General features: G+C 43.2%; 1 protein-coding gene across 1 annotated transcript; it reads left to right on the top strand.

Moving 5' to 3' along the window:
* The first annotated feature begins 32,294 nt into the window (after nt 1–32,294).
* On the top strand, nt 32,295–51,706 carry LOC106594101 (ras-related and estrogen-regulated growth inhibitor-like protein). Its single transcript, XM_045722369.1, has 5 exons — nt 32,295–33,128; nt 33,264–33,320; nt 36,278–36,351; nt 42,356–42,504; nt 50,170–51,706. Exons 1-5 carry the CDS (start codon nt 33,077–33,079, stop codon nt 50,453–50,455), a joined length of 618 nt encoding a protein of 205 aa, XP_045578325.1. The 5' UTR covers nt 32,295–33,076; the 3' UTR covers nt 50,456–51,706.
* Nucleotides 51,707–65,172: the final 13,466 nt, after the last annotated feature.

The following is a 65,172-nucleotide window of genomic DNA, read 5'->3' on the forward strand; positions in this document are numbered from 1 at the left end:
GGTAGTATGTGATTGGTAGTATGTGATTGGTAGTAGGTGATTGGTAATAGGTGATTGGTAGTAGGTGATTGGTAGTATGGGATTGGTAATAGGTGATTGGTAGTACGTGATTGGTAGTAGGTGATTGGTAGTAGGTGAATGGTAGTAGGTGATTGGTAGTACGTGGATGGTAGTACGTGGATGTACAACTGAAAGTTTTACTTCTATTTATGAGATGTTTAACAGAGTTGTCATGACGTTGGCCTCTTTGAGTACAGTGAGGACAGTTGACCCCCTCCCCCCCTTTGCACCATCCCGCAACCTACCTCCCCCCACCCAGGCCCTGTGTGAAGGGGTGGCAAAATTCCAGAGAAGAGTCTCTGGCCACATGGCCCATAGAAAGACACAGGAAATTCTTCCAACTCACAGAATTGGGGAACCGAACGACATTTATGTTCTGGAGAAGGTATGGAAGACTGGTGAAGAATCCAGCTACGAACTGGTCCGCTTGGTACAATTTTGTGATACTCAGAAGAGACAATATAGCCATATTACCATAAAACTGTTTATATAATAGCCTCACCTATGGGACTTGCATCCAAATGGTTGTATAGAATGTATTAATAAGGATAAAGCTATTTGTGATACATTGAGATGCTGTGTACTGATGTTAATGTGATAGAATGTATTTATGTTCAAAGATTAAATCAGTCATCGGCACGCCCCCCAGGGACACAGACAGGACCAGGCGTCATGTGACAAGCCTGTTCTATGTTCACTATAAAACCCCACCCTGATCTACTTTCTTCAGACCAGGCCTCCACTCCATTGCGAGAAGTGGGCTAATAGGTTGACCATCCAATTCCTCTACTGAAAGTGAACTATACCACGTGGTTAACTTTTAGACTATTGATACTGACAGAATAAGAACAAGTCTTTGATATTAATTAATAGTCTGTAGCTAAGTAAATTATATAATTGAACGCGAAGACCAAAGAAACATCCATTCTATGACAACATTAATGAATGTCGCTTTGAAAGATCCATTCAGGAGAGAGAGAGAGAGAGAAAGAGAGAGAGAGAGAGAGAGAGAGAGAGAGAGAGAGAGAGAGAGAGAGAGAGAGAGAGAGAGAGAGAGAGAGAGAGAGAAGAGAGAGAGAGAGAGAGAGAGAGAGAGAGAGAGAGAGAGAGAGAGAGAACTCTCCAACAGAACGACTCTCCAACAAGGATCCCGACGACACACTGAGTGTAAATATATATTGATTGCAATTGTTCCCGAATGAGTGAGCGTTCATGTGCAAAGATTTAGCATATCAATTGTTAATATTAATGAACTCTGTGTGCCTCCTCAGCTGACCTTTTATGACCCATTGTTCAACAAGACACCAGCCATGCCTGTTTAGCCCACTAGGGTACATTACTCTACCAATTCTTTGTGACGATAATTACTGTTTGTATGCTTTCTGTGAATGACTTAGTTTAGTAAATAAATGATGTTAAGACAATTGATGTATGGATGACTCTTAGTAAAGGCTGGGTTCGTGCAGATACAACAATTTACGACGTTTGGAATGAGACTGGACGCGAGGTAAAATACACCATTTAAACCAGAAGATAATCGGCCTATACTATAATAGAATATAATATATAATGTTATAATATAGGAAAGTTACATTAGGAAAATTATAACTTTGTAATCTGAATATTTTCCTTGGTGCCCCGATCTCCTAGTTAATTAAAGTTAAACGATTAATCAGTTTAGTCGCGTGATAATAATTACAGGGAGTTAATTGATAAACATGTCTTCAGTTTAATGGTACCCCAAAGACACGACAGAGTCTTAGAACACTGAAATAATTGTCCTATAGTGTGTTCCTGTTCATTTCTCTTTCATGCTATCCCAGCATGCTTAGAGTGTGTTTGTGCCTGTGGCTGGACTACCTCCCGTTGACCCCATGCCCAGGTGACCTTTAGGAAGAGAGCTGTGGTGACGTTAGCCAGCTCTGGACCCATGCCGAGACACACTTTCATCAAACAGACCTAGCCTGCACTGTGCATGTATCTGAAATGGTTCCCTATTCCCTATATAGTACACTGCTTTATACCAGGGCCCTATTCCCTATATTGTACACTGCTTTATACCAGGGCCCTATTCCCTATATAGTGCACTGCTTTATACCAGGGCCCTATTCCCTATATAGTACACTACTTTAGACCAGGGCCCTATTCCCTATATAGTACACTGTAAAGTAGACCACAACAGGCAGCCATTAGGTGACTCACTGTAAAGTAGACCACAACAGACAGCCATTAGGTGACTCACTGTGAAGTAGACCACAACAGGCAGCCATTAGGTGACTCACTGTAAAGTAGACCACAACAGGCAGCCATTAGGTGACTCACTGTAAAGTAGACCACAACAGTAAGCCATTAGGTGACTCACTGTAAAGTAGACCACAACAGACAGCCATTAGGTGACTCACTGTAAAGTAGACCACAACAGGCAGCCATTAGGTGATTCACTGTAAAGTAGACCACAACAGACAGCCATTAGGTGACTCACTGTAAAGTAGACCACAACAGGCAGCTATTAGGTGACTCACTGTAAAGTAGACCACAACAGACAGCCATTAGGTGACTCACTGTAAAGTAGACCACAACAGGCAGCCATTAGGTGACTCACTGTAAAGTAGACCACAACAGACAGGCAGACCATAAACCTAGTGTTGATAATCAAACACTCAGGGCTCGAATCAATCAGATCTGCTTCAGCCAATATCCTCACAGTGGTTGTTTTGGTGGTATCGGAGGTGAACTACATTAGAGCTGTCCAATCCACAAGTGGCTCCCAGCGTTATACCTACAGCGGACAGTGCCATTCGTTGCACAGTCACATTAACAGAATCCAGCCTTTTTCCCAAGTTGGAACAGTGAACTGTGAGATGTAAACCACAGCTCCATTAGGGTGATAGAAATCCTCATTATTTTGTTGAATGATGATTTTTTCAATTTGAGCATGATTATGTTTATATAGTCTACACTTTCTCCTTCTGAGCTTCGTGACAATGAGCAAGAACAGCTGCTCACCGATTTGACAGCTCATACGTAGTTCCACCTCCGACATCACCAAAACATCAGCTACGCTGGTGTCTGCTATCGCCCTGGTTGACACTTGCTCTGATTGAATCTGGGCCAAAGTGGTATTAGTGCCGTCAGAGCTGGGAGAAGAAAGGCAAAGAGATTTGTCTCTTGACACCTTGAGGTGATTTATTGTCTACAGTAATATATCCATATGAACTGGCCTGGAATACACACCAAATATTCAGTTTGAATTCCAGACTGCAGATGAGCCATATGACTGGTAATGTTATGTTGCCCCTCACTGAATCAGTAAAACACATATTCCCATAGAATGGTATGAAGATACAGTTGAAGTCGGAAGTTTACATACACCTTAGCCAAATACATTTAAATTCAGTTTTTCACAATTCCTGACATTAAATCCTAGTAAAAATTCCCTGTTTTAGGTCAGTTAGGATCACCACTTTATTTTAAGAATGTGAAATGTCAAAATAATAGTAGAGAGAATGATTTATTTCAGCTTTTATTTATTTTATCACATTCCCAGTGGGTCAGAAGTTTACATACACTCAATTAGTATTTGGTAGCATTGCCTTTATATTGTTTAACATGGGTCAAACATTGCGGGTAGCCTTCCACAAGCTTCCAACAATAAGTTGGATGAATTTTGGCCCATTCCTCCTGACAGAGCTGGTGTAACTGAGTCAGGTTTGTAGGCCTCCTTGCTCGCACATGCTTTTTCAGTTCTGCCTACAAATTTTCTATAGGATTGAGGTCAGGGCTTTGTGATGGCCACTCCAATACCTTAACTTTGTTGTCCTTAAGCCATTTTGCCACAACTTTGGAAGTATGCTTGGGGTCATTGTCCATTTGGAAGACCCATTTGCGACAAGCTTTAACTTCCTGACTGATGTCTTGAGATGTTGCTTCAATATATCCACATCATTTTCCCTTCCTCATGATGCGATCTATTTTTGTGAAGTGCACCAGTCCCTCCTGCAGCAAAGCACCCCCACAACATGATGCTGCCACTCCCGTGTTTCGCGGTTGGGATGGTGTTCTTCGGCTTGTAAGCCTCCCCCATTTCCTCCAAACATAACAACGGTCATTATGGCCAAACAGTTCTATTTTTGTTTCATCAGACCAGAGGACATTTCTCCAAAAAGTACAATCTTTGTCCCCATGTGTAGTTGCAAACCGTAGTCTGGCTTTTTTATGGCGGTTTTGGAGCAGTGGCTTCTTCCTTGCTGAGCGTCCTTTCAGGTTATGTCGATATAGGACTCGTTTTACTGTGGATATAGATACTTTTGTACCTGTTTCCTCCAGCATCTTCACAAGTTCCTTTGCTGTTGTTCTGGGATTGATTTACACTTTTCGCACCAAAGTACGTTCATCTCTAGGGGACAGAATGCGTCTCCTTCCTGAGCGGTATGACGGCTGCGTGGTCCCATGGTGTTTATACTCGCGTACTATTGTTTGTACAGATGAACGTGGTACCTTCAGGCGTTTGGAAATTGCTCCCAAGGATGAACCAGACCCGTGGAGGTCTACAATTGTTTTCTGAGGACTTGGCTGATTTCTTTTGATTTTCCCATGATGTCAAGCAAAGAGGCACTGAGTTTGAAGGTAGGCCTTGAAATACATCCACAGGTACACCTCCAATTTGACTCAAATGATGTCAATTAGCCTATCAGAAGCTTCTAAAGCCATGACATAATTTTCTGGAATTTTCCAAGCTGTTTAAAGGCACAGTCAACTTAGTGTATGTAAACTTCTGACCAACTGGAATTGTGATACAGTGAATTTTAAGTGAAATTATCTGTCTGTAAGCAATTGTTGGAAAAATTACTTGTCATGAACAAAGTCGATGTCCTAACCGACTTGCCAAAACTATAGTTTGTTAGCAAGAAATTTGTGGAGTGGTTGAAAAACGAGTTTTAATGACTCCAACCTAAGTGTATGTAAACTTCCGACTTCAACTGTATGTCTAATATCTAATCCTGACATGAACTTTTATCTGCAGTAAGTGTATGTTATACTGGCCTGAATACTGGAGCTGGAGCACACAGACTGAGTTGAGTCCCAAAGGGCCAATGGACCCTGGTCAAACGTAGTTTTAACAGACTGTACTAAGTACTAAGTCTCTGAGTGGTGATTTAACCTGCCATAGAGACTCATCTTTTATCTCCTAAAGAACAGTCCAGTCTGAACACTCCTGGACAGTGTTTATCCTCTAAAGAACAGTCCAGTCTGAACACTCCTGGACAGTGGTTATTTCCTAAAGAACAGTCCAGTCTGAACACTCCTGGACAGTGTTTATCTCTTAAAGAACAGTCCAGTCTGAACACTCCTGGACAGTGGTTATTTCCTAAAGAACAGTCCAGTCTGAACACTCCTGGACAGTGTTTATCTCCTAAAGAACAGTCCAGTCTGAACACTCCTGGACAGTGTTTATCTCCTAAAGAACAGTCCAGTCTAAACATTCCTGGACAGTACCAGAGTAGATCTGTCATAGAGGTTATAACTACTGCCCCTCTCTGTATTTCCATGTCATAGAGGTTATAACTACTGCCCCTCTCTGTATTTCCATGTCATAGAGGTTATAACTACTGCCCCTCTCTGTATTTCCATGTCATAGAGGTTATAACTACTGCCCCTCTCTGTATTTCCATGTCATAGAGGTTATAACTACTGCCCCTCTCTGTATTTCCATGTCATAGAGGTTATAACTACTGCCCCTCTCTGTATTTCCATGTCATAGAGATTTAGAGCTTTTCCATGGGAGGAGAGAAGATTATTTTAGATGGTTGCTGCCAAGTAGGTACATTTTATTTCTCCATAACTACAGATATCTTCAAAACATATTTTTATTTAACTAGGCAAGTCAGTTCAGAACAAATTCTTATTTTCAATGACAGGCCTGCCTTGTTCAGGGGCAGAACGACAGATTTTTATCTTGTCAGCTCGGGGATTCGATCTTGCAACCTTTCGGTTACTAGTCCAACGCTCTAACCACTAGGCTACCTGCTGGTTACTAGTCCAACGCTCTAACCACTAGGCTACCTGCTGGTTACTAGTCCAACGCTCTAACCACTAGGCTACCTGCTGGTTACTAGTCCAACGCTCTAACCACTAGGCTACCTGCTGGTTACTAGTCCAACGCTCTAACCACTAGGCTACCTGCTGGTTACTAGTCCAACGCTCTAACCACTAGGCTACCTGCTGGTTACTAGTCCAACGCTCTAACCACTAGGCTACCTGCTGGTTACTAGTCCAACGCTCTAACCACTAGGCTACCTGCTGGTTACTAGTCCAACGCTCTAACCACTAGGCTACCTGCTGGTTACTAGTCCAACGCTCTAACCACTAGGCTACCTGCTGGTTACTAGTCCAACGCTCTAACCACTAGGCTACCTGCTGGTTACTAGTCCAACGCTCTAACCACTAGGCTACCTGCTGGTTACTAGTCCAACGCTCTAACCACTAGGCTACCTGCTGGTTACTAGTCCAACGCTCTAACCACTAGGCTACCTGCTGGTTACTAGTCCAACGCTCTAACCACTAGGCTACCTGCTGGTTACTAGTCCAACGCCCTAACCACTAGGCTACCTGCTGGTTACTAGTCCAACGCTCTAACCACTAGGCTACCTGCTGGTTACTAGTCCAACGCCCTAACCACTAGGCTACCTGCTGGTTACTAGTCCAACGCTCTAACCACTAGGCTACCTGCTGGTTACTAGTCCAACGCTCTAACCACTAGGCTACCTGCTGGTTACTAGTCCAACGCTCTAACCACTAGGCTACCTGCTGGTTACTAGTCCAACGCTCTAACCACTAGGCTACCTGCTGGTTACTAGTCCAACGCTCTAACCACTAGGCTACCTGCTGGTTACTAGTCCAACGCCCTAACCACTAGGCTACCTGCTGGTTACTAGTCCAACGCTCTAACCACTAGGCTACCTGCTGGTTACTAGTCCAACGCTCTAACCACTAGGCTACCTGCTGGTTACTAGTCCAACGCTCTAACCACTAGGCTACCTGCTGGTTACTAGTCCAACACTAACCACTAGGCTACCTGCTGGTTACTAGTCCAACGCTCTAACCACTAGGCTACCTGCTGGTTACTAGTCCAACGCTCTAACCACTAGGCTACCTGCTGGTTACTAGTCCAACGCCCTAACCACTAGGCTACCTGCTGGTTACTAGTCCAACGCTCTAACCACTAGGCTACCTGGCAGTTTTGTCATTGATGTTCCAAAATCAGAGAGTACCTTTCTGAAAACGAGCAGAACAGTAAGATCATAAAGCGTGTTAAGGTTGAGCTGACAAAAGGTTTGTGGTTTGAAAGTAACAACAAAAAAACAAAACAATGAGCAATGCCTGGCCTGCTGCAACCTCTAGAGTTGCATTAGTTGTCCATGTAATCACAGGCTTCTAACAGTGTAAATGTAGGTCTATGGTAATCCTGTAGGTGGGGTAACATAGTGTTGTTGTTTGCACTAACAGTGTAAATGTAGGTCTATGGTAATCCTGTAGGTGGGGTAACATAGTGTTGTTGTTTGCACTAACAGTGTAAATGTAGGTCTATGGTAATCCTGTAGGTGGGGTAACATAGTGTTGTTGTTTGCACTAACAGTGTAAATGTAGGTCTATGGTAATCCTGTAGGTGGGGTAACATAGTGTTGTTGTTTGCACTAATAGTGTAAATGTAGGTCTATGGTAATCCTGTAGGTGGGGTAACATAGTGTTGTTGTTTGCACTAACAGTGTAAATGTAGGTCTATGGTAATCCTGTAGGTGGGGTAACATAGTGTTGTTGTTTGCACTAACAGTGTAAATGTAGGTCTATGGTAATCCTGTAGGTGGAGTAACATAGTGTTGTTGTTTGCACTAACAGTGTAAATGTAGGTCTATGGTAATCCTGTAGGTGGGGTAACATAGTGTTGTTGTTTGCACTAACAGTGTAAATGTAGGTCTATGGTAATCCTGTAGGTGGAGTAACATAGTGTTGTTGTTTGCACTAACAGTGTAAATGTAGGTCTATGGTAATCCTGTAGGTGGGGTAACATAGTGTTGTTGTTTGCACTAACAGTGTAAATGTAGGTCTATGGTAATCCTGTAGGTGGGGTAACATAGTGTTGTTGTTTGCACTAACAGTGTAAATGTAGGTCTATGGTAATCCTGTAGGTGGGGTAACATAGTGTTGTTGTTTGCACTAACAGTGTAAATGTAGGTCTATGGTAATCCTGTAGGTGGGGTAACATAGTGTTGTTGTTTGCACTAACAGTGTAAATGTAGGTCTATGGTAATCCTGTAGGTGGGGTAACATAGTGTTGTTGTTTGCACTAACAGTGTAAATGTAGGTCTATGGTAATCCTGTAGGTGGGGTAACATAGTGTTGTTGTTTGCACTGCAGACACAGGTTAGTTGGCCTTGGATTAGATTTACTCATGTTGTGGTAATAGTAGACGTGGGTGTCTGACAACTCTGTGTCAACAAATAGCACCCAACCCAACCTGCTTTTCTGAAGGCCCTCTCTCTGTCTCTCTCTCTCTCTGTCTCTCTCTCTCTCTCTCTCTCTCTCTCTCTCTCTCTCTCTCTCTCTCTCTCTGTCTCTCTCTCTCTCTCTCTGTCTCTCTCTGTCTCTCTCTCTCTCTCTCTCTCTCTCTCTCTCTCTCTTCTCTCTCTCTCTCTCTCTCTCTCTGTCTCTCTCTCTCTCTCTCTCTCTCTCTGTCTCTCTCTCTCTCTCTCTCTCTCTCTCTCTCTCTCTCTCTCTCTCTCTCTCTCTCTCTCTCTCTGTCTCTCTCTCTCTCTCTCTCTCTCTCTCTGTCTCTCTCTCTCTCTCTCTCTGTCTCTCTGTCTCTCTCTCTCTCTCTCTCTCTCTCTCTCTCTCTCTCTGTCTCTCTCTCTCTCTCTCTCTGTCTCTCTGTCTCTCTCTCTCTCTCTCTCTCTCTCTCTCTCTCTCTCTCTGTCCTATTTCCACACAGACTGTATTCTCTACCTGTACCTTCAACAACTGAATGGGAGCCTCTCTCTCTCTCTGTCCTATTTCCACACACAGTATTCTCTACCTGTCCCTTCAACAACTTAATGGGAGCCTCTCTCTCTCTTTCTCTCTCTCTGTCCTATTTCCACACAGACTGTATTCTCTACCTGTCCCTTCAACAACTGAATGGGAGCCTCTCTCTCTCTCGGTCCTATTTCCACACAGACTGTATTCTCTACCTGTACCTTCAACAACTGAATGGGAGCCTCTCTCTCTCTCTGTCCTATTTCCACACACAGTATTCTCTACCTGTCCCTTCAACAACTTAATGGGAGCCTCTCTCTCTTTCTCTCTCTCTGTCCTATTTCCACACACAGTATTCTCTACCTGTACCTTCAACAACTTAATGGGGGCCTCTTTCTTTGTAGATGAAAAGCCTTCTTGGAAGAAGAGGAGAGACTGAGAGAGAAGAGCGGGAGAAGAGATCAGAGAGAACGACTGCATGATGAAAATAGAGGCTTGAAATTTCATCGTAATGGGTTTCAGTGTTTTCAAGTGTCTCTCTGCTATCAGAACTGGGCTGGTCGTGAGCTGCAGCGCTGCATTGGTGTCACAGCTGGAGATGGTGTCTGTTTGGTCCCCTGGTGTCTATGTGGTCCCCTGGTGTCTATGTGGTCCCCTGGTGTCTATGTGGTCCCCTGGTGTCTATGTGGTCCCCTGGTGTCTGTTTGGTCTCCTGGTGTCTGTTTGGTCTCCTGGTGTCTGTTTGGTCCCCTGGTGTCTGTTTGGTCTCCTGGTGTCTGTTTGGCCCCCTGGTGTCTGTTTGGTCCCCTGGTGTCTGTTTGGCCCCCTGGTGTCTGTTTGGTCCCCTGGTGTCTGTTTGGTCCCCTGGTGTCTATGTGGTCCCCTGGTGTCTATGTGGTCCCCTGGTGTCTATGTGGTCCCCTGGTGTCTGTTTGGTCTCCTGGTGTCTGTTTGGTCTCCTGGTGTCTGTGTGGTCCCCTGGTGTCTGTGTGGTCCCCTGGTGTCTGTTTGGTCCCCTGGTGTCTATGTGGTCCCCTGGTGTCTATGTGGTCCCCTGGTGTCTATGTGGTCCCCTGGTGTCTGTTTGGTCTCCTGGTGTCTGTTTGGTCTCCTGGTGTCTGTGTGGTCCCCTGGTGTCTGTGTGGTCCCCTGGTGTCTGTTTGGTCTCCTGGTGTCTGTTTGGTCCCCTGGTGTCTATGTGGTCCCCTGGTGTCTATGTGGTCTCCTGGTGTCTGTGTGGTCTCCTGGTGTCTGTATGGTCCCCTGGTGTCTATGTGGTCTCCTGGTGTCTGTTTGGCCCCCTGGTGTCTATGTGGTCCCCCGGTGTCTATGTGGTCTCCTGGTGTCTGTATGGTCTCCTGGTGTCTGTGTGGTCTCCTGGTGTCTGTTTGGTCTCCTGGTGTCTGTGTGGTCTCCTGGTGTCTGTTTGGTCTCCTGGTGTCTGTGTGGTCTCCTGGTGTCTGTTTGGTCTCCTGGTGTCTGTTTGGTCTCCTGGTGTCTGTATGGTCTCCTGGTGTCTGTTTGGTCCCCTGGTGTCTGTGTGGTCCCCTGGTGTCTGTTTGGTCTCCTGGTGTCTGTTTGGTCCCCTGGTGTCTGTATGGTCTCCTGGTGTCTGTTTGGTCTCCTGGTGTCTGTTTGGTCTCCTGGTGTCTGTTTGGTCCCCTGGTGTCTGTTTGGTCCCCTGGTGTCTGTTTGGTCTCCTGGTGTCTGTTTGGTCTCCTGGTGTCTGTTTGGTCCCCTGGTGTCTATGTGGTCTCCTGGTGTCTATGTGGTCTCCTGGTGTCTGTTTTGTCTCCTGGTGTCTGTTTTGTCCCCTGGTGTCTGTTTTGTCCCCTGGTGTCTGTTTGGTCTCCTGGTGTCTGTTTGGTCTCCTGGTGTCTGTTTGGTCCCCTGGTGTCTATGTGGTCTCCTGGTGTCTATGTGGTCTCCTGGTGTCTGTGTGGTCTCCTGGTGTCTGTTTGGTCTCCTGGTGTCTGTATGGTCTCCTGGTGTCTGTTTGGTCTCCTGGTGTCTGTTTGGTCTCCTGGTGTCTGTTTGGTCTCCTGGTGTCTGTTTGGTCCCCTGGTGTCTGTTTGGTCCCCTGGTGTCTGTTTTGTCCCCTGGTGTCTATGTGGTCTCCTGGTGTCTGTTTTGTCCCCTGGTGTCTGTTTGGTCTCCTGGTGTCTGTATGGTCTCCTGGTGTCTGTATGGTCCCCTGGTGTCTGTGTGGTCTCCTGGTGTCTGTTTGGTCCCCTGGTGTCTGTTTGGTCTCCTGGTGTCTGTGTGGTCTCCTGGTGTCTGTTTGGTCTCCTGGTGTCTGTTTGGTCTCCTGGTGTCTGTTTGGTCTCCTGGTGTCTGTTTGGTCTCCTGGTGTCTGTTTGGTCTCCTGGTGTCTGTTTGGTCCCCTGGTGTCTGTTTGGTCCCCTGGTGTCTGTTTTGTCCCCTGGTGTCTGTTTGGTCTCCTGGTGTCTGTATGGTCTCCTGGTGTCTGTTTGGTCTCCTGGTGTCTGTTTGGTCTCCTGGTGTCTGTTTGGTCTCCTGGTGTCTGTTTGGTCTCCTGGTGTCTGTTTGGTCCCCTGGTCTCCTGGTGTCTGTGTGGTCCCCTGGTGTCTATGTGGTCTCCTGGTGTCTGTTTGGCCCCCTGGTGTCTATGTGGTCCCCCGGTGTCTATGTGGTCTCCTGGTGTCTGTATGGTCTCCTGGTGTCTGTGTGGTCTCCTGGTGTCTGTTTGGTCTCCTGGTGTCTGTTTGGTCTCCTGGTGTCTGTGTGGTCTCCTGGTGTCTGTTTGGTCTCCTGGTGTCTGTGTGGTCTCCTGGTGTCTGTTTGGTCTCCTGGTGTCTGTTTGGTCTCCTGGTGTCTGTATGGTCTCCTGGTGTCTGTTTGGTCCCCTGGTGTCTGTGTGGTCCCCTGGTGTCTGTTTGGTCTCCTGGTGTCTGTTTGGTCCCCTGGTGTCTGTATGGTCTCCTGGTGTCTGTTTGGTCTCCTGGTGTCTGTTTGGTCTCCTGGTGTCTGTTTGGTCCCCTGGTGTCTGTTTGGTCCCCTGGTGTCTGTTTGGTCTCCTGGTGTCTGTTTGGTCTCCTGGTGTCTGTTTGGTCCCCTGGTGTCTATGTGGTCTCCTGGTGTCTATGTGGTCTCCTGGTGTCTGTTTTGTCCCCTGGTGTCTGTTTGGTCTCCTGGTGTCTGTTTTGTCCCCTGGTGTCTGTTTGGTCTCCTGGTGTCTGTTTGGTCTCCTGGTGTCTATGTGGTCTCCTGGTGTCTATGTGGTCTCCTGGTGTCTGTGTGGTCTCCTGGTGTCTGTTTGGTCTCCTGGTGTCTGTATGGTCTCCTGGTGTCTGTTTGGTCTCCTGGTGTCTGTTTGGTCTCCTGGTGTCTGTTTGGTCTCCTGGTGTCTGTTTGGTCTCCTGGTGTCTGTTTGGTCTCCTGGTGTCTGTTTGGTCTCCTGGTGTCTGTTTGGTCTCCTGGTGTCTGTTTGGTCCCCTGGTGTCTGTGTGGTCTCCTGGTGTCTGTTTGGTCTCCTGGTGTCTGTTTGGTCTCCTGGTGTCTGTTTGGTCTCCTGGTGTCTGTTTGGTCCCCTGGTGTCTGTTTGGTCCCCTGGTGTCTGTTTGGTCCCCTGGTGTCTGTTTGGTCTCCTGGTGTCTGTGTGGTCCCCTGGTGTCTGTTTGGTCTCCTGGTGTCTGTATGGTCTCCTGGTGTCTGTGTGGTCCCCTGGTGTCTGTTTGGTCTCCTGGTGTCTGTTTGGTCCCCTGGTGTCTGTTTTGTCCCCTGGTGTCTGTTTGGTCTCCTGGTGTCTGTTTGGTCTCCTGGTGTCTGTTTGGTCTCCTGGTGTCTGTTTGGTCCCCTGGTCTCCTGGTGTCTGTGTGGTCTCCTGGTGTCTGTTTGGTCTCCTGGTGTCTGTATGGTCTCCTGGTGTCTGTTTGGTCTCCTGGTGTCTGTATGGTCTCCTGGTGTCTGTATGGTCCCCTGGTGTCTGTTTGGTCTCCTGGTGTCTGTATGGTCCCCTGGTGTCTGTTTGGTCTCCTGGTGTCTGTTTGGTCCCCTGGTGTCTGTTTGGTCTCCTGGTGTCTGTGTGGTCCCCTGGTGTCTGTGTGGTCCCCTGGTGTCTGTGTGGTCCCCTGGTGTCTGTTTGGTCTCCTGGTGTCTGTTTGGTCTCCTGGTGTCTGTTTGGTCTCCTGGTGTCTGTTTGGTCTCCTGGTGTCTGTTTGGTCTCCTGGTGTCTGTATGGTCCCCTGGTGTCTGTTTGGTCCCCTGGTGTCTGTTTGGTCTCCTGGTGTCAATGACATGTTGCCAAGTCAAAAGCCCCTGTTAGCCTCAATCTCTCACATGTCTTGATTAACAGCAACATGTCATGATTTCCAGAGAGACTGTAGAAGAAGGACGGCTATCTGTCACAAGCTTCTCTACAAAACAAACAACAACTAAGAATATCTGAGGTGAACTTTGATTCTGTGTCAAATCCATTCTCTGAGAAACATTATGAGGTTAATTGGTGGTGGAATAAGATCTGGATGAAATAGATGATATCGACTGAGGAAAAGGGAACCGTTTGAAAAACTGGATCAACGTATAGTAGAAGGTCTTATGGGTAAGGAGAAACTTGAAGATGTATATATAGTCACCATAGCACCTGTAGCACGCGCTCCAGCAGGTATATCTCTCTGGTCACCCCCAAAGCCAATTCCTCCTTTGGCCGTCTCTCTTTCCAGTTCTCTGCTGCCAATGACTGGAACGAACTACAAAAATCTCTGAAACTGGAAACACTTATCTCCCTCACTAGCTTTAAGCACCAGCTATCAGAGCAGCTCCCAGATCACTGCACCTGTACATAGCCCATCTATAATGTAGCCCAAACAACTACCTCTTCCCCTACTGTATTCATTTATTTTATTTTGCTCCCTTGCGCCCCATTATCTCTATTTCTACTTTGCACTTTCTTCTACTACAAATCTACCATTCCAGTGTTTTACTTGCTATATTGTATTTACTTTGCCACCATGGACTTTATTGCCTTTACCTCCCTTATCTCACCTCATTTGCTCACATTGTACATAGACTTATTTTTCTACTGTATTATTGACTGTATGTTTGTTTTACTCCATGTGTAACTCTGTGTTGTTGTATGTTGTCGAACTGCTTTGCTTTATCTTGGCCAGGTCGCAGTTGTAAATGAGAACTTGTTCTCAACTTGCCTACCTGGTTAAATAAAGGTGAAATAAATCAAATTAAAATATAATAATAATAAAAAAAAAATATATATATATATATCACCATTCAACTTCCTCACTAAAGCCCTCCCTGAGATAACGCTACAAAGCAGGAGTGAAAATGGCAGTGTGACTGCACCTTCATACATCCTGTTTATAGAGTGTAGAGTCCGAAACAATGCTGCCCTTCAGATAACAGTATTTATGCTTGTGAGCCGGGTGCCAAAAACAGATCGCTTGCCCGTCTTCTGTCAAAGTAATGGAATAATGTACTGGACAGTGAAAGAGATAGGAGGCTGATTTATCGTCCACTTGTGAGTGTTAAAGATATGACTCTTCCTCTTTTAGACTAACAGTAATACCATGTACGGGGTGTTGTTCCTGAGTGTTGCTAAGGGATACGCTTGTCCAGAGCATTCGTTGGATGATGGAAGTAGGGGAACTAGTGTTCCGAGCTTGTTGCCTTTCTAAACAAGGGTTTTGCGTCTCAAATTTGCAACCTACTGTATTCCCTTTATAGTGCACTACTTTTGACCAGGGCCCATAGAGATCTGGTCAAATGTAGTGCACTATAAAGGGAATAGGGTGCCATTTGGGACACCAAAAAAAGTTGAGGCTGTGTTGCCTCTCTTAATAACCAAAACAGTTTTTAATTAATTAGAGACTGACCTACAGGTAACTGTCAACATAAAGTAAACCCTTTGACTAAATGAGAGAAACAAAGTATATTTAAATCAGGTTCTTCCACACAGGTGTGACTCCAGAGTTAATTAAACAATTAACATCGCATCATGCTTAGGGGTCATGTATAAATATGCCCAGTAGCCTGTTATTTGGTCTAGCATGGGTAGAGGAAGAGATCGGAGGGGGTTTAAAGGGTGTCTGCTGTCCTACATTATCAGGAGCCCAAGTCCTTTTCACCTGAATGTCCTGAAAAAGGAACACACGTTTTTTATAGTCAGGACTTTTTCCAGATACTGAATTTGTACAAATGATATTTTAAGCTTAAGGGTTAGATTTAGGTTTTAGGGTTAGAGCTAGGGTTATGGTTTAGGGTTAAGGTTAGTGTTTTTGGGGTTAGTATTAGGGTTAGTATTAGGGTTAGGGGTTAGGTTAGGTTAGGGTTAGGTAAAATAGGATTTCTAATGGTCACATTTTTACACCAAAAAGTCCTGACATTTCACAAAAAACAACGTGTGTGTGTGTGTGTGTGTGTGTGTGTGTGTGTGTGTGTGTGTGTGTGTGTGTGTGTGTGTGTGTGTGTGTGTGTGTGTGTGTGTGTGTGTGTGTGAGTCTCAGTCACTAGATCTCAACCCAGTTTAACACATCTGGGAGATTCTGGAGGGACACCCAAATTATGGATTTTCTCGTGGAATAATGGTGTCACATCCCTCCAATAGAGTTCCAGACACTTGTAGAATCTGGGCGGCAGGTAGCCTAGTGGGTAGAGCGTTGGACTTGTAACCGAAAGGTTGCTAGATCAAATCCCTGAGCTGACAAGGTACAAATCTGTAGTTCTGGCCCCTGAACAAGGCAGTTAACCCACTGTTCCTAGGCAGTCATTGAAAATAAGAATTTGTTTTTAACTGACTTGCCTAGTTAAATAAAGGTAAAATAAAAGGTGCATTGAAGCTGTTCTGACCGGTGGTGGCCCAGCGCCCTGTTAAGACACCTGATGTTGGTGTTTCCGTTATTTTGGCAGTTCCCTGTAGCTCTTTCCTCAACTCGTGTCGGCTATGGAATGATAACTGACAGGTGTTGGCCTCTACAGGGTCAAATGGATTTAGATAGGTGGCACAGAGAAAATATGAATCTACCTTAAAACCTCTTGTTTTGGCACCTTAACTTCTCACTGGGGTTAAATGGATTTAGAAAGCTAGGTGGCACAGAGAAATGTAGGTCTCCATCTAGCCTCTTGGCTTGGATCAGACATTTTGTCTTCATTTCTCTTCCCAATTACAGTTTTCGATTTTGCCAGCTTGTCTCTCCTCTCAAAATTAGAAATGATCATGGCAAGTAGGTCTGTGGTGGGGGCTATTTCTGTGGACATGGCTGACCTATCATGCTGACCCATCATGCTGACCCATCATACTGACGTATCATACTGACGTATTATACTGACCCATCATACTGACGTATCATACTGACCTATCATACTGACCTATCATACTGACCCATCATACTGACGTATCATACTGACCCATCATTCTGACCCATCATACTGACCCATCATACTGACGTATCATACTGACGTATTATACTGACCCATCATACTGACGTATCATACTGACCTATCATACTGACCTATCATACTGACCCATCATACTGACCCATCATACTGACCCATCGTTCTGACCCATCATACTGACCTATCATACTGACCCATCATAATGACCCATCATACTGACCCATCATACTGACGTATCATACTGACGTATCATACTGACCCATCATACTGACCCATCATTCTGACCCATCATACTGACGTATCATACTGACCTATCATACTGACCTATCATACTGACCCATCATACTGACCCATCATACTGACCTATCATAGTGACCCATCATGCTGACCCATCATGCTGACCCATCATAGTGATGTATCATACTGACCCATAATACTGACCCATAATACTGACGTATCATACTGACCCATCATACTGACCCATCATACTGACCCATCATACTGACGTATCATTCTGACCCATCATACTGACCCATCATACTGACCCATCATACTGACGTATCATACTGACCCATCATACTGACCCATCATACTGACGTATCATTCTGACCCATCATACTGAACCATCATACTGACCCATCATACTGACCCATCATACTGACCCATCATACTGACGTATCATTCTGACCCATCATACTGACCCATCATACTGACCCATCATACTGACCCATCATACTGACCCATCATTCTGACCCATCATACTGACCCATCATTCTGACCCATCATACTGACGTATCATACTGACGTATCATACTGACGTATCATACTGACCCATCATACTGACCCATCATACTGACGTATCATACTGACCCATCATACTGACCCATCATACTAACCTATCATACTGACCTATCATACTGACCCATCATACTGACCCATCATACTGACCCATCATACTGACGTATCATACTGACGTATCATACTGACGTATCATAGTGACCCATCATACTGACGTATCATACTGACGTATCATTCTGACCCATCATACTGACCCATCATACTGACCCATCATACTGACCCATCATACTGACCCATCATACTGACCCATCATACTGACCCATCATTCTGATGTATCATAGTGACCCATCATACTGATGTATCATAGTGACCCATCATACTGACGTATCATACTGACCCATCATACTGACGTATCATACTGACCCATCATTCTGACCCATCATAGTGACCCATCATAGTGACCCATCATTCTGACCCATCATACTGACGTATCATACTGACCCATCATACTGACCCATCATTCTGACCCATCATACTGACGTATCATTCTGACCCATCATAGTGATGTATCATAGTGACCTACATTATCATACTTTATCCTCCCCTGATGTTGGGTCAGACCGTCCTGATACAGAACTCATAAATAGAAACTTTCAGTCAGTCAGCATTAAGAGATTTGAAGTTGCTGGGAAGCTCAAACCCAGCCTTTCATTAGTTTATTGATAGAGTATTACATCATCATCATGGTGACAGGCCAACTCCAGCTCTGATCTGGGGGAGGGAGGGAGGGAGGGAGGGAGGGGGAAGGGGACTGAGTGAGAGGGGAGTGAGTGAGAGGGGAGGGGAGGGAGGGAGGGAGAGAGAGAGAGGGAGGGAGGGAGGGAGATCAGAAGGAAATGGAAAATAATCATTCAGGCATATCAGCCACCAACTGAGATAAGAGGAAACACATTAACTCTCTCTCTTTTTCTGTCTCTGTCTCTCTCGCTCTCTGTCTGTCAGCATCCAGGCCAGTGCTGTCTGTCGGCATCCAGGCCAGTGCTGTCTCTCAGCATCCAGGCCAGTGCTGTCTGTCGGCATCCAGGTCAGTGCTGTCTCTCAGCATCCAGGCCAGTGCTGTCTGTCGGCATCCAGGCCAGTGCTGTCTCTCAGCATCCAGGCCAGTGCTGTCTGTCGGCATCCAGGTCAGTGCTGTCTCTCAGCATCCAGGCCAGTGCTGTCTGTCGGCATCCAGGTCAGTGCTGTCTCTCAGCATCCAGGCCAGTGCTGTCTGTCAGCATCCAGGCCAGTGCTGTCTGTCAGCATCCAGGCCAGTGCTGTCTCTCAGCATCCAGGCCAGTGCTGTCTGTCGGCATCCAGGTCAGTGCTGTCTCTCAGCATCCAGGCCAGTGCTGTCTGTCAGCATCCAGGTCAGTGCTGTCTCTCAGCATCCAGGCCAGTACTGTCTCTCAGCATCCAGGCCAGTGCTGTCTGTCGGCATCCAGGCCAGTGCTGTCTCTCAGCATCCAGGCCAGTGCTGTCTCTCAGCATCCAGGCCAGTGCTGTCTGTCGGCATCCAGGCCAGTGCTGTCTCTCAGCATCCAGGCCAGTGCTGTCTGTCTGCATCCAGGTCAGTGCTGTCTCTCAGCATCCAGGCCAGTACTGTCTCTCAGCATCCAGGCCAGTGCTGTCTGTCGGCATCCAGGCCAGTGCTGTCTCTCAGCATCCAGGTCAGTGCTGTCTCTCAGCATCCAGGCCAGTGCTGTCTCTCAGCATCCAGGCCAGTGCTGTCTGTCGGCATCCAGGCCAGTGCTGTCTCTCAGCATCCAGGCCAGTGCTGTCTCTCAGCATCCAGGCCAGTGCTGTCTCTCAGCATCCAGGCCAGTGCTGTCTGTGTGGATTAGGCAGATGTAGACAGTAACCCAAATATATTCATAAAGGGATACCCTCAACATGGAATGAAGTGTGGACCAAACCACATGAAATGTTCTGAAAACTCCTGATTCAAGAACGAGAGACACTGTATCCTGCTCAGTCATCCTGACAGAACTGGGAGGACAGTGGCTGTTCATGTTCCCTCCAATAGGATTTCACTAAGATAGCTAGTCAATACAATCATACGTTTGATCCCCTTAAATGGGGGGACTATGTACAAAAAGTAATTTCTATACCGTTCAGCCGATATGGATGACGTAACCCTCAAAGTGGACAGTCTGCACGTTAACCTCATAGTCATCGTCTAATTTTAAGTACAGAGCCAAAACAACAGAAAATGTGTCACTGTCCCAATACTTTTGGAGCTCACTATATAGGACTACACCTCTCTCTCTCTAAACAGTGTCTGTATAACAGATCTACAGACCTACATCTCTCTCTAAACAGTGTCTGTATAACAGAACTACATCTCTCTCTAAACAGTGTCTGTGATAACAGATCTACAGACCTACATCTCTCTCTCTCTCTCTCTCTAAACATTGTCTGTGATAACAGAACTACAGACCTACATCTCTCTCTAAACATTGTCTATGATAACAGAACTACAGACCTACATCTCTCTCTCTAAACAGTGTCTGTGATAACAGACCTACATCTCTCTCTAAACAGTGTCTGTGATAACAGATCTACAGACCTACATCTCGCTCTCTAAACATTGTCTGTGATAACAGAACTACAGACCTACATCTCTCTCTAAACATTGTCTGTGATAACAGTAACTACAGACCTACATCTCTCTCTAAACAGTGTCTGTGATAACAGACCTACATCTCTCTCTCTAAACAGTGTCTGTGATAACAGAACTACAGACCTACATCTCTCTCTAAACATTGTCTGTGATAACAGTAACTACAGACCTACATCTCTCTCTAAACAGTGTCTGTGATAACAGATCTACATCTCTCTCTAAACAGTGTCTGTGATAACAGATCTACAGACCTACATCTCTCTCTCTAAACATTGTCTGTGATAACAGAACTACAGACCTACATCTCTCTCTCTAAACATTGTCTGTGATAACAGATCTACAGACCTACATCTCTCTCTCTAAACAGTGTCTGTGATAACAGAACTACAGACCTACATCTCTCTCTAAACATTGTCTATGATAACAGAACTACAGACCTACATCTCTCTCTCTAAACATTGTCTGTGATAACAGATCTACAGACCTACATCTCTCTCTCTAAACAGTGTCTGTGATAACAGATCTACAGACCTACATCTCTCTCTCTAAACATTGTCTGTGATAACAGTAACTACAGACCTACATCTCTCTCTAAACAGTGTCTGTGATTACAGACCTACATCTCTCTCTAAACAGTGTCTGTGATAACAGAACTACAGACCTATATCTCTCTCTAAACAGTGTCTGTGATAACAGATCTACAGACCTACATCTCTCTCTCTCTCTCTCTAAACAGTGTCTGTGATAACAGAACTACAGACCTATATCTCTCTCTAAACAGTGTCTGTGATAACAGAACTACAGACCTACATCTCTCTCTAAACAGTCTGTGATAACAGAACTACAGACCTACATCTCTCTCTAAACAGTGTCTGTGATAACAGATCTACAGACCTACATCTCTCTCTAAACAGTGTCTGTGATAACAGATCTACAGACCTACATCTCTCTCTCTCTAAACAGTGTCTGTGATAACAGAACTACAGACCTACATCTCTCTCTCTCTAAACAGTGTCTGTGATAACAGAACTACAGACCTATATCTCTCTCTAAACGTTTGGTCCAGTCCTGGGTGGATAGGCAGTTCCACAGCTGGTTCTGTTAGCTGCTGTATAGCTGGCAGCAGTAAAGCTCTCTCTTTCTCTGATGAATCACACGTTTCCAGATCACCTAAAATCACTGAGTCACACTGCCTGACCCAGATAGATACGAGACGCAGAAGAGGAGGACGTCTTCTCACATGGAAGTTGATGAAGAGATTTAGCAAGAGCAGCCTCCTACCTAAAACATCCTCCAAAGAAAGTCTGCATCCCAAATGGTGCCCTATTCCCTATATAGTGCACTACTTTAGACCAGAGCTTTATTCCCTATATAGTGCACTACTTTAGACCAGAGCCCTATTCCCTATATAGTGCACTACTTTTGACCAGGGCCCTATTCCCTATATAGTGCACTACTTTAGACCAGCTTTATTCCCTATATAGTGCAATACTTTTGACCAGAGCCCTATTCCCTATATTGTGCACAACTATAGACCAGAGCCCTATTCCCTATATAGTGCACTACTTTTGACCAGAGCCCTATTCCCTATATAGTGCACTACTTTTGACCAGAGCCCTATTCCCTATATAGTGCACTACTTTAGACCAGCTTTATTCCCTATATAGTGCAATACTTTTGACCAGAGCCCTATTCCCTATATTGTGCACAACTATAGACCAGAGCCCTATTCCCTATATAGTGCACAACTATAGACCAGAGCCCTATTCCCTATATAGTGCACTACTTTTGACCAGAGCCCTATTCCCTAAATAGTGCACTACTTTTGACCAGAGCCCTATTCCCTATATAGTGCACTACTATAGACCAGAGCCCTATTCCCTATAAAGTGCACTACTTTTGACCAGAGCCCTATTCCCTATAAAGTGCACTACTTTTGACCAGGGCCCATAGGTGTGAAATGAGAAAAGGGTGCTATTTGGGATGCAATCACTAGCTATGTTTCTATTAACTTGTCCAGTGTTTTTTTTGTCCACATTTATGAAGTTTGCAAAGAAAGTAGATGGTACTATTGTCTTCTATGGTGTGTTTCCATTCAACTTGTCTTGTGTTGATAAAAACAGCTGGACATAATGACGTCACACATAAGCATCAGCTGTCTGAGCAGCTCACCGATCACTGTACCTGAACACGCCCATCTGTAAATAGCCCACCCAACTACCTCATCCCCATATTATTACTTACCTTCTTGCTCTTTTGCACCCCAGTATCTCTACTTGCACATCATCATCTGCACATCTATCACTCCAGTATTAATGCTAAATTGTAATTATTTTCACCTCTAGGGTCTATTTATTGCCTTACCTCCCTAATCTTCTACATTTACACACACTGTACATTTTTCAATTTTTCTTTTCTATTGTGTTATTGACTGAACGTTTGTTTATGTGTAACTCTGTGTTGTTGTTTGTGTCGCACTGCTTTGCTTTATCTTGACCAGGTCACAGTTGTAAATGAGAACTTGTTCTCAACTGGCCTACCTGGTTAAATAAAGGTGAAACAAATCAAATTAAAATAAAGAAAAATACTTTTTCTCCAAAACCTTGAGTGTTGAATAACAATGTAGTGGTTGAAGTGTTTCCGTTACCCATTTAGGAAAATTGTGCATGAATAAATTGGGGACAGCCTGTATACCCTCCCACCTATCTGTTTCATGTCTAAGGTAGCACGCAAAAAGACAGCTTGGATAGAATGCAAGAATTGACTCATATTTTCCATATTCAAATATTTGTCATGTGGTTGCTTGTTGCCATGGTGAAACTTCAATCACGGAGGTCTAGTGACCTGAAACACTTTGATGGTGAAACTTCAATCACGGAGGTCTAGTGACCTGAAACACTTTGATGGTGAAACTTCAATCACGGAGGTCTAGTGACCTGAAACACTTTGATGGTGAAACTTCAATCACGGAGGTCTAGTGACCTGAAACACTTTGATGGTGAAACTTCAATCACGGAGGTCTAGTGACCTGAAACACTTTGATGGTGAAACTTCAATGTGAAGCAATTCAACCATTCTTTGAAAGTCAAGACAATCCTTATCTTGCAAATAAACATCATTGTTTTATAGTTTCATAAATAGATTTTAGTTTACTAAATAGATTTTTGCAAGCAGTAGGCATTTTGATTTAAATGTAGATTGTAAAATTACAGTTATGTGATGACATCATGTGCCTTCAGAATAATTCAGCAATCATATTTTTGTCGCAATAAATAAAACTTCTGCAAAAGAAAAATCCACCCCTGTCAAGCGGATAAAAATGTATCGGTCGTTATCAATAAAACATCACATTACGGTTCAGAGGTCGTTTTCCCTGCTGGGGGGGCAAGGAGACCCCAGCTCTGCTAAAACCACTGATGAATACGTGCTGTTTTCAAGGGATTGTTCAATAAATGTTATAATTATTTGGTTTTAATATGATCTCCTCTTGAAGAGCAGAGTCACGACGACACATTTCCCGTTATACCACACCTGGGTCAACGGAAAGCTGCCTACCGACTAACATTGATGTATCTGTGAAATGTGTACAATTTCCTTATTTAAATAACATGCTGGTCCAACAACATAGTGTTAGAGAGGTTTAATACAGCAGATATTAACATGCTGGTCCAACAACATAGTGTTAGAGAGGTTTAATACAGCAGACATTAACATGCTGGTCCAACAACATAGTGTTAGAGAGGTTTAATACAGCAGACATTAACATGCTGGTCCAACAACATAGTGTTAGAGAAGTTTAATACAGCAGATATTAACATGCTGGTCCAACAACATAGTGTTACAGAGGCAGACATTAACATGCTGGTCCAACAACATAGTGTTCGAGAGGTTTAATACAGCAGATATTAACATGCTGGTCCAACAACATAGTGTTAGAGAGGTTTAATACAGCAGACATTAACATGCTGGTCCAACAACATAGTGTTCGAGAGGTTTAATACAGCAGATATTAACATGCTGGTCCAACAACATAGTGTTACAGAGGCAGACATTAACATGCTGGTCCAACAACATAGTGTTAGAGAGGTTTAATACAGCAGATATTAACATGCTGGTCCAACAACATAGTGTTACAGAGGTTTAATACAGCAGATATTAACATGCTGGTCCAACAACATAGCGTTATAGAGGTTTAATACAGCAGATATTAACATGCTGGTCCAACAACATAGCGTTATAGAGGTTTAATACAGCAGATATTAACATGCTGGTCCAACAACATAGCGTTAGAGAGGTTTAATACAGCAGACATTAACATGCTGGTCCAACAACATAGTGTTAGAGAGGTTTAATACAGCAGATATTAACATGCTGGTCCAACAACATAGTGTTAGAGAGGTTTAATACAGCAGACATTAACATGCTGGTCCAACAACATAGTGTTAGAGAGGTTTAATACAGCAGACATTAACATGCTGGTCCAACAACATAGTGTTAGAGAAGTTTAATACAGCAGATATTAACATGCTGGTCCAACAACATAGTGTTACAGAGGCAGACATTAACATGCTGGTCCAACAACATAGTGTTCGAGAGGTTTAATACAGCAGATATTAACATGCTGGTCCAACAACATAGTGTTACAGAGGCAGACATTAACATGCTGGTCCAACAACATAGTGTTAGAGAGGTTTAATACAGCAGATATTAACATGCTGGTCCAACAACATGGTGTTGGAGAGGTTTAATACAGCAGACATTAACATGCTGGTCCAACAACATAGTGTTAGAGGTTTAATACAGCAGATATTAACATGCTGGTCCAACAACATAGTGTTAGAGAGGTTTAATACAGCAGATATTAACATGCTGGTCCAACAACATAGTGTTAGAGAGGTTTAATACAGCAGATATTAACATGCTGGTCCAACTGTACTGTACCATCAAGTGTTTTTAACAGCAGAATGCTCCTAGGCTACAGCCTGTTGGGTTCAGTTAAAATAATAGTCGTTTACGATCAACGGAGAGAGAATCAGATTGTTATAATGAGAGAGAGAATCAGATTGTTATAATGAGAGAGAGAATCAGATTGTTATAATGAGAGAGAGAATCAGATTGTTATAATGAGAGAGAATCAGATTGTTATAATGAGAGAGAATCAGATTGTTATAATGAGAGAGAGAATCAGATTGTTATAATGAGAGAGAGAATCAGATTGTTATGAGAGAGAATCAGATTGTTATAATGAGAGAGAGAATCAGATTGTTATAATGAGAGAATCAGATTGTTATAATGAGAGAGAGAATCATATTGTTATAATGAGAGAGAGAGAATCAGATTGTTATAATGAGAGAGAGAATCAGATTGTTATAATGAGAGAGAGAGAATCAGATTGTTATGAGAGAGAATCAGATTGTTATGAGAGAGAATCAGATTGTTATAATGAGAGAGAGAATCAGATTGTTATAATGAGAGAATCAGATTGTTATAATGAGAGAGAGAATCAGATTGTTATAATGAGAGAGAGAATCAGATTGTTATAATGAGAGAGAGAGAATCAGATTGTTATAATGAGAGAGAGAATCAGATTGTTATAATGAGAGAGAGAGAATCAGATTGTTATAATGAGAGAGAGAATCAGATTGTTATAATGAGAGAGAATCAGATTGTTATAATGAGAGAGAATCAGATTGTTATAATGAGAGAGAGAATCAGATTGTTATAATGAGAGAGAGAATCAGATTGTTATAATGAGAGAGAGAATCAGATTGTTATAATGAGAGAGAATCAGATTGTTATAATGAGAGAATCAGATTGTTATAATGAGAGAGAATCAGATTGTTATAATGAGAGAGAGAATCAGATTGTTATAATGAGAGAGAATCAGATTGTTATAATGAGAGAGAGAATCAGATTGTTATAATGAGAGAGAGAATCAGATTGTTATAATGAGAGAGAGAATCAGATTGTTATAATGAGAGAATCAGATTGTTATAATGAGAGAGAGAATCAGATTGTTATAATGAGAGAGAATCAGATTGTTATAATGAGAGAATCAGATTGTTATAATGGAGAGAGAATCAGATTGTTATAATGAGAGAGAGAATCAGATTGTTATAATGAGAGAGAGAGAATCAGATTGTTATAATGAGAGAGAGAATCAGATTGTTATAATGAGAGAGAATCAGATTGTTATAATGAGAGAGAGAATCAGATTGTTATAATGAGAGAGAGAATCAGATTGTTATAATGAGAGAGAGAATCAGATTGTTATAATGAGAGAGAGAATCAGATTGTTATAATGAGAGAGAGAATCAGATTGTTATAATGAGAGAGAATCAGATTGTTATAATGAGAGAGAGAATCAGATTGTTATAATGAGAGAGAGAATCAGATTGTTATAATGAGAGAGAGAATCAGATTGTTATAATGAGAGAGAGAATCAGATTGTTATGAGAGAGAATCAGATTGTTATAATGAGAGAGAGAATCAGATTGTTATAATGAGAGAGAGAATCAGATTGTTATAATGAGAGAGAGAATCAGATTGTTATAATGAGAGAGAGAATCAGATTGTTATAATGAGAGAGAGAATCAGATTGTTATAATGAGAGAGAGAATCAGATTGTTATAATGAGAGAGAGAATCAGATTGTTATAATGAGAGAGAGAATCAGATTGTTATAATGAGAGAGAGAATCAGATTGTTATAATGAGAGAGAATCAGATTGTTATAATGAGAGAGAATCAGATTGTTATAATGAGAGAGAGAATCAGATTGTTATAATGAGAGAGAATCAGATTGTTATAATGGAGAGAGAATCAGATTGTTATAATGAGAGAGAATCAGATTGTTATAATGAGAGAGAGAATCAGATTGTTATAATGAGAGAGAATCAGATTGTTATAATAGAGAGAGAATCAGATTGTTATAATGAGAGAGAGAATCAGATTGTTATAATGAGAGAGAGAATCAGATTGTTATAATAGAGAGAGAATCAGATTGTTATAATAGAGAGAGAATCAGATTGTTATAATGAGAGAGAGAATCAGATTGTTATAATGAGAGAGAATCAGATTGTTATAATGAGAGAGAGAATCAGATTGTTATAATGAGAGAGAATCAGATTGTTATAATGAGAGAGAGAATCAGATTGTTATAATGAGAGAGAATCAGATTGTTATAATGAGAGAGAGAATCAGATTGTTATAATGAGAGAGAGAATCAGATTGTTATAATGAGAGAGAATCAGATTGTTATAATGAGAGAGAGAATCAGATTGTTATAATGAGAGAGAATCAGATTGTTATAATGAGAGAGAGAATCAGATTGTTATAATGAGAGAGAATCAGATTGTTATAATGAGAGAGAATCAGATTGTTATAATAGAGAGAGAATCAGATTGTTATAATGAGAGAGAGAATCAGATTGTTATAATGAGAGAGAGAATCAGATTGTTATAATGAGAGAGAATCAGATTGTTATAATGAGAGAGAGAATCAGATTGTTATAATGAGAGAGAATCAGATTGTTATAATGAGAGAGAGAATCAGATTGTTATAATGAGAGAGAATCAGATTGTTATAATGAGAGAGAGAATCAGATTGTTATAATGAGAGAGAGAGAATCAGATTGTTATAATGAGAGAGAGAATCAGATTGTTATAATGAGATTGTATGAGAGAGAATCAGATTGTTATAATGAGAGAGAGAATCAGATTGTTATAATGAGAGAGAGAATCAGATTGTTATAATGAGAGAGAGAATCAGATTGTTATGAGAGAGAATCAGATTGTTATGAGAGAGAATCAGATTGTTATAATGAGAGAGAGAATCAGATTGTTATAATGAGAGAGAGAATCAGATTGTTATAATGAGAGAGAGAGAATCAGATTGTTATAATGAGAGAGAGAATCAGATTGTTATAATGAGAGAGAGAATCAGATTGTTATAATGAGAGAGAGAATCAGATTGTTATAATGAGAGAGAATCAGATTGTTATAATGAGAGAGAGAGAATCAGATTGTTATAATGAGAGAGAATCAGATTGTTATAATGAGAGAGAGAATCAGATTGTTATAATGAGAGAGAGAATCAGATTGTTATAATGAGAGAGAATCAGATTGTTATAATGAGAGAGAGAATCAGATTGTTATAATGAGAGAGAGAATCAGATTGTTATAATGAGAGAGAATCAGATTGTTATAATGAGAGAGAGAATCAGATTGTTATAATGAGAGAGAGAGAATCAGATTGTTATAATGAGAGAGAATCAGATTGTTATAATGAGAGAGAATCAGATTGTTATAATGAGAGAGAGAATCAGATTGTTATAATGAGAGAGAATCAGATTGTTATAATGAGAGAGAGAATCAGATTGTTATAATGAGAGAGAGAATCAGATTGTTATAATGAGAGAATCAGATTGTTATAATGAGAGAGAGAATCAGATTGTTATAATGAGAGAGAGAATCAGATTGTTATAATGAGAGAGAGAATCAGATTGTTATAATGAGAGAGAGAATCAGATTGTTATAATGAGAGAGAGAATCAGATTGTTATAATGAGAGAATCAGATTGTTATAATGAGAGAGAATCAGATTGTTATAATGAGAGAGAGAATCAGATTGTTATAATGAGAGAGAATCAGATTGTTATAATGAGAGAGAGAATCAGATTGTTATAATGAGAGAGAATCAGATTGTTATAATGAGAGAGAGAATCAGATTGTTATAATGAGGAGAGAATCAGATTGTTATAATGAGAGAGAGAATCAGATTGTTATAATGAGAGAGAGAATCAGATTGTTATAATGAGAGAGAGAATCAGATTGTTATAATGAGAGAGAGAATCAGATTGTTATAATGAGAGAGAATCAGATTGTTATAATGAGAGAGAGAATCAGATTGTTATAATGAGAGAGAGAATCAGATTGTTATAATGAGAGAGAGAATCAGATTGTTATAATGAGAGAGAGAATCAGATTGTTATAATGAGAGAGAGAATCAGATTGTTATAATGAGAGAGAGAATCAGATTGTTATAATGAGAGAGAGAATCAGATTGTTATAATGAGAGAGAGAATCAGATTGTTATAATGAGAGAGAGAATCAGATTGTTATAATGAGAGAGAATCAGATTGTTATAATGAGAGAGAGAATCAGATTGTTATAATGAGAGAGAGAATCAGATTGTTATAATGAGAGAGAGAATCAGATTGTTATAATGAGAGAGAGAATCAGATTGTTATAATGAGAGAGAGAATCAGATTGTTATAATGAGAGAGAGAGAATCAGATTGTTATAATGAGAGAGAGAGAATCAGATTGTTATAATGAGAGAGAGAATCAGATTGTTATAATGAGAGAGAGAATCAGATTGTTATAATGAGAGAGAATCAGATTGTTATAATGAGAGAGAGAGAATCAGATTGTTATAATGAGAGAGAGAATCAGATTGTTATAATGAGAGAGAGAATCAGATTGTTATAATGAGAGAGAGAATCAGATTGTTATAATGAGAGAGAATCAGATTGTTATAATGAGAGAGAGAATCAGATTGTTATAATGAGAGAGAATCAGATTGTTATAATGAGAGAATCAGATTGTTATAATGAGAGAGAATCAGATTGTTATAATGAGAGAATCAGATTGTTATAATGAGAGAATCAGATTGTTATAATGAGAGAGAATCAGATTGTTATAATGAGAGAGAGAATCAGATTGTTATAATGAGAGAGAGAGAATCAGATTGTTATAATGAGAGAGAGAATCAGATTGTTATAATGAGAGAGAGAATCAGATTGTTATAATGAGAGAGAATCAGATTGTTAAATTGACTGGATAACAATCACCATGGTAAACAGTGAGAGAGAATCAGATTGATCTATTTGGCCTTATCTTACGTGCCTCTGAAAAATGATGTTATTATTCTGTGATAGTGGCTCAGCAAGAGCATTGTTTTTCAGAGTGAATCTAGTTTCAACTCCCTGTCACCTCTCTGACACCGCTAGACTCCCTGTCACTTCTCTGACACCTCTAGACTCCCTGTCACCAGTCTGACACCGCTAGACCCCCTGTCACCTCTCTGGCACCGCTAGACTCCCTGTCACCACTCTGTCACCGCTAGACTCCCTGTCACCCCTCTGACACCGCTAGACTCCCTGTCACTTCTCTGACACCTCTAGACTCCCTGTCACCACTCTGACACCGCTAGACCCCCTGTCACCTCTCTGGCACCGCTAGACTCCCTGTCACCACTCTGACACCTCTAGACTCCCTGTCACCACTCTGTCACCGCTAGACTCCCTGTCACCCCTCTGACACCTCTAGGGACCCTGTCACCACTCTGACACCTCTAGACCTCCTGTCACCACTCTGACACCTCTAGACCCCCTGTCACCACTCTGACACCTCTAGATCCCCTGTCACCACTCAGACACCTCTAGACTCCCTGTCACCACTCTGACACCGCTAGACTCCCTGTCACCACTCTGACACCGCTAGACTCTCTGACACCGCTAGACTCCCTGTCACCAATCTGACACCGCTAGACTCCCTGTCACCAATCTGACACCGCTAGGCTCCCTGTCACCACTCTGACACCGCTAGACACCCTGTCACCACTCTGACACCTCTAGACTCCCTGTCACCACTCTGACACCGCTAGACTCCCTGTCACCACTCTGACACCGCTAGACTCCCTGTCACCACTCTGACACCGCTAGGCTCCCTGCCAAATCAGATCCTCTAATGAAGAGGTAGCAGCTATAGTTCAGGAGGGTCTGCCTCACAATACTGTTGTGGAAACTGGACTTTACCATAGCCTCATTTCATCTAGTTATTGTCATTTTCTCCCCTCCTTCACTCCCCCATCTCTCTCTCTCTCTCTCTTTCTCCTCCCTCTTTCTATCGCTCTCTACATCTCTCTCTCTCTCCCTGGCCTTTTTTTTCTCTTCATGACTTACCTTGCGCGCCTCTAGAAAAGTGCCTGAAAAATGCTGCACTATGTCTCCACAAGCCTGTTCTGCTGATGAGCAATCAATCCACAGTATGTACAGCGAGCCAGCTTCCTGTCCCACTTTTCCTTCAATTGATAAGATAGAACTTTAAGTTCTGTAAAATATGTAAAGTGCTGGCTGATCTCGTGTTTGGAGCAGATGTACACACTTGTGCCGAACCAATTTTTCTCAGATGTTTTCCTTCCTAACATCAGTGCTCTAACAGTGTCAATGAAAGATGCAGGTTTCTTTATTATAAAAGTATACTAAATATACAAAAGTATGTGGACACCCCTTCAATTTAGTGGATTCGGCTATTTCAGCCACACCCGTCGCTGACAGGTGTATAAAATCGAGAACACCGCCATGCAATCTCCATAGTAAAACATTGGCAGTAGAATGGCCTTACTGAAGAGCTCAATAACTTTCAACGTGGCACCGTCATAGGATGCCACCTTTCCACCAAGTCAGTTTGTCAAATTTCTGCCCTGCTAGAGCTGTTTCAGTCTACTGTAAGTGCTGTTATTGTGAAGTGGAAACATCTAGGAGCAACAACGGCTCAGCCGCAAAGTGGTAGGACACACAAGCTCACAGAACGGGACCGTCGAGTGCTGAAGCGAGTAGAGCGTAAAAACCATCTGTTCTCGGTTGCAACACTCAGTACCAAGTTCCAAACTGCCTCTGGAAGCAACGTCAGCACAAGAGCTGTTCTTTGTCGGGAGCTTCATGAAATGGGTTTCCATGGTCAAGCAGCCGCACACCAACCTAAGATCATCATGTGCAACGCCATGCATCAGCTGGAGTGGTGTAAAGCTCACCGCCATTGGACTCTGGAGCAGTGGAAACACGTTCACTGGAGTGATGAATCACACTTCACCATCTGGCAGTCCGACGAACGAATCTGTGTTTGGCGGATGCCAGGAAACGCTACCTGCCCCAATGCAGGATGCCAACTGTAAAGTTTGGTGGAAGAGGAATAATGGTCTGGGGCTGTTATTCATGGTTCGGGCTAGGCCGATGACATTCTAGACAATTCTGTGCTTCCAACTTTGTGGCAACAGTTTGGGGAAGGCCCTTTCCTGTTTCAGCAGGACAATGCCCCAGTGCACAAAACGAGGTCCGTACAGAAATGGTTTATCGAGATCGTTGTGGAAGAACTTGACTGGCCTGCACAGAGCCCTGACCACAACCCCATCGAACACCTTTGGGAAGAATTGGAACGCCGACTGCGAGCCAACCCTAATCGCCCAACATCAGTGCCCGACCTCACTAATGCTCTTGTGGCTGAATGGAAGCAAGTCCCCCTGCAGCAATGTTCCAACATCTAGTGGAAAGCCTTCCCAGAAGAGTGGAGGCTGTTATAGCAGCAATGTTCCAACATCTAGTGGAAAGCCTTCCCAGAAGAGTGGAGGCTGTTATAGCAGCAAAGGGGGGAACCAACTCCATATTAATACCCATAATTTTAGAATGAGATTATTGGACGAGCAGGTTTCCACATACTGTTGGTGATGTAGTGTATGATGAGCTATTCTATAGGTCACTAAGGTCTTGTTGTTACTCTGTGTTGATGGTTTTTGTTGCTATGAGGGAACACATCCACAAAGGTCATTCTAAAACCTACTGAATAAGTCTCTTCAATGAGGAGAATAAAGAGGGTAGGAGGGAGGAAAAACACAAACGCTACCTCTCCTCTCCATGAAAAACAAGTGTGCTTCTCATTTATAAAAGCATGCCTCTGATGTCCATGTCTCACTCACTTCAACCAATGTGTTCGTCATAGTGACGTTATGATCGAGCTTCTCTCTCTCTCTCTCTCTCTCTCTCTCTCTCTCTCTCTCTCTCTCTCCCTCTCCCTCTCCCTCTCTCTCTCTACCTCTCCCTCGCTCTCTCTCGGTTGAGAACAGTGCGTGCTTCAGAACCCTGAGATAGAAGGCTGTACGCAGCGCCGGTACCGGGACGCCGCTCCAACAGATCAACACTTGAACAGAGCGACAGAGTGGAAACGGTCGAACGACTATGGATGCGTCCTACTCGATTTTTTTTAAACTCTTCTTTTGGTCGTAGTGTAATGTAGACTTCAAGGGATTCGATTTTTCAAAGGGATTATTGTTATTTTTCCTTTGATTTGTAAACTTTAACAACCACTTTTTTTTTTTTAAATCGGAAGGGATTCAAACCGCAATAATGAATGATATTAAACTTGCGGTTTTGGGAGGCGAAGGAGTCGGGAAATCAGGTAAGACAAATGTTTTACCTGTCATGTAAAAACATTTCGTTCGGTTGGTTTGGCTTATTGTTTGTCCAAATAGTGTACATTATTCGTAGGCTATTGATTTTACATATATATATAACTATCTTATTCCTTCCTCAGCTCTCATCGTTCGATTCCTGACGAGGCGATTTATCGGCGAATATGCATCATCATCAGGTTTCTAACCTACTTAGTTTTCTACAATAGACTTGTGTAACATGAATACAACTTCATGCTAATTATTATGATACAATCTGTAAAAAAAAAAAAGACATTTACAAATGTTTTGTTTTCCAATTGATCTTTGATCCATATCATTGCTTTTACGCATCGTTACTCATGTCCAGTTCTGACATAATTACGTAATTGTTCGATCTCCTGATGTTTCCTAGTGAACACATTGTCCTTCATCAGATGGTAGATGATTGGATATAGCTAGGCTACTTCCATCAGAAGTATTGTTCAGTTGTGTTGTCGGCTACATGTTGTGTTGTCGGCTACATGTTGTGTTGTCGGATACATGTTGTATTGTCGGCTACATGTTGTATTGTAGGCTACATGTTGTGTTGTCGGCTACATGTTGTGTTGTCGGCTACATGTTGTGTTGTCGGCTACATGTTGTGTTGTCGGATACATGTTGTATTGTCGGCTACATGTTGTGTTGTCGGCTACATGTTGTGTTGTCGGCTACATGTTGTATTGTAGGCTACATGTTGTGTTGTCGGCTACATGTTGTGTTGTCGGATACATGTTGTATTGTCGGCTACATGTTGTATTGTAGGCTACATGTTGTGTTGTAGGCTACATGTCGGCTACATGTTGTATTGTCGGCTACATGTTGTGTTGTAGGCTGCATGTTGTGTTGTAGGCTACATGTCGGCTACATGTTGTATTGTCGGCTACATGTTGTGTTGTCGGCTACATGTTGTGTTGTAGGCTACATGTCGGCTACATGTTGTATTGTCGGCTACATGTTGTATTGTAGGCTACATGTTGTGTTGTAGGCTACATGTTGTGTTGTAGGCTACATGTTGTATTGTCGGCTACATGTTGTGTTGTCGGCTACATGTTGTGTTGTCGGCTACATGTTGTATTGTCGGCTACATGTTGTGTTGTAGGCTACATGTTGTGTTGTAGGCTACATGTTGTGTTGTAGGCTACATGTTGTATTGTAGGCTACATGTTGTGTTGTAGGCTACATGTTGTATTGTAGGCTACATGTTGTATTGTAGGCTACATGTTGTATTGTCGGCTACATGTTGTGTTGTCGGCTACATGTTGTGTTGTCGGCTACATGTTGTGTTGTCGGCTACATGTTGTATTGTCGGCTACATGTTGTGTTGTCGGCTACATGTTGTGTTGTCGGCTACATGTTGTGTTGTAGGCTACATGTTGTGTTGTCGGCTACATGTTGTGTTGTCGGCTACATGTTGTGTTGTCGGCTACATGTTGTATTGTCGGCTACATGTTGTATTGTCGGCTACATGTTGTGTTGTAGGCTACATGTTGTATTGTAGGCTACATGTTGTATTGTCGGCTACATGTTGTGTTGTAGGCTACATGTTGTGTTGTAGGCTACATGTTGTGTTGTAGGCTACATGTTGTGTTGTAGGCTACATGTTGTATTGTACATGTTGTATTGTAGGCTACATGTTGTATTGTAGGCTACATGTTGTATTGTCGGCTACATGTTGTGTTGTCGGCTACATGTTGTGTTGTCGGCTACATGTTGTGTTGTCGGCTACATGTTGTATTGTCGGCTACATGTTGTGTTGTCGGCTACATGTTGTGTTGTCGGCTACATGTTGTGTTGTAGGCTACATGTTGTGTTGTCGGCTACATGTTGTGTTGTCGGCTACATGTTGTGTTGTCGGCTACATGTTGTATTGTCGGCTACATGTTGTATTGTCGGCTACATGTTGTGTTGTAGGCTACATGTTGTATTGTAGGCTACATGTTGTATTGTCGGCTACATGTTGTGTTGTCGGCTACATGTTGTGTTGTCGGCTACATGTTGTGTTGTAGGCTACATGTTGTGTTGTAGGCTACATGTTGTGTTGTAGGCTACATGTTGTATTGTACATGTTGTATTGTAGGCTACATGTTGTATTGTAGGCTACATGTTGTATTGTAGGCTACAAGTTGTATTGTCGGCTACATGTTGTATTGTCGGCTACATGTTGTATTGTCGGCTACATGTTGTATTGTCGGCTACATGTTGTATTGTCGGCTACATGTTGTATTGTCGGCTACATGTTGTACTGTAGGCTACATGTTGTACTGTAGGCTACATGTTGTATTGTAGGCCACATGTTGTACTGTCGGCTACATGTTGTGTTGTAGGCTACATGTTGTATTGTAGGCTACATGTTGTATTGTAGGCTACATGTTGTGTTGTAGGCTACATGTTGTGTTGTAGGCTACATGTTGTATTGTAGGCTACATGTTGTATTGTCGGCTACATGTTGTGTTGTCGGCTACATGTTGTACTGTCGGCTACATGTTGTGTTGTCGGCTACATGTTGTACTGTCGGCTACATGTCGTGTCGTATGCTACATGTTGTATTGTAGGCTACATGTTGTATTGTACATGTTGGATCATTTGTATGAAATATTTTAGGCTACAGTGATTCAAAATAAAAGTATCTAGTCAATATTGGTATTAGTCTGTGTTGTTATTATTTAATATTGATCATATTTCTATGGATAGAAAGGTTGAATAACACTCCTCCGGGCATTAGGTTAGATAGTGACTGTTGTGGAAACTGGACTTTACCGTAGCTTCATTTTATCTAATTATTGTCATTTTCTCCCCTCTTTCAATCCCCCATTTCTCTCTCTCTCTCTCTCTCTCTCTCTCTCTCTCTCTCTCTCTCTCTCTCTCTCTTTCTTTCTTTCTTTCTTTCTTTCTTTCTTTCTTGCTCTCGCTCTCTCGCTCTTTCTTTCTTTCTCTCTCTGTCTCTCTATCCCTCTCTCTCTCTTTCTCTCTCGCGCTCGCTCTCTTTCCCTCTCTCTTTCTCTCTCTCTTTCCCTCTTTCTCTCTCTCTCTCCTTCTGTCTCTCTATTTCTCTCTCTCTGTTTCTTTCTCACTCTACCTCTCTCTCTCTCACTCTCTCTCTCTCTCTCTCATGCAGAATGCATATACAGAAAGCGTCTGTCTATTGATGGTAGACAGCTGAATCTAGAACTCTATGATCCATGCTCACAGGTGAGTTGAGAGGAGGGGAACCACGTGATGGCCATCATGTTTATTATCACAATTAAATGATCTGAGTGGCCACTTTATAAGCTTCATAAGCTGAAGAAAAGCCATCTCTTATAACCAATATTCCTCTATCTGAAATGTATGGTACATGATAATACATGTATGGTACAGGATAATACATGTATGGTACAGGATAATAAAAGCCATCTCTTATAACCAATATTCCTCTATCTGAAATGTATGGTACATGATAATACATGTATGGTACAGGATAATACATGTATGGTACAGGATAATACATGTATGGTACAGGATAATAAAAGCCATCTCTTATACCCAATATTCCTCTATCTGAAATGTATGGTACAGGATAATACATGTATGGTACATGATAATAAATGTATGGTACATGATAATACATGTATGGTACATGATAATAAATGTATGGTACAGGATAATACATGTATTATACAGGATAATACATGTATGGTACATGATAATAAATGTATGTTACAGGATAATACATGTATGGTACATGATAATAAATGTATGGTACAGGATAATAAATGTATGGTACATGATAATACATGTATGGTACAGGATAATACATGTATGGTACAGGATAATACATGTATGGTACATGATAATACATGTATGGTACAGGATAATACATGTATGGTACATGATAATACATGTATGGTACAGGATAATACATGTATGGTACATGATAATACATGTATGGTACAGGATTATACATGTATGGTACAGGATAATACATGTATGGTACATGATAATACATGTATGGTACAGGATTATACATGTATGGTACAGGATAATACATGTATGGTACAGGATAATACATGTATGGTACAGGGTAATACATGTATGGTACAGGATAATAAAGTCAGTGCAGTGAAAACTCCTAACAGAGTAATCAATCTCACTTATTGTGCCCAGCCAAGCATGCAGCAATGCCTCCCTCCCTCTTTCCCTGCCTCCCTCTTTCCCTGTCTCCCTCCCACCCTCCCTCTTTCCCTGCCTCCCTCTTTCCCTGTCTCCCTCCCACCCTCCCTCTTTCCCTGCCTCCCTCCCTTTTCCCTGTCTCCCTCCCACCATCCCTCTTTCCCTGCCTCCCTCCCTCTTTCCCTGTCTCCCTCCCACCATCCCTCTTTCCCTGCCTCCCTCCCTCTTTCCCTGTCTCCCTCCCTCTCTCCCTGCCTCTTTCCCTGTCTCCCTCCCTCTCTCCCTGCCTCTTTCCCTGTCTCCCTCCCACCATCCCTCTTTCCCTGTCTCCCTCCCTCTCTCGCCGGCCTCTTTCCCTGTCTCCCTCCCACCATCCCTCTTTCCCTGTCTCCCTCCCTCTCTCCCTGCCTCTTTCCCTGTCTCCCTCCCACCATCCCTCTTTCCCTGCCTCCCTCCCTCTTTCCCTGTCTCCCTCCCACCATCCCTCTTTCCCTGTCTCCCTCCCTCTCTCCCTGCCTCTTTCCCTGTCTCCCTCCCTGTCTCTGGTTCCTCCCTCTCTCCCTGCCTCTTTCCCTGTCTCCCTCCCTGTCTCTGGTTCCTCCCTCTCTCCCTGCCTCTTTCCCTTCCTCTCTCTGACACTTTCCCTCCCTCTCTTTCTCTCCCTGTCTCTCTAACCCTTCTTATATAGTCACAGCCAAAGTTCTGCACTGCATTCAATACACCACTGTAAATCAGACCTGAACCATTTCCCCCACAGTTAATACATCACTGTAAATCAGACCTGAACCATTTCCCCCACAGTTAATACATCACTGTAAATCAGACCAGAACCATTTCCCCCACAGTTAATACACCACTGTAAATCAGACTAGAACCATTTCCCCCACAGTTAATACATCACTGTAAATCAGACTAGAGCCATTTCCCCACAGTTAATACATCACTGTAAATCAGACCTGAACCATTTCCCCACAGTTAATACATCACTGTAAATCAGACCTGAACCATTTCCCCCACAGTTAATACATCACTGTAAATCAGACCTGAACCATTTCCCCCACAGTTAATACATCACTGTAAATCAGACCAGAACCATTTCCCCCACAGTTAATACATCACTGTAAATCAGACCAGAACCATTTCCCCACAGTTAATACATCACTGTAAATCAGACCTGAACCATTTCCCCCACAGTTAATACATCACTGTAAATCAGACCAGAACCATTTCCCCCACAGTTAATACATCACTGTAAATCAGCCCTGAACCATTTCCCCCACAGTTAATACATCACTGTAAATCAGACCAGAACCATTTCCCCCACAGTTAATACATCACTGTAAATCAGACCAGAACCATTTCCCCCACAGTTAATACATCACTGTAAATCAGACCAGAACCATTTCCCCCACAGTTAATACATCACTGTAAATCAGACCAGAACCATTTCCCCCACAGTTAATACATCACTGTAAATCAGACCAGAACCATTTCCCCCACAGTTAATACATCACTGTAAATCAGACCTGAACCATTTCCCCCACAGTTAATACATCACTGTAAATCAGACTAGAGCCATTTCCCCCACAGTTAATACATCACTGTAAATCAGACCAGAACCATTTCCCCCACAGTTAATACATCACTGTAAATCAGACTAGAGCCATTTCCCCCACAGTTAATACGCCACTGTAAATCAGACCAGAACCATTTCCCCCACAGTTAATACATCACTGTAAATCAGACCAGAACCATTTCCCCCACAGTTAATACATCACTGTAAATCAGACCAGAACCATTTCCCCCACAGTTAATACATCACTGTAAATCAGACCAGAACCATTTCCCCCACAGTTAATACATCACTGTAAATCAGACCAGAACCATTTCCCCCACAGTTAATACATCACTGTAAGTCAGCCCTGAACCATTTTCCCCACAGTTAATACATCACTGTAAATCAGACCAGAACCATTTCCCCCACAGTTAATACACCACTGTAAATCAGACCAGAACAATTTCCCCCACAGTTATTACATCACTGTAAATCAGACCAGAACCATTTCCCCCACAGTTATTACATCACTGTAAATCAGACCAGAACCATTTTCCCCACAGTTAATACATCACTGTAAATCAGACCTGAACCATTTCCCCCACAGTTAATACATCACTGTAAATCAGACCAGAACCATTTCCCCCACAGTTAATACATCACTGTAAATCAGACTAGAGCCATTTCCCCACAGTTAATACATCACTGTAAATCAGACCAGAACCATTTCCCCCACAGTTAATACATCACTGTAAATCAGACCAGAACCATTTCCCCCACAGTTAATACATCACTGTAAATCAGACCTGAACCATTTCCCCCACAGTTAATACATCACTGTAAATCAGCCCAGAACCATTTCCCCCACAGTTAATACATCACTGTAAATCAGACCAGAACCATTTCCCCCACAGTTAATACATCACTGTAAATCAGACCAGAACCATTTCCCCCACAGTTAATACATCACTGTAAATCAGACCTGAACCATTTCCCCCACAGTTAATACATCACTGTAAATCAGACCTGAACCATTTCCCCCACAGTTAATACATCACTGTAAATCAGACCTGAACCATTTCCCCCACAGTTAATACATCACTGTAAATCAGACCTGAACCATTTCCCCCACAGTTAATACGCCACTGTAAATCAGACCTGAACCATTTCCCCCACAGTTAATACATCACTGTAAATCAGACCAGAACCATTTCCCCACAGTTAATACACCACTGTAAATCAGACCAGAACCATTTCCCCCACAGTTAATACATCACTGTAAATCAGACCTGAACCATTTCCCCCACAGTTAATACATCACTGTAAATCAGACCTGAACCATTTCCCCCACAGTTAATACATCACTGTAAATCAGACCTGAACCATTTCCCCACAGTTAATACATCACTGTAAATCAGACCAGAACCATTTCCCCACAGTTAATACATCACTGTAAATCAGCCCTGAACCATTTCCCCCACAGTTAATACATCACTGTAAATCAGACCAGAACCATTTCCCCCAGTTAATACATCACTGTAAATCAGACCAGAACCATTTCCCCCACAGTTAATACATCACTGTAAATCAGACCTGAACCATTTCCCCCACAGTTAATACATCACTGTAAATCAGACCAGAACCATTTCCCCCACAGTTAATACATCACTGTAAATCAGACCTGAACCATTTCCCCCACAGTTAATACATCACTGTAAATCAGCCCTGAACCATTTCCCCCACAGTTAATACATCACTGTAAATCAGACCTGAACCATTTCCCCCACAGTTAATACACCACTGTAAATCAGCCCTGAACCATTTCCCCCACAGTTAATACATCACTGTAAATCAGACCTGAACCATTTCCCCACAGAAGGAAGACTTTGAATTTGCTCTGAAGTGACAGGAGCATTACCTCTAGGAGTTGGATGGATGTCTGCGATAACAAAGTGGAAATGCCCAGAAGTGGGCGAAGGCAACCTTAGGTTATAATTAAGAAATAAGGCCAGAGGATGTGTGGTATATGGCCAATATATCACGGCTAAAGGCTGATCTTATGCACGACGCAACGCGGAGTGCCTAGATACAGCTGTTTGTCATGGTATATTGGCCATATACCACAAACCCCCAAGGTGCCTTATTGTTATTATAAACTGATTACCAATGTAATTAGAGCAATAAAAATAATTGTTTTGTCATACCCGTGGTATACGGTCAGCCAATCAGCATTCAGGGCTCGAACCACCCTGTTTATAATTATGATTCATCAGAGTAGGATGAAGGCTTTTATTTCAGCATGTGAAGTCAGATCACTTACTGGAGGCTGGGGTAACTTTACATTGGAGGACAGGCTTAGTGGAGGCTGGGGTAACTTTACATCGGAGGACAGGCTTAGTGGAGGCTGGGGTAACTTTACATCGGAGGACAAGCTTAGTGGAGGCTGGGGTAACTTTACATTGGAGGACAGGCTTAGTGGAGGCTGGGGTAACTTTACATCGGAGGACAGGCTTAGTGGAGGCTGGGGTAACTTTACATCGGAGGACAGGCTTAGTGGAGGCTGGGGTAACTTTACATCGGAGGACAGGCTTAGTGGAGGCTGGGGTAACTTTACATCGGAGGACAGGCTTAGTGGAGGCTGGGGTAACTTTACATCGGAGGACAGGCTTAGTGGAGGCTGGGGTAACTTTACATTGGAGGACAGGCTTAGTGGAGGCTGGGGTAACTTTACATCGGAGGACAGGCTTAGTGGAGGCTGGGGTAACTTTACATCGGAGGACAGGCTTAGTGGAGGCTGGGGTAACTTTACATCGGAGGACAGGCTTAGTGGAGGCTGGGGTAACTTTACATCGGAGGACAGGCTTAGTGGAGGCTGGGGTAACTTTACATCGGAGGACAGGCTTAGTGGAGGCTGGGGTAACTTTACATCGGAGGACAGGCTTAGTGGAGGCTGGGGTAACTTTACATCGGAGGACAGGCTTACTGGAGGCTGGGGTAACTTTACATCGGAGGACAGGCTTAGTGGAGGCTGGGGTAACTTTACATCGGAGGACAGGCTTAGTGGAGGCTGGGTTAACTTTACATCAGAGGACAGGCTTAGTGGAGGCTGGGGTAACTTTACATTGGAGGACAGGCTTAGTGGAGGCTGGGGTAACTTTACATCGGAGGACAGGCTTAGTGGAGGCTGGGTTAACTTTACATCGGAGGACAGGCTTAGTGGAGGCTGGGGTAACTTTACATCGGAGGACAGGCTTAGTGGAGGCTGGGTTAACTTTACATCGGAGGACAGGCTTAGTGGAGGCTGGGGTAACTTTACATCGGAGGACAGGCTCGTTGTAATGAATGGAATGGGGTTTCTCTCATTCCATTCCAGCCTTATTCTACTCCAGCCATTACTATGAGCCGACCCTCCCTTCACCAGCCTCCGCTGGTGTGAATCAGATTGCTTGGTTATAGCAACATGTCCTTGCTGTTTGTGTTGCTCTGCAGGCCTGTGAGGGGAAGTTAACTCTGACCGACCAGATCCACTGGGCTGATGGCTTCATAGTGGTCTATGACATCAGTGACCGCTCCTCCTTCATCAAGGCTAAAGCCGTAGTACACCTGATCAGAGAGTTAAACCTGGGAGTGGCCAAAAGGTAACCACTCACCTGTCCAGTCCATCCACTCACCTGTCCAGTCCATCCATACACCTGTCCTGTCCATCTACTCACCTGTACAGTCCATCCACACACCTGTCCTGTCCATCTACTCACCTGTCCTGTCCATCTACTCACCTGTACAGTCCATCCACACACCTGTCCTGTCCATCTACTCACCTGTACAGTCCTTCCACTCACCTGTCCAGTCCATCTACTCACCTGTACAGTCCATCCACACACCTGTCCAGTCCATCCGCCCACCTGTCCAGTCCATCCACTCACCTGCCCAGTCCATCTACTCACCTGTCCAGTCCATCTACTCACCTGTCCAGTCCATCCACTCACCTGTCCAGTCCATCTATATTCACCTGTCCAGTCCATCTATTCACCTGTCCAGTCCATCTAGTCACCTGTCCAGTCCATCTACTCACCTGTACAGTCCATCCATCACCTGTCCAGTCCATCCACTCACCTGCCCAGTCCATCTACTCACCTGTACAGTCCATCCACTCACCTGTCCAGTCCATCCACCCACCTGCCCAGTCCATCCACTCACCTGTCCAGTCCATCCATGCATCTGTCCAGTCCATCCACTCACCTGCCCAGTCTATCCATTCACCTGTCCAGTCCATCTACCTACCTGTCCAGTCCATCTACCTACCTGTCCAGTCCATCTACTCACCTGTCCAGTCCATCCACTCACCTGTCCAGTCCATCCACTCACCTGTCCAGTCCATCCACACACCTGTCCTGTCCATCTGCTCACCTGTACAGTCCATCCACTCACCTGTCCAGTTTTTCCATTCACTTGTCCAGTCCATCCACCCTCCTGTCCAGTCCATCCACCACCTGTCCTGTCCATTCACCCACCTGTCCAGTCCATTCACCACCTGTCCAGTCCATCCACTCACCTGTCCAGTCCATCTATTTACCTGTCCAGTCCATCCACCCACCTGTCCAGTCCTTCCACTCACCTGTCCAGTCCATCTAGACACCTGTCCAGTCCATCCACTCACCTTTCCAGTCCATGCATTTACCTGTCCAGTCCATCCACTCACCTGTCCAGTCCATCTATTTACCTGTCCAGTCCATCCACCTACCTGTCCAGTCCATCCACCCACCTGTCCAGTCCATCTCCCACCTGTCCAGTCCTTCCACTCACCTGTCCAGTCCATCCACCCTCCTGTCCAGTCCATCCACTCACCTGTCCAGTCCATCCACCCACCTGTCCAGTCCATCCACCCTCCTGTCCAGTCCATCCACCCACCTGTCCAGTCCATCTACGCACCTGTCCAGTCCATCCACTCACCTGTCCAGTCCATCCACTCACCTGTCCAGTCCATCCACTCACCTGTCCAGTCCATCCACTCACCTGTCCAGTCCATCTATACACCTGTCCAGTCCATCCACTCACCTTTCCAGTCCATCCATTTACCTGTCCAGTCCATCCACTCACCTGTCCAGTCCATCTATTTACCTGTCCAGTCCATCCACCTACCTGTCCAGTCCATCCACTCACCTGTCCAGTCCATCTATTTACCTGTCCAGTCCATCCACCTACCTGTCCAGTCCATCTATTTACCTGTCCAGTCCATCCACCTACCTGTCCAGTCCATCCACTCACCTGTCCAGTCCATCTCTCCACCTGTCCAGTCCTTCCACTCACCTGTCCAGTCCATCCACTCACCTGTCCAGTCCATCCACTCACCTGTCCAGTCCATCCACCCACCTGTCCAGTCCATCCACTCACCTGTCCAGTCCATCCACTCACCTGTCCAGTCCATCTACCCACCTGTCCAGTCCATCCACCCTCCCTGTCCAGTCCATCCACTCACCTGTCCAGTCCATCCACTCACCTGTACAGTCCATCCACTCACCTATACAGACCTTCCATTTCCCTTTCCTACCAAAAGGTAGACTCTCACACTGATACAGACCTTCACGTTCCCCTCACCTACCAAAAGGTAGACTCTCACACTGATACAGACCTTCACGTTCCACAGACCTACCAAAAGGTAGACTCTCACACTGATACAGACCTTCACGTTCCACAGACCTACCAAAAGGTAGACTCTCACACTGATACAGACCTTCACGTTCCACAGACCTACCAAAAGGTAGACTCTCACACTGATACAGACCTTCACGTTCCACAGACCTACCAAAAGGTAGGCTCTCACACTGATACAGACCTTCACGTTCCACAGACCTACCAAAAGGTAGACTCTCACACTGATACAGACCTTCACGTTCCACAGACCTACCAAAAGGTAGACTCTCACACTGATACAGACCTTCACGTTCCACAGACCTACCAAAAGGTAGGCTCTCACACTGATACAGACCTTCACGTTCCACAGACCTACCAAAAGGTAGGCTCTCACACTGATACAGACCTTCACGTTCCACAGACCTACCAAAAGGTAGACTCTCATACTGATACAGATCTTCACGTTCCACAGACCTACCAAAAGGTAGACTCTCACACTGATACAGATCTTCACGTTCCACAGACCTACCAAAAGGTAGACTCTCACACTGATACAGACCTTCACGTTCCACAGACCTACCAAAAGGTAGACTCTCACACTGATACAGACCTTCACGTTCCACAGACCTACCAAAAGGTAGACTCTCACACTGATACAGACCTTCAAGTTCCACAGACCTACCAAAAGGTAGACCCTCACACTGATACAGACCTTCACGTTCCACAGACCTACCAAAAGGTAGACCCTCACACTGATACAGACCTTCACGTTCCACAGACCTACCAAAAGGTAGACCCTCACACTCATACAGACCTTCACGTTCCACAGACCTACCAAAAGGTAGACCCTCACACTGATACAGACCTTCACGTTCCACAGACCTACCAAAAGGTAGACCCTCACACTGATACAGACCTTCCATCCACTTGGCATAGGGGGAGGAGTGGAGGCAGTGGGACTGACATTCCATCCTATTATTGTCATTGTACATCAATAGATTGGACATTGATGTGGGTTTAACAGCAGCCCACACTGCCCAACAACTGTTACATCGTTAGTAATCCCATTGATTGATTCTACCATAGAGATTCAACTCTCTGGCTCATGTCCATGTGATCAGCACCTTATTTTATTCAGAGCCAATATCTATTGTCTGTATGACCTTCAGTTCCTGCTGGTAGTATTCCAGTACACCACTAACTCATCATTCTGCTCTCATACCAATCCTCTAGTAAATATCTAGCTGCTATTGAATTCTCCTGTCATAATGAGAATTCTATTGCTGTTGAGGCGTCTTATGTCATCTCTCTATTATGGCTGAACTGATTGTTGGAATGTTTTCACTAGTGGTCTTCTAGGGATGAGGGAACATCTGTCTAATGGTCTTCTAGGGATGAGGGAACATCTGTCTAGTGGTCTTCTAGGGATGAGGGAACATCTGTCTAATGGTCTTCTAGGGATGAGGGAACATCTGTCTAATGGTCTTCTGTGGATGAGGGAACATCTGTCTAGTGGTCTTCTAGGGATGAGGGAACATCTGTCTAATGGTCTAATGGGGATGAGGGAACATCTGTCTAATGGTCTAATGGGGACGAGGGAACATCTGTCTAATGGGGATGAGGGAACATCTGTCTAATGGTCTTCTAGGGATGAGGGAACATCTGTCTAGTGGTCTTCTAGGGATGAGGGAACATCTGTCTAGTGGTCTTCTAGGGATGAGGGAACATCTGTCTAGTGGTCTTCTAGGGATGAGGGAACATCTGTCTAGTGGTCTTCTAGGGATGAGGAAACATCTGTCTAGTGGTCTTCTAGGGATGAGGGAACATCTGTCTAGTGGTCTTCTGTGGATGAGGGAACATCTGTCTAATGGTCTTCTGTGGATGAGGGAACATCTGTCTAGTGGTCTAAAGGGGATGAGGGAACATCTGTCTAGTGGTCTTCTGTGGATGAGGGAACATCTGTCTAATGGTCTTCTAGGGATGAGGAAACATCTGTCTAATGGTCTTCTAGGGATGAGGGAACATCTGTCTAATGGTCTTCTGTGGATGAGGGAACATCTATCTAATGGTCTTCTGTGGATGAGGGAACATCTGTCTAATGGTCTTCTGGGGATGAGGGAACATCTGTCTAGTGGTCTTCTAGGGATGAGGGAACATCTGTCTAGTGGTCTTCTGTGGATGAGGGAACATCTGTCTAATGGTCTTCTGGGGATGAGGGAACATCTATCTAATGGTCTTCTGTGGATGAGGGAACATCTGTCTAATGGTCTTCTGGGGATGAGGGAACATCTGTCGAATGGTCTTCTGTGGATGAGGGAACATCTGTCTAGTGGTCTAATGGGGATGAGGGAACATCTGTCTAATGGTCTAATGGGGATGAGGGAACATCTGTCTAGTGGTCTTCTAGGGATGAGGGAACATCTATCTAATGGTCTTCTGTGGATGAGGGAACATCTGTCTAGTGGTCTAATGGGGATGAGGGAACATCTGTCGAATGGTCTTCTGTGGATGAGGGAACATCGGTCTAATGGGGATGAGGGAACATCTGTCTAACGGTCTAATGGGGATGAGGGAACATCTGTCTAATGGTCTAATGGGGATGAGGGAACATCTGTCTAGTGGTCTAATGGGGATGAGGGAACATCTGTCTAATGGTCTAATGGGGATGAGGGAACATCTGTCTAATGGTCTAATGGGGATGAGGGAACATCTGTCTAGTGGTCTAATGGGGATGAGGGAACATCTGTCGAATGGTCTTCTGTGGATGAGGGAACATCGGTCTAATGGGGATGAGGGAACATCTGTCTAACGGTCTAATGGGGATGAGGGAACATCTGTCTAATGGTCTAATGGGGATGAGGGAACATCTGTCTAGTGGTCTAATGGGGATGAGGGAACATCTGTCTAATGGTCTTCTGTGGATGAGGGAACATCGGTCTAATGGGGATGAGGGAACATCTGTCTAACGGTCTAATGGGGATGAGGGAACATTGGTCTAATGGGGATGAGGGAACATCTGTCTAATGGTCTTCTAGGGATGAGGGAACATCTGTCTAGTGGTCTTCTAGGGATGGGGGAACATCTGTCTAATGGTCTAATGGGGATGAGGGAACATCTGTCTAATGGTCTTCTGTGGATGAGGGAACATCTGTCTAGTGGTCTTCTAGGGATGAGGGAACATCTGTCTAATGGTCTTCTAGGGATGAGGGAACATCTGTCTAATGGGGATGAGGGAACATCTGTCTAATGGTCTTCTAGGGATGAGGGAACATCTGTCTAGTGGTCTTCTAGGGATGAGGGAACATCTGTCTAGTGGTCTTCTAGGGATGAGGAACATCTGTCTAGTGGTCTTCTAGGGATGAGGAAACATCTGTCTAGTGGTCTAATGGGGATGAGGGAACATCTGTCTAGTGGTCTAATGGGGATGAGGGAACATCTGTCGAATGGTCTTCTGTGGATGAGGGAACATCTGTCTAGTGGTCTAATGGGGATGAGGGAACATCTGTCTAGTGGTCTAATGGGGATGAGGGAACATCTGTCTAGTGGTCTAATGGGGATGAGGGAACATCTGTCTAGTGGTCTTCTAGGGATGAGGGAACATCTGTCTAATGGTCTTCTGTGGATGAGGGAACATCGGTCTAATGGGGATGAGGGAACATCTGTCTAACGGTCTAATGGGGATGAGGGAACATCTGTCTAGTGGTCTAATGGGGATGAGGGAACATCTGTCTGTTGGTCTTCTAGGGATGAGGGAACATCTGTCTAACGGTCTAATGGGGATGAGGGAACATCTGTCTGTTGGTCTTCTAGGGATGAGGGAACATCTGTCTAACGGTCTAATGGGGATGAGGGAACATCTGTCTGTTGGTCTTCTAGGGATGAGGGAACATCTGTCTAGTGGTCTTCTAGGGATGAGGGAACATCTGTCTAGTGGTCTTCTAGGGATGAGGGAACATCTGTCTAGTGGTCTAATGGGGATGAGGGAACATTGGTCTAGTGGTCTTATGGGGATGAGGGAACATCTGTCTAATGGTCTTCTAGGGATGAGGGAACATCTGTCTAGTGGTCTTCTAGGGATGAGGGAACATCTGTCTAGTGGTCTAATGGGGATGAGGGAACACCTGTCTAATGGTCTTCTGTGGATGAGGGAACATCTGTCTAATGGTCTTTTGGGGACGAGGGAACATCTGTTTAATGGTCTAATGGGGATTAGGAACCTCTGTCTTCTAGGGATGAGGCAACATCTGTCTTCTAGGGATGAGGGAACGTCTGTCTATTGGTCTTCTGTGGATGAGGGAACACCTGTCTAATGGTCTAATGGGGATGAGGGAACATTGGTCTAATGGGGATGAGGGGACATCTGTGTAATGGTCTTCTAGGGATGAGGGAACATCTGTCTTCTAGGGATGAGGGAACATCTGTGTAATGGTCTTCTAGGGATGAGGGAACATCTGTCTTCTAGGGATGAGGGGACATCTGTGTAATGGTCTTCTAGGGATGAGGGGACATCTGTGTAGTTGTCTTCTAGGGATGAGGGAACATCTGTGTAGTGGTCTTCTAGGGATGAGGGAACATCTGTGTAATGGTCTTCTAGGGATGAGGGAACATCTGTCTTCTAGGGATGAGGGAACATCTGTGTAATGGTCTTCTAGGGATGAGGGAACATCTGTCTTCTAGGGATGAGGGGACATCTGTGTAATGGTCTTCTAGGGATGAGGGAACATCTGTCTTCTAGGGATGAGGGAACATCTGTCTAATGGTCTAATGGGGACGAGGGAACATCTGTCTAATGGTCTTCTAGGGATGAGGGAACATCTGTCTAGTGGTCTAATGGGGATGAGGGAACATCTGTCTAGTGGTCTTCTAGGGATGAGGGAACATCTGTCTAGTGGTCTTCTAGGGATGAGGGAACATCTGTCTAGTGGTCCTCTGGTTAATGAGGGAACATCTGTCTAATGGTCTTCTGGTTAATGAGGGAACATCTGTCTAATGGTCTTCTGGTTAATGAGGGAACATCTGTCTAATGGTCTTCTGGTTAATGAGGGAACATCTGTCTAATGGTCTTCTGGTTAATGAGGGAACATCTGTCTAATGGTCTTCTGGTTAATGAGGGAACATCTGTCTAATGGTCTTCTGGTTAATGAGGGAACATCTGTCTAATGGTCTTCTGGTTAATGAGGGAACATCTGTCTAGTGGTCTTCTGGTTAATGAGGGAACATCTGTCTAATGAGGGAACATCTCAATGTACTGGGTCTTCACCCACAGTATTCAAAGTTACTACATACTGTAAATGTCACACCAAAATAGTTTGTGGACAACAACACAGACCTACAGTTTAGCACTGACACATACAGTGACGATACTCTCACCTCTCCAGCGAGGTTTTAGTCTCATAGGTTACATCTGAACGGGCACCCTGTTCCCTATTAAAAAGAGCAATACTTTGGACTGCTTCTTGACTACGTTTTGACATGACTCTGATCAGAAATAGTGTCATGTAAATGGAATAGGGTGGCATTTCAGATGCACCATAGTCTTTAAATGTCACTACCATTTCACTCAACCTGTCCTCCTGGTTTGTCTTCTCTTACATCCAGGGATTCGTTATGACCGTCCTTATTGTGTCTCACCACGTCTTCCTCCTCCTCTCTCTCTCTCTCTCTCCCCTCAGGGATGCAGACACTCTGGTGTTCCTGGTGGGGAACAAGCAGGACCTGTGCCACGTGAGGGAGGTGCGTCGAGAGGAAGGCCAGCGCCTGGCAGCAGAGTCCCAGTGCCAGTTCTACGAGCTCTCTGCAGCAGAACACTACCAGGAGGTGGTCCTCATGTTCTCTAAGATGGTCCACAACGCCAGCCTGGGGGGCAAGGCCAAGGAGAGGAGACGGAGACCTAGTGGCTCCAAGTCCATGGCCAAACTCATCAATAATGTCTTCGGGAAGCGGAGGAAATCAGTGTGAAGGGGAGATAGGAGGGTCAAGTGTTACCCCGGGACTAAGAGGCCTTGTTACTTTGTTTCTCCCCTTGGGACTGTTGTTGAATGGTGAAAGGGATTGTGGGAAAAGGTCAGTAACGTTGAATGGACCCACCACCAACAACATGGGCTTCGCCTACCTACTTACTTGCGGTTGCTATTATTACTGTTGACCATGAAAATGGTTGGAAAAGGGTCAATAACAATTAGACCCCCACCAACCTACACTCCTCTGGTTGCCAACCACCAAGTGACAGCTCTGTGTGAGATGTGGTACAAATGGTACTACACTTATAACAGAGCTTATTGGACTGATAGGACTGCTGCTGATTAATGACTTTATACACACACACACACACACACACACACACACACACACACACACACACACACACACACACATATGTACATGATATCACAGGGAGACTCCATTATTAGCTATGTAAAGTAAATGATACCACAGGGAGACTCCATTATTAGCTATGTAAAGTAAATGATACCACAGGGAGACTCCATTATTAGCTATGTAAAGTAAATGACACCACAGGGAGACTCCATTATTAGCTATGTAAAGTAAATGATATCACATGGAGACTCCATTATTAGCTATGTAAAGTAAATGACACCACAGGGAGACTCCATTATTAGCTATGTAAAGTAAATGATACCACAGGGAGACTCCATTATTAGCTATGTAAAGTAAATGATACCACAGGGAGACTCCATTATTAGCTATGTAAAGTAAATGACACCACAGGGAGACTCCATTATTAGCAATGTAAAGTAAATGATACCACAGGGAGACTACATTACTGGCCCTATTGCCTCTACTGCTCAATGCATGCCACAGTGGCAGACACAGTCCATTTTTCATACATCTTTCATTATGACTGAAGTGTGTTCCAAATAGCACCCTATTCCCTATATGATGCACTATGTTTGACCGGAGCCCTATGGGCCCTTATTGAAAAGTAGTGCACTAAATAGGGAACAGGGTGCCATTTGGGATGCAGACTGAATACTGCTACTGAAGAGAGCCAGTAGTTTGTTGGCATGGAGGTTGTTTTGGGGGAAATTCTTCCTGTGGTTACTGTTTCCATGGAAAGGTAATGTATCATAAAATAATGAATGTTTGTCTGTTTAGTTCCATCTTCATGTTGTTAATTGTTCACTGGAATAAAGTCTTAATTATAAAGTCATAATATAATGTAAAACTATAATAAACACTGTAATCAAGTCTGGTTGTCTGTTGTGGTTTTATGGAGGTGTGTGTGTGTGTGTGTGTGTGTGTGTGTGTGTGTGTGTGTGTGTGTGTGTGTGTGTGTGTGTGTGTGTGTGTGTGTGTGTGTGTGTGTGTGTGTGTGTGTGTGTGTGTGTGTGTGTGTGTGTGTGCGTGCTTGCTTGCTTGCTTATTGGTATGAGGATCACCACAGCAGTTGTTCTTTGTGTCAGTGTCCATCCTCCTGTACTGAAGTGTTCTCTGTACTTAACAAGACTCCTCAAGGAGTTACGCAACCCAATGTCTCCTCAAGGAGTTACTCAACCCAATGTCTCCTCAAGGAGTTACTCAACCCAATGTCTCCTCAAGGAGTTACTCAACCCAATATCTCCCCAAGGAGTTACTCAACCCAATGTCTCAAGGAGTTACTCAACCCAATGTCTCCTCAAGGAGTTACTCAACCCAATGTCTCCTCAAGGAGTTACTCAACCCAATATCTCCCCAAGGAGTTACTCAACCCAATGTCTCCTCAAGGAGTTACTCAACCCAATATCTCCCCAAGGAGTTACTCAACCCAATGTCTCCTCAAGGAGTTACTCAACCCAATGTCTCCCCAAGGAGTTACTCAACCCAACGTCTCCTCAAGGAGTTACTCAACCCAATGTCTCCTCAAGGAGTTACTCAACCCAATGTCTCCCCAAGGAGTTACTCAACCCAATGTCTCCCCAAGGAGTTACTCAACCCAATGTCTCCTCAAGGAGTTACTCAACCCAACGTCTCCTCAAGGAGTTACTCAACCCAACGTCTCCTCAAGGAGTTACTCAACCCAATATCTCCCCAAGGAGTTACTCAACCCAATGTCTCAAGGAGTTACTCAACCCAATGTCTCCCCAAGGAGTTACTCAACCCAATGTCTCCTCAAGGAGTTACTCAACCCAATGTCTCCTCAAGGAGTTACTCAACCCAATGTCTCCTCAAGGAGTTACTCAACCCAATGTCTCAAGGAGTTACTCAACCCAATGTCTCCTCAAGGAGTTACTCAACCCAACGTCTCCCCAAGGAGTTACTCAACCCAACGTCTCCCCAAGGAGTTACTCAACATAATGTCTCCTCAAGGAGTTACTCAACCCAATGTCTCCCCAAGGAGTTACTCAACCCAATGTCTCCTCAAGGGGTTACGCAACCCAATGTCTCCTCAAGGAGTTACTCAACCCAATGTCTCCCCAAGGAGTTACTCAACCCAACGTCTCCTCAAGGAGTTACGCAACCCAATGTCTCAAGGAGTTACTCAACCCAACGTCTCCTCAAGGAGTTAATCAACCCAGGCAGCGAATTTCAGAGATTACATGAGAGAGCGAGAGAGTTTTTTGGGGATTGTGGGTAGGGGAGCAGATTCCCCTGTCTCTTCATCTCTTACAGAGCGTGACAACAAGAGAGTGATAATCTCAGAGGTCCTTGATGTGGCAGAAGATGCAGCAGAAATGAACTCTCTCCCAGACTCACCTGGCGGAGTCATCTCTGTAGTATAGACTCCCAGACTCACCTGGAGTAGTCATCACTGTAGTATAGACTCCCAGACTCATCTGGAGGAGTCATCTCTGTAGTATAGAATCCCAGACTCACCTGGTGTAGCCATGTCTGTAGTATAGACTCCCAGACTCACCTGGTGGAGCCATCTCTGTAGTATAGACTCCCAGACTCACCTGGAGGAGCCATCTCTGTAGTATAGACTCAGACTCACCTGGAGGAGTCATCTCTGTAGTATAGACTCCCAGACTCACCTGGTGAAGCCATCTCTGTAGTATAGACTCCCAGACTCACCTGGTGGAGCCATCTCTGTAGTATAGACTCCCAGACTCACCTGGTGGAGCCATCTCTGTAGTATAGACTCCCAGACTCACCTGGAGGAGCCATCTCTGTAGTATAGACTCCCAGACTCACCTGGTGGAGCCATCTCTGTAGTATAGACTCCCAGACTCACCTGGTGGAGCCATCTCTGTAGTATAGACTCCCAGACTCACCTGGTGGAGCCATCTCTGTAGTATAGACTCCCAGACTCACCTGGAGGAGCCATCTCTGTAGTATAGACTCAGACTCACCTGGAGGAGTCATCTCTGTAGTATAGACTCCCAGACTCACCTGGAGTAGTCATCACTGTAGTATAGACTCCCAGACTCATCTGGGGTAGTCATCACTGTAGTATAGACTCCCAGACTCACCTGGTGAAGCCATCTCTGTAGTATAGACTCCCAGACTCACCTGGTGGAGCCATCTCTGTAGTATAGACTCCCAGACTCACCTGGTGGAGCCATCTCTGTAGTATAGACTCCCAGACTCACCTGGAGGAGCCATCTCTGTAGTATAGACTCCCAGACTCACCTGGAGGAGCCATCTCTGTAGTATAGACTCCCAGACTCACCTGGTGGAGCCATCTCTGTAGTATAGACTCCCAGACTCACCTGGGGTAGTCATCACTGTAGTATAGACTCCCAGACTCACCTGGAGGAGTCATCTCTGTAGTATAGACTCCCAGACTCACCTGGAGTAGTCATCTCTGTAGTATAGACTCCCAGACTCACCTGGAGGAGTCATCTCTGTAGTATAGACTCCCAGACTCACCTGGAGGAGCCATCTCTGTAGTATAGACTTCCAGACTCACCTGGTGGAGCCATCTCTGTAGTATAGACTCCCAGACTCACCTGGTGAAGCCATCTCTGTAGTATAGACTCCCAGACTCACCTGGTGGAGCCATCTATGTAGTATAGACTCCCAGACTCACCTGGTGGAGCCATCTCTGTAGTATAGACTCCCAGACTCACCTGGTGAAGCCATCTCTGTAGTATAGACTCCCAGACTCACCTGGTGGAGCCATCTATGTAGTATAGACTCCCAGACTCACCTGGAGTAGTCATCTCTGTGGTACAGACTCCCAGACTCACCTGAGTGTAAGACCATAGAGGTCCTGTCAACCTGCTATTGGCAACAGATAACCACACTGTCAACAAACACCTGGAGTCTGTAGAGGGACATTTACTAAATGTACCATGGGTTTACATCCCAAGTGGCACCCTATTCCCTATTTAGTGGACTACTTTTGACCAGAGCCCATAGGGAATAGTGTGCCATTTTGGACACAACCCATGTGTTTAGCTTTGGGACATTCCTGATGTAATCCTTGTTTCTTTGTCTGGAATAAAAATGTCCACATGCAATTACTAGGCAACCTGGGGCGGCAGATAGCCTAGTGGTTAGAGAGTTGGACTAGTAAGTGAAAGGTTGCAAGATCGAATCCCCGAGCTTTCAAGGTACACATCTGTCGTTCTGCCTCTGAACAAGGCAGTTAACCCACTGTTCCTAGGCCGTCGTTGAAAATAAGAATTTGTTCTTAACTGACTTGCCTAGTTAAATAAAGGTATAAAATAAATTAGGAACGAATATTCTGAGTAATTGACTAGTAATACACCCTAATGTGATTTGTGGAATAGGATTTGATGTTGTTTTTTTATCCTTGATTGATTTACATTTCTCTGTGTTCTTGAGAATTGGTCATTCTTTGTTTTCCGTATTTTGTTCTCTGGAGAGTCTGTTATTAGAAAGGTGTTGTTGACTCGCTGTAAAACAACAACCACGTTTATCATCTCTAGAAATCACACGGATGTAGTGGCAACCAAAATACCACAGGTGTCTTTTTGATGGTTTCTTGGTCAAGGGGATTATGATCTCACCCAGTTCAGCCATTTTCAGCACTCTAGTGTTTTGTCTTTCCATACTAGGGGCTCTCTCTCTCTTAAAAATCAACCAGACAAATAATACCAATTTTACTGTAAATCACCCAGACAAATAATACTCATATTACTGTAAATCAACTAGACAAATAAAACTCATTTTACTGTAAATCAACTAGACAAATAATACTTATATTACTGTAAATCAACCAGACAAATAATACTCATTTTACTGTAAATCAACTAGACAAATAATACTCATTTTACTGTAAATCACCCAGACAAATAATATTCATATTACTGTAAATCAACCAGACAAATAATATTGATATTACTGTAAATCAACCAGACAAATAATACTCATATTACTGTAAATCAACCAGACAAATAATACCCATTTTACTGTAAATCAACCAGACAAATAATACTCATATTACTGTGAATCAACCAGACAAATAATACTCATATTACTGTAAATCACCCAGACAAATAATACTCATATTACTGTAAATCAACTAGACAAATAATACTCATATTACTGTAAATCAACTAGACAAATAATACTCATTTTACTGTAAATCAACCAGACAAATAATATTCATTTTACTGTAAATCACCCAGACAAATAATACTCATTTTACTGTAAATCAACCAGACAAATAATAATAATTTTACTGTAAATCAACCAGACAAATAATACTCATTTTACTGTAAATCAACCAGACAAATAATACTCATATTACTGTAAATCAACTAGACAAATAATACTCATATTACTGTAAATCAACCAGACAAATAATATTCATATTACTGTAAATCAACCAAACAAATAATACTCATATTACTGTAAATCAACCAGACAAATAAGACTTAATTCTCTGAATCAGAAAGACAAGAAGTCTATTTGATGGTTCTTCGTGAGAGGATTACGATATCACCCAGCTCAGACATTTTGCAGCGCCCTCGCTGTGCTTTGTTTTTCCAGGCTCGGGGCCCTCTGCAATAGCCTGGTTAAACCAGACTGAAAGCTGCTCTCACCTTTGTCTCAATTCAGTCATTGTTTGGTTCTCAGAATACCTCTTGGCAAGACTCAACTAGACAAATAATGGTGTTTAAAGCTGTGGTGTTATGGTGAGAAGCAGGTTGACAGGTTGGTTGTCACGCCTGTACAAATATCTTCACACACAGACAGAGAGACACACATTTGCCATCAACACCCCCAGGCCTTAAGCCCTTCTTTACATCAGGGTGTGACAGTCTGAATGAGTCTGTTTACCAGACAACGTTTACACAGCTACTCTGCAATGGAGGAGATGCTGAAAAACAACGGGAGGGAGGGAGGGAGGGAGGGGAGGAGAGAGAGAGAGAGAGAGAGAGAGAGAGAGAGAGAGAGGAGTCATCGGAAAGTTAACAAACACAAGGCCCAGATGCTCTCGTTGCGTCTGACAACAGTTAGGCCCAGAGGCCAACTCACGGAGTAGAAAATAGACCCAGGCCCCGGTCAATCTCATATGTAGGAAGGGCATTATCTGTTTGTTATGTTGTCTAAAGCACTTTCCTTTTCCATTAGGATGTGCAGTGTTAATGGTGGCTGAACAGGTGAAGAGACGAGCCAATATTCTCCACAGATGACTACGTTTGACCCAAATCATATGGTTTAACTTCCCATGAGTAATCTGATAGATAGTGTACATTAACCACCCTGTTGATTTAACTATCTGTACATTAACATCCCTGTTGATTTAACTAACTATCTGTACATTAACCACCCTGTTGATTTAACTATCTGTACATTAACATCCCTGTTGATTTAACTAACTATCTGTACATTAACCACCCTGTTGATTTAACTATCTGTACATTAACCACCCTGTTGATTTAACTAACTATCTGTACATTAACCACCCTGTTGATTTAACTAACTATCTGTACATTAACCACCCTGTTGATTTAACTAACTATCTGTACATTAACCACCCTGTTGATTTAACTAACTATCTGTACATTAACCACCCTGTTGATTTAACTAACTATCTGTACATTAACCACCCTGTTGATTTAACTAACTATCTGTACATTAACCACCCTGTTGATTTAACTAACTATCTGTACATTAACCTGTTGATTTCACTAACTATCTGTACATTAACCACCCTGTTGATTTAACTAACTATCTGTACATTAACCACCCAGTTGATTTAACTAACTATCTGTACATTAACCTGTTGATTTAACTAACTATCTGTACATTAACCACCCTGTTGATTTAACTAACTATCTGTACATTAACCACCCTGTTGATTTAACTATCTGTACATTAACCACCCTGTTGATTTAACTAACTATCTGTACATTAACCTGTTGATTTCACTAACTATCTGTACATTAACCACCCAGTTGATTTAACTATCTGTACATTAACCACCCTGTTGATTTAACTATCTGTACATTAACCACCCTGTTGATTTAACTATCTGTACATTAACCACCCTGTTGATTTAACTAACTATCTGTACATTAACCACCCTGTTGATTTAACTAACTATCTGTACATTAACCACCCAGTTGATTTAACTAACTATCTGTACATTAACCTGTTGATTTAACTAACTATCTGTACATTAACCACCCTGTTGATTTAACTAACTATCTGTACATTAACCAACCTGTTGATTTAACTAACTATCTGTACATTAACCACCCTGTTGATTTAACTATCTGTACATTAACCACCCTGTTGATTTAACTATCTGTACATTAACCACCCTGTTGATTTAACTATCTGTACATTAACCACCCTGTTGATTTCACTAACTATCTGTACATTAATCACCCTGTTGATTTAACTATCTGTACATTAACCAACCTGTTGATTTAACTAACTATCTGTACATTAATCACCCTGTTGATTTAACTATCTGTACATTAACCAACCTGTTGATTTAACTATCTGTACATTAACCACCCTGTTGATTTAACTAACTATCTGTACATTAACCACCCTGTTGATTTAACTAACTATCTGTACATTAACCACCCTGTTGATTTAACTAACTATCTGTACATTAACCACCCTGTTGATTTAACTATCTGTACATTAACCACCCTGTTGATTTAACTATCTGTACATTAACATCCCTGTTGATTTAACTATCTGTACATTAACCAACCTGTTGATTTAACTATCTGTACATTAACCACCCTGTTGATTTAACTAACTATCTGTACATTAAACAACCTGTTGATTTAACTAACTATCTGTACATTAACCACCCTGTTGATTTAACTAACTATCTGTACATTAACCAACCTGTTGATTTAACTATCTGTACATTAACCACCCAGTTGATTTAACTATCTGTACACTAACCACCCTGTTGATTTAACTAACTATCTGTACATTAACCACCCAGTTGATTTAACTATCTGTACACTAACCACCCTGTTGATTTAACTAACTATCTGTACATTTACCACCCTGTTGATTTAACTAACTATCTGTACATTAACCTGTTGATTTCACTAACTATCTGTACATTAACCACCCTGTTGATTTAACTATCTGTACATTAACCACCCTGTTGATTTAACTAACTATCTGTACATTAACCACCCTGTTGATTTAACTAACTATCTGTACATTAACCTGTTGATTTCACTAACTATCTGTACATTAACCACCCTGTTGATTTAACTATCTGTACATTAACCACCCTGTTGATTTAACTATCTGTACATTAACCACCCTGTTGATTTAACTATCTGTACATTAACCACCCTGTTGATTTAACTAACTATCTGTACATTAACATCCCTGTTGATTTAACTAACTATCTGTACATTAACCACCCTGTTGATTTAACTATCTGTACATTATTACGCACCCTGTTGATCTAACTAACTATCTGTACATTAACCACCCTGTTGATTTAACTATCTGTACATTAACCAACCTGTTGATTTAACTAACTATCTGTACATTAACCACCCTGTTGATTTAACTATCTGTACATTAACCACCCTGTTGATTTAACTATCTGTACATTAACCACCCTGTTGATTTAACTATCTGTACATTAACCACCCTGTTGATTTAACTATCTGTACATTAACCACCCTGTTGATTTAACTATCTGTACATTAACCACCCTGTTGATTTAACTAACTATCTGTACATTAACCACCCTGTTGATTTAACTATCTGTACATTAACCAACCTGTTGATTTAACTATCTGTACATTAACCACCCTGTTGATTTAACTATCTGTACATTAACCACCCTGTTGATTTAACTATCTGTACATTAACCAACCTGTTGATTTAACTATCTGTACATTAACCACCCTGTTGATTTAACTAACTATCTGTACATTAACCAACCTGTTGATTTAACTATCTGTACATTAATCACCCTGTTGATTTAACTAACTATCTGTACATTAACCACCCTGTTGATTTAACTAACTATCTGTACATTAACCACCCTGTTGATTTAACTAACTATCTGTACATTAACCACCCTGTTGATTTAACTAACTATCTGTACATTAACCACCCTGTTGATTTAACTATCTGTACATTAACCACCCTGTTGATTTAACTAACTATCTGTACATTAACCACCCTGTTGATTTAACTAACTATCTGTACATTAACCACCCTGTTGATTTAACTATCTGTACATTAACCACCCTGTTGATTTCACTAACTATCTGTACATTAACCACCCTGTTGATTTAACTAACTATTAACTATCTGTACATTAACCACCCTGTTGATTTAACTAACTATCTGTACATTAACCACCCTGTTGATTTAACTATCTGTACATTAACCACCCTGTTGATTTAACTATCTGTACATTAACCACCCTGTTGATTTAACTATCTGTACATTAACATCCCTTTTGATTTAACTAACTATCTGTACATTAACCACCCTGTTGATTTAACTAACTCTATCTGTGCCGTTTGACCAGAGAATAGGGTGCCGTTTGACCAGAGAATAAGGTTCCAGTTGACCAGGGAATAGGGTGCCATTTGGCCAGGGAATAGGGTTCCATTTGGCCAGGGAATAGGGTTCCATTTGGCCAGGGAATAGGGTTCCATTTGGCCAGGGAATAGGGTTCCATTTGGCCAGGGAATAGGGTTCCATTTGGCCAGGGAATAGGGTTCCATTTGGCCAGGGAATAGGGTTCCATTTGGCCAGGGAATAGGGTTCAATTTGACCAGAGAATAGGGTTTCATTTGAGCGACAGCCTGACAGCCCAAATCAAAACAAATATTATCTGCTTCGTAAACAACAGGTGTAGACTAACAGTGTATTAATACGGTTCCTTCCCAACAACAGGTGTAGACTAACAGTGTATTAATACGGTTCCTTCCCAACAACAGGTGTAAACTAACAGTGTATTAATACGGTTCCTTCCCAACAACAGGTGTAAACTAACAGTGTATTAATACGGTTCCTTCCCAACAACAGGTGTAGACTAACAGTGTATTAATACGGTTCCTTCCCAACAACAGGTGTAAACTAACAGTGTATTAATACGGTTCCTTCCCAACAACAGGTGTAGACTAACAGTGTATTAATACGGTTCCTTCCCAACAACAGGTGTAGACTAACAGTGTATTAATACGGTTCCTTCCCAACAACAGGTGTAAACTAACAGTGTATTAATACGGTTCCTTCCCAACAACAGGAGTAGAATAAAACAGATAAATAATATAAAAGCTATTACAACAGTAAACTAAAGTAGTAATAAATACCACAATGAATAAGATAACAGTGTATTAACACGGTCCTACCCAACAACGAGGTGTAGACTAACAGTGTATTAACACGGTTCCTCAACAACAGGTGTAGACTAACAGTGTATTAATACGGTTCCTTCCCAACAACAGGTGTAGACTAACAGTGTATTAATACGGTTCCTTCCCAACAACAGGTGTAAACTAACAGTGTATTAATACGGTTCCTTCCCAACAATACAGAGAAAAATAAAACAGATAAATAATATAAAAGCTATTACAACTATTAATTAAAGTAGTAATAAATACACAATGAATAATGATAACTTGGCTTTATACACAGGCTACCAGTACTGAGTCAATGTGGAGGGGTACCAGGTAATACATGGCAACAGGAGTACCAGGTAATAACATGGCTATATACAGGGAGTACCAGGTAATAACATGGCTATATACAGGGAGTACCAGGTAATAACATGGCTATATACAGGGAGTACCAGGTAATAACATGGCTATATACAGGGAGTACCAGTACTGAGTCAATGTGGAGGGGTACCAGGTAATAACATGGCTATATACAGGGAGTGCCAGTATTGAGTCAATGTGAAGGGGTACGAGGTAGTAACATGGCTTTATACAGGGGAGTTCCAGGTAATAACTTGGCTATATACAGGAAGTACCAGGTGATAACATGGCTATATACAGGAAGTGCCAGTACTGACTCAATGTGCAGGGGGAGGAAATGGCTATATACAGAAAGTGCCAGTACTGACTCAATGTGCAGGGGTACGAGGTAATAACATGGTTATATACAGAAAGTGCCAGTACTGACTCAATGTGCAGGGGTACGAGGTAATAACATGGTTATATACAGAAAGTGCCAGTATTGAGTCAATGTGCAGGGGTACCAGGTAATTGTAGATATGTACATACAACTAGGAATAAAGGGACAAGTAACAGGATAGATGAACAGTAGCAGCAGCGGATGTGATGAGTCAAATAAGTTTGTGCAAAAAATGGTCAATGCAGATAGTCCGGGTGGCTATTTGGTTTAATATTTAAGTAACTATTTATCAGTCTTGTGGCTTTGGGGGTAGAAGCTGTTCAGGGTCCTGTTGGTTCTCAGTCTTGGTGCATTGGAACCGCTTGCAGTGAGAGAACAGCAGAGAGAACAGTCTATGACTTGGGTGGCTGGAGTCTTTGACAAATTTTTAGGGCCTCATCAATGAAGCTGGTGACTGATGTGGTAAACTTCTCAATGCCATTTGATGAATCCCCGGGCATATTCCACTCAGTGCTAGCGAAACAGTCCTGTAGCTTAGCATCCACATCGTTGGGCATCTTCCATATTGAGAGCGTCACTGGTACTTCCTGTTTGAGTCATATTTGCCAAATGGAGGGCGAGCTTTGTGTGCATTTCTGTATGTGGAGTAAAAGGTGATCTAGAGTTTTACATGCTGGTAGAAATGTAGTTAAAACAGATTTCACTTTTCCTGCATTAAAATCACATGCCACTAGGAGCGCCACCTCTGAATTAACAATTCCCTGTTTGCTTATGGCCCAATTTTTATTTTTTTTAACCTTTATTTAACTAGGCAAGTCAGTTAAGAACAAATTCTTATTTTCAATGACGGCCTAGGAACAGTGGGTTAACTGCCTTGTTCAGGGGCAGAACAACAAATATTTACCTTGACAGCTCAGGGATTCGATGTCACGTCCTGACCATAGAAAGCTTTCTTTTTCTATGGTAGAGTAGGTCAGGGCGTGACAGGGGGTTTTGTCTAGTTTATTTATTTCTATGTTGGTTCTAGTTTCTTTTTCTATGTTGGGGTTTTGTCTAGTTTATGTATTTCTATGTTGGTTCTAGTTTCTTTTTTCTGTGTTGGGGTTTTTGTATGATTCCCAATTAGAGGCAGCTGGTTATCGTTGTCTCTAATTGGGGATCATATTTAAGTTGTTGTTTTTCCCACTAGGTTTTGTGGGAGATTATTTTGAGGTAGTGTATGCTTTACCTCTTCGTCACGGTTTGTTATTTTGTTTAGTAGTTTATTTGTATGTCTTGCGTAGTTTCACAGTTATAATAAAATGTGGAACGATACACACGCTGCGCCTTGGTCCGCTCCTTTATACAACATACGTGACATTCGATCTAGCAACCTTTCAGTTACTGGCCCAACGCTCTAACCACTAGGCTACCTATACAGCTCGTTGAGTGCGGTCTTAGTGCCAGCATCAGTTTATGGTGGTAAATAGACAGCTACATAAAAAATATAGATGAAAACTCTCGCTGTAAATAGTGTGGTCTGCATGTTATCATGAGGTATTCTACCTCAGGTCGAGCAGAAACTCAAGACTTCCTTAATATTACAGAACCAGCTGTTGTTAACAGAGAGGCACACCCCTCCCCCCTTGAACTTACCCCAAGCTACCGTTTCGGTCCTGCCGATGCATAGAAAAGCCAACTAGATGGACACTGAGTGTACAAACCATTAGGAACACGTGATCTTTCCATGACATAGACTGGCCAGGTGAATCCAGGTGAAAGCTATGATCCCTTATTGATGTCACCTGTTAAATCCACTTCAATCAGTGTAGATGAAGTGGAGGAGACAGGTTAAAGAAGGATTTTTTTAAGCCTTGAGACAATTGAGACATGGATTGTGTATGTGTGCCATTCAGAGGGTGAATGGGCAAGACAAAAGATGTAAGTGCCTTTGAACGAGGTATGGTAGTAGGTGCCAGGTGCACCCATTTGAGTGTGTCAAGAACTGCAACGATGCTGGGTTTTTCACGCTCAACAGTTTCCCCTGTGTATCAAGAATGGTCCTACACCCAAAGGACATCCAGCCAACTTGGAAAAGGAAGAGACTGCGTAAGAGAGGCCGACATGCGGGCACCCTGATGAAACTACCTCCTCTACCCTCCGTTCTATTGGCGAACGTACAATCACTGGAGAATAAACTGGACAGTCACTGGAGAATAAACTGGACCAGCTCCAAATCAAGGTTAGTGACCGCTGTCCAGAAACTCTTTCTGGTCATAGGAATCGATGGTGGAAACATTATGTCAAAAGAAGTTAAAGATCAGCTCAAAACAAAAAACACACAAGATAGCAGAATTGGTCAGGAGCGAGTAAAACGGCAACTATCCATTGCAGCGTCATACCACCTGACGGCCATGTGTGAAGCATCAGTAACAGTTTAGGATGAGGGGGTGTGGGAGTCACCGTGCCTCTCCACTAGAGCAGAGACTCTGTCATGGGGGCTGTCCAGCAGATTGTTTAATGCCTAATATCAAACCTGGGAGTTGAGCGTAGCTGTAACCATGTGTGAAGAGTCAGTAACAGTTCAGGATGAGGGGGTGTGGGAGTCACCGTGCCTCTCCACTAGAGCAGAGACTCTGTCATGGGGGCTGTCCAGGAGATTGTTTAATGCCTAACATGAAACCTGGGAGTTGTGTGCTTCTACCCGCAGCAGATCCAGGTGTTCTCACTGTTATTATGGGACAGGACATGGGCTGATGAAGAGGAGCATCTAGCAGGTGGGACTGAGATGTTTAGACACTGAGAGGGCTAGAAATGTGTGTGTGTGTGTGTGTGTGTGTGTGTGTGTGTGTGTGTGTGTGTGTGTGTGTGTGTGTGTGTGTGTGTGTGTGTGTGTGTGTGTGTGTGTGTGTGTGGGGAGAAAGTCTTGTCTTCTATAAATTATTGTACAGTAATATTTGTTGTAGGCTATCATTAATCTTCATTGGAGACAGATTAGTAGAATCATGAATCACTATTCATTTCCCTGTTTCCACTGGGATGCTACTGTTTCCACTGGACTGCTACTGTTTCCACTGGGCTGCTACTGTTTCCACTGGCCTGCTACTGTTTCCACTGGCCTGCTACTGTTTCCACTGGGTCGCTACTGTTTCCACTGGGCTGCTACTGTTTCCACTGGGCTGCTACTGTTTCCACTGGACTGCTACTGTTTCCACAGGACTGCAACTGTTTCCACTGGGCTGCTA

Source organism: Salmo salar, chromosome ssa07 (assembly GCF_905237065.1).
Source record: "Salmo salar chromosome ssa07, Ssal_v3.1, whole genome shotgun sequence".
Lineage (NCBI taxonomy): Eukaryota > Metazoa > Chordata > Actinopteri > Salmoniformes > Salmonidae > Salmo > Salmo salar.

Excerpts from the sequence above, each read along its gene's own strand:
- LOC106594101 (XM_045722369.1), top strand. The coding sequence starts at position 33,077 with ATGAATGATATTAAACTTGCGGTTTTGGGAGGCGAAGGAGTCGGGAAA. Across the intron at positions 33,129-33,263 it reads CGAAGGAGTCGGGAAATCAG|CTCTCATCGTTCGATTCCTG; the intron begins GTAAGACAAATG and ends TTCCTTCCTCAG. Across the intron at positions 36,352-42,355 it reads TCTATGATCCATGCTCACAG|GCCTGTGAGGGGAAGTTAAC; the intron begins GTGAGTTGAGAG and ends GTTGCTCTGCAG.